The sequence below is a fragment of the Impatiens glandulifera genome, chromosome 3, assembly GCF_907164915.1.
Source record: "Impatiens glandulifera chromosome 3, dImpGla2.1, whole genome shotgun sequence".
In the NCBI taxonomy this organism is placed as follows: Eukaryota; Viridiplantae; Streptophyta; class Magnoliopsida; order Ericales; family Balsaminaceae; genus Impatiens; species Impatiens glandulifera.
Window position 1 is genome coordinate 19,015,414 of NC_061864.1, and position 72,089 is coordinate 19,087,502.

The 72,089-nt window shown below is 30.7% G+C and overlaps 5 protein-coding genes across 5 annotated transcripts; all 5 read left to right on the forward strand.

Annotated features, from left to right (window-relative positions):
• Positions 1 to 2,328: 2,328 nt before the first annotated feature.
• On the forward strand, positions 2,329 to 3,525 carry LOC124929919 (UBP1-associated protein 2A-like). Its single transcript, XM_047470298.1, has one exon. It carries the CDS (start codon positions 2,383 to 2,385, stop codon positions 3,523 to 3,525), a length of 1,143 nt encoding a protein of 380 aa, XP_047326254.1. The 5' UTR covers positions 2,329 to 2,382.
• A 14,079-nt stretch (positions 3,526 to 17,604) lies between these two features.
• Positions 17,605 to 19,334, forward strand: LOC124929920 (UBP1-associated protein 2A-like). Its single transcript, XM_047470299.1, has 2 exons — positions 17,605 to 18,897; positions 19,205 to 19,334. The coding sequence occupies exon 1, from the start codon at positions 17,605 to 17,607 to the stop codon at positions 18,895 to 18,897; it is 1,293 nt and encodes a 430-aa protein (XP_047326255.1). The 3' UTR covers positions 19,205 to 19,334.
• Positions 19,335 to 22,238: 2,904 nt separating this feature from the next.
• Positions 22,239 to 28,253, forward strand: LOC124929921 (transcription factor MYB120-like). Its single transcript, XM_047470300.1, has 4 exons — positions 22,239 to 22,535; positions 22,620 to 23,835; positions 26,083 to 26,142; positions 27,928 to 28,253. The coding sequence occupies exons 1-4, from the start codon at positions 22,239 to 22,241 to the stop codon at positions 28,251 to 28,253; spliced, it is 1,899 nt and encodes a 632-aa protein (XP_047326256.1).
• Positions 28,254 to 34,935: 6,682 nt separating this feature from the next.
• Positions 34,936 to 36,551, forward strand: LOC124929923 (transcription factor MYB102-like). The gene is made up of 2 exons (XM_047470301.1): positions 34,936 to 35,129; positions 36,278 to 36,551. The coding sequence occupies exons 1-2, from the start codon at positions 34,936 to 34,938 to the stop codon at positions 36,549 to 36,551; spliced, it is 468 nt and encodes a 155-aa protein (XP_047326257.1).
• An 11,948-nt stretch (positions 36,552 to 48,499) lies between these two features.
• On the forward strand, positions 48,500 to 50,332 carry LOC124929924 (transcription factor MYB120-like). Its single transcript, XM_047470302.1, has 3 exons — positions 48,500 to 48,790; positions 48,885 to 50,109; positions 50,196 to 50,332. Exons 1-3 carry the CDS (start codon positions 48,500 to 48,502, stop codon positions 50,330 to 50,332), a joined length of 1,653 nt encoding a protein of 550 aa, XP_047326258.1.
• Positions 50,333 to 72,089: the final 21,757 nt, after the last annotated feature.

Consider the following 72,089-nt stretch of genomic DNA (forward strand, 5'->3'; position numbering starts at 1 on the left):
GACTGATTTTTCGAACCTAGGATCGATGAACCCGACCTAGTTTTCTAACTTAGGACTGAGCCCTCCGCTTAGCCTATGACTGATTTTTCTAACCTAGGGCCGAGTCCATACCCATGACCAAAGACCGAGCAGCTCGAGTCTGAGACCGAGCATCCCGAGCCCCGATCCAAACCCTTCGGTTATTTGACCAAGGGTCTTGAGCCCCGGTCCAGACCAACTAGATCGAGCCCAACCGAGCCTAGATCGGTATAAACTGACCCAAGTTTTAGGACCCCGATCCTAAGGCATATTTGATTCCACTTTTCAAAATTTAAAATTATTTTGATAATTTTAGAACTCCAATCTATTTTAAAATGATCCCGAAAGGGTTTTTACTCAGTTTTATATCAACACAATCGCATGTATGCCCTTCTAAATAATTTTGTATAATTATTTACTTAAACTAAATTCATCCGTGTTTAGGACCCCTAGACTAATAATTGAATAATCAATGTTATAAATAAATATTTTAATATCCAGAATTTTATTATAAAATAAGACCGTCCTTTGATGGGCACGGAGGACATAATACGAAAGCTCTTTTCCGAGCATAACCAAACAACGAATCCCTCATAAAAACTTTGGTAAAAATATGTTTATACACATAGTTTACTAATTTTTCTAAAATCATTTGGCGACTCTGTTTTCAAAATAATAATCTCTTAAATTAATAATGTTGGATTAATTTAAACTGAATTACAACCAAATTTCTAGATTATTAAAATTTGAGTAAAAATTAATTATTTTTACATAATTGATTTTTAAAGCAATTAGGTATTATCAAATTTTTTTAAAAATTAGTTGTTTCATTTTAAAAGATGTCTCAAACACAAACCAATGTTAAAATCATTGAACTTCAAGCAAACTTTTGGGTTCCTCCCCTTATTGCCACGTGTCCAACCGACCCATGTTAAACTATGGGAACCAAAGGGAACATACCACGAGATAAAAAAAAACTTTATCCTCCATTTTATTGTGAAATTTCATTTTTCACATTCTTCATTAATGAAAATACCCGTTTGGTAGTAGCGGTAGAAAATGATAATGTAAAAGAAGATAGTCAATCTAGTACATCTAGGTCAATTGTTATTGACATATAATTATATAATTACATTGCAAACTTGCAAATATTATAATTATTAATGAGTCAGAATGCATTTTTTGGATTTAAAGATTACTAAGAAAAATAATTTTTTTAATAATAACTTAATAAATTGAGTATTTTACTCTATCAAAAACATCAAAGCGGTAATAATGCTCAACTATACTATAACAACCAATCTTACATTTACAGTCAATTTCATTGAATTAGCAAAGATATTAATTTCTTAAAAAATAAATCATTCACCTGAATTGTTAAGTTTTTGAAAGCTAATTTTGATAGGATAGACAAATGTAATAACAATCAAAATGTGTTCGATTTTTGTTTTTATGGAGTTGACAAAGAAGATTTACTGTTCTCATAATAATCTTATGAATAAAATGTTAAAAGTGAAAACAAATTCAAAACTTGTCATATTTTTGTAAATCATTGAATTTTAGCCTTTAATTCTTATATTTGGAAAATGATCATTAAGAAGTTCATTTTCCCCCCCTAAATTTTAACGGTGAAAGCTGGTAGAAGTGGGATTTTGTCTTCTCAACTGGATTGGCGCCATTGTTGAACAGAACTAACCGCGTGGAAGAAACCACTGCCCGCTCCTATAAAAGCTAAAGAAGTAGAAGACCGTTATTGTCTTCTGTACACTGATTGTGAGTGGGGGATTGTAGAGGGGAAGGGTGAAAGGAAGCTGTAGGCCTGTAGCAGTCGTCTTGTTCTGGGCTTCAATTCAAATTTCTTCCTCTCCTCAGGTTCTTTATTGTTTGTTTACTCATGTGTTTAATGATGAATTAAACGATGAATTTCATCAAGAAGCTATGCATTTGTGATTTCTTGCAATTGAGGCAAATTCTATACAAAATGTTCTGTTCTGATTTTATATTTGTTGGAAAAGTTCTTGAGTTGATGATGATGTGAATCAATTGGGTGTCATGGGTATTACTTTGAATTCATATGGTTCCATGTGTTAGATTCTATACTTCAAAAGTTCATAAAAAAAGTTTCCATCTTTGATGACCAAGATTGATTGCGATCTTGAGATTTTGATGAACAAGTGCCTTGGCATTTAGTTTGATCCTATTATTTATTGGCTTAAGCATGATGGGTATGACATATCTTGAAGAGATTTGATGATTTGAATGTCAAAATGCTATTCAATATGTTATTTATGAGTTTGAAGAGTCAATTCCAAATTGGTGAAAACAGAGGGTGTGACAGTTTGTGCTGCAGCTAAAAAACATACAATGGAAGAGCCTTCTGAAGTGGGGACGCAGAACGTGAGCGAGGATGGGGAAGAAGACAACGAGGAGGAAGGCAATGAAAATGGAGGTCGGATGAAGAAAGGGGAGGAAGAAGAAAGTGACAAGGAATTAGAAGAAGAACCTATTGAGAAGATTCTAGAACCCTTGGGAAAATTCAAGCTGATTGCTCTCGTCAAGGAGGTTGTCTCAAAGTTCCCGGATATAATTGAGTGCGTGCAGAGATTTGCTGATTTGGACCCTGCACACAGAAATATTTTTGTTCATGGTCTCGACTATGATTCTAACAGAGAAACTCTAATAATTGTATTTAGCAAGTACGGTGAGATTGAAAGTTGTGAGGTTGTCTATAACAATGTAGGCATGTCAAAGGGATACGGCTTCATTCTCTTCAAGCACAGGAGTGGAGCCAGTAAGGCATTGAAACATCCACAGAAGAAAATCGATAATCGATTGATCTCTTGCCATTTGGCATCAGCTGGACCTGTTCCTGCTCCTCCTCCTGTAGACTATTCATCGTCGGATTATAATCAGAGGAAGATTTTCGTAAGAAACGTGTCTTGTGACATTGACCCACTAAAACTAACCGAGTTCTTTGCTAGATATGGGGAGATTGAAGATGGGCCTCTGGGAATAAATAAACATACTGGGAAATTTAAAGGTTTCTGTTTTTTTGTGTACAAGAGCATTGAGAGTTATAGAAAAGCATTGGAGGAGCCTAATAAGATTTTTGAAGGGAAGATCCTGCACTGCTGTAAGCATGTCCCCAAATCAAATAAACCAAATCAGCGTCTTTCTGGACCAACCCCTGACCACCTCATTGCACCTTTCAGACCTGCTCTTGGATTTAACCCAGCTGTTGCAGCTCCAACTCTAGTTCTGGGTCCTTCGGTTGGACAGACATTGGATGCTCTTCTCGCCTCGCAAGGAGTTGGTTTGGGGTTAACAATGAATCAGGGCATGCCGCCAATGATGAACAATCCTGGTTATGGGAATCTGGTTGGAGCAAGCTATGATGGTAGTCAACCAGCTTACATATACCAGGATGGTTACCAAGATCCCCATTTAGGACAAGGATCAACTTGGCCAGCTTCAAGTGGTGCTTCTTACACGGATCATGGACAATAGGTAAATGAAAGGTATGCCAATATTGACTATTAACTTGGGTTGTTTGTTATGGTCATTTAAGTTTAATTTCATGTATAAAGTAAATACAATTTCACATACATTTGAAACCTGATCAAAGTGATGAATGCCAACCAAAGTTGGATCTTTATTCTGATTGACCAGTAATTCCTTAATAATTGTTGCTTAGATCATTTGTTAAAGTTATTCAATGATCATTTTTATGACCTACTACTTGTTACAGTTAATTTTTCTGCTTAAAATATGTTTTCATCAAGAACAGGTTTTTATAATTTGCATATTGATTTTGCAGATTCCTTCATAGATGCATCAAAACTTTAGTTCCTGGCTCTCTTCCAACTATGCCTTTGTATTTCTATCAAAAATAGGACACTGCTTCACAAATTTCAGATGGAAATGCACATTTTTTTTGAATTGTGTGTTCCTTTTTAAACATTGTACAAAATCTGGTTTGGCATGTTTAGGTTTAATGATAAACTTTCACATTAAAAAAATTACTCTCACATTGTCAATGATTGAATAGCAAAAATTGTACTTCTTTAATTGTTTTTATTTTCTTTCTCATCACCTTTTACTTAACCTTTCTTAGGTTTTATTGTGTAATTATTTTGCTTAAGTTAATTACAAGTGTCCATATATTTATTTTTTAGTTTGAGCCTATCATGTTTGTTTTTATAAATCATGAACTAATTAATTATTGGTAGTTTTATGATAAATGTAAACTTAATTATCATGGGAAAAATTATCAAAATATTATATCATAATAATTCAATTGTCATATTTATTTAATTTATTAAGTAATGATATATTATAAGACTCTAATGGATATTAAGAGCCAAATTTTGATATATATATATATATTAAGGATATAGATAAGCAAATATTTTAATTAAAATTTTATTGATAGTCTATTGGTCATTCAGAAGAGATTTGAACTTTTTTTTAAATTAATTTTTATTATTTCAAATAAAGGATAACATATATATAAAAAAATTAAATTTCAAAATAATATTAATAAAATTAAAATAATTAATTAAAATCTAAATGATAAATAATATGACAAATTTACTATAATTAAAATTCTAATTAAGAAGATTTAACATCGTATAATTTTTTTTCATATAATTCAAAAAAATATATAACGATGAGTAACGAATTAGAGCAAGTGAAACAACCCAATCAAACCGTATTAAAATTCTCTACCGCGAGAAAAAATTATCCTTAACGAGAGTGGTTAACCAAAGTTAAAAATATGTTCTGTTAAGTGATAAATAATCATTTACATATATGATAAAAAAAAAATGAAAGCATCTACATGTTTGATTCTCACTCAACATTCTCAATCAAAACTTTTTAAATAAAAGTGAATGTCATTAAATGATTAAATGATGATACATTCTATATTAAAGTGATGATAGCGGATACCATAGGAAGAATTTCAATCGAAATTTTATTAAAAAATAACTTTAAATCTAAGTAACTTCATTCCTTATAAAGATCGACACAAACTCGAAAAATGACTCGAAAAATGATTATTAGGATAATCGAAAAGAATGAGCTCCTAACGACATTTCAACAGCTCGAAATATTATTCAAATTATAAAAATGGGGTAAAAAAAATATAATCGGCCTAAAAAGATGCGACATCATAAAAACATAACATTAATATAAATTTTAACGGTGAAAGCTGAGGTTAGAAGTGGATTTTTGTCTTCTCAGTTGGATTGGCGCCATTGTTGAACAGAACTAACTGCGCGGAAGAAACCGCTGCCCGCTCCTATAAAAGCTAAAGAAGTAGAAGAACGTTGAGGAGGACCGAGAGAATTAGGGAGAACATTCTTGTCTTCTATACATTGATTGAATAGCAGTCGTCTATTCTTGTTCTGGGTTTCAATTCGAATTTCTTCCTCTCTTCAGGTTCTTTATTGTTTGTTTACCCATGTGTATAGTGATTAGTCAAGTGTTTAATGATGAATTAAACGATGAATTTCATCAAGAAGCTATGCATTTGTGATTTCTTGCAATTTAGGCAGATGCTATAAAATGTTCTGTTTTGATGCACAAATTGTGTTACAATCTGATTCATATTTGTTGGAAAAGTTCTTGAGTTGATGATGTGAATCAAATGGGTGTCTTCTTATTAATTTGAATTCATATGGTTCAATCTGTTAGATTCTATACTTCAAAAGTTCATAAAAACAGTTTGCATCTTTGATGACCAAGAATCTTGGTCCAAGATTGATTGCGATCATGAGATTTTGATGAACAACAAGTTCCTTGGCATTTAGACTGATGGGTATGATTTATCTTGAAAAGATTTAATGATCTGAATGCATTTTGAATTGAATCAGGGCATGCCGCCAATGATGAACAATCCTGGTTATAGGAACAAGGTTGGAGCCAGATATAAACCGGGGTGCTTCAGGTGGCGCTTTCCTATCTTCTTGTTATCCTAGGCATCCAATTATGCTGCTTTTGCTTCTTCTTTTCCAGTATTTTGCTGCTTTTGCTTCTTCATTTCCGGTGGCTCAAAATTCAGAGCTCCAATCTTCATTTCAACAACTACCTAATCTGATTGAGGATTTTGGAAATATTGATATTAACATTCCTTCCTCTTCAGTCCAATTTGATCCTGATCCTGATCCTGATCCTGATCCTGATCATGACATTCCTTCCTCTTCTTATGCTGCTACTGATGATTTTTCGGTGGCTCATAATTCAGAGCCTCTTATTGTTACCCATAATAATACTTTCTCTTCATTACAGCAACCACTTGATCAGATTGAGAGTTTTAGAAATATTGATCTTAACATTCCTTACTCTTCAGTCCAATTTGATCCTGATCCTGATCATGACATTCCTTCCTCTTCTTATGCTGCTACTGATGATTTTCAGGTGGCTCATAATTCAGAGCCTCTTATTGTAACCAATAATACTTTCTCTTCATTACAACAACCACTTAATCAGATTGAGAGTTTTAGAAATATTGATCTTAACATTCCTTACTCTTCAGTCCAATTTGATCCTGATCATGACATCCCTTCCTCTTCTTATGCTGCTACTAATGATTTTCCGGTGGCTCATAATTCAGAGCCTCTTATTGTTACCAATAATACTTTCTCTTCATTACAACAACCACTTGATCAGATTGAGAGTTTTAGAAATATCGATCTTAACATTCCTTACTCTTCAGTCCAATTTGATCCTGATCATGACATCCCTTCCTCTTCTTATGCTGCTACTGATGATTTTCCGGTGGCTCATAATTCAGAGCCTCCTATTGTTGCCAATAATACTGATCAAAATTTGCCATCATCTTCTTCTCAGAATTATTGTCCAGAGCTCCCTTCAATCCAATCTCCAGATATTTTTAATTTGCCACCAATTGAGAATCTAAACCTGTCACCCATACAGTCAAATTATAAGTCTAGTCTAAAGAGAACCTACAATCAAATGTCAACTACTATAGAGGATTGGGATGCATTATTGGGAAACAACTTTTTTGAATTGAACCAATCACAAAAAACAACAACAATGTCTGATTGGGGTGTGTTTTTTTCTTTAGCTTATTTCATATTTTATTTATTATATACATGATGTTAAATTTGATATTTGTTACTTTCTTGTGTAGGAAAAATTATACACGACGAATTATTCAGCTCTTTTGACTTTGGTCGTAACATCTTCGTGTTAAAACCAAATGAAGAAGACGAAAACCAAATGAAAAGAGGAGAACCAAATGAAGAAGACAAGAATGAAGAAGACGAAAACCAAAGGAAGAAGAGGAGAACCAAATGAAGAAGACGAGATGACATGTACATTGTGTGCCCTAAATATCTCATGATTAGTGAAAACATTTAAGTGTATACCAAATTTTAATTTAAAATTTTATATTAGTTAATGGTAATTTGATAGAGTTTTTCTTTTGGAGAAATGTTTCATTAGTGAGTTTTTTTTTGTTGTTTCTTAAAATTAGCATTGTAGTCTTTTACTCTTTTATTGATCCAATTTCTTAAATCATGCCCATTCTTGATTAATGTTTATTTAATTATAATATTTTTAACATAATCAAATATAAGATTATTACTTAATTCATTAACAAACAAACAATAAAAAAACATATTAAAATACTTTTTAATTTATTATTATATATTAATGCCTCTTTAAAATATTTTATAAAAAAACCCATTTTTTAAAATTATACTAAATAAGATTATTAAAATAATTCATATATTATTTCAATAACCCTATATTGAACAAGGTTTATGTCTATGACTTGGTGTTGGTGTTGTTATTGCTTATTTATTAAATTTTATCATAATTTATATTTTGTTTAATTGTTTTCTATCATAAAAACTAAGAAAAAAAATATCATTTAAAATGTGTTAACTTTCTAAAAAAACTATCAAAATATTTTAACAAATTTAATTTTTTTTTTGGGTAATAAATAACATATCCAATTGAATAAGAGAAAGATTTATGGAAGACATGATTGGCTCAAAATAAATTATGTGATTTCATCCACTTATAAACAAAATTGTATAAAGGGAACTATTTAACTATGTCAACCTTTATTAATCTAATGTTTTCAATCAGTCACTCTCAATTATGATTTTGTTGAGGTTGAATTTTAAATAATTTAAAAAATGTGACATTCATTTTCATTATCAAGTCACATTATTTAATTTATCAAATAAAATTTGAATTAAAAAAATTAACATGATTAGTTCAGATCATAATCTCTTGAGCAAAAAGAATTTAAACAATTTAAGTATCTTAATGTTATTTTTTAATAAACTAATAAAATTATAGATAATACATAAATCTAGCATTAGTTAAAGTATAAATATTTTAAATAATCATCTCATAAAGGTATCTTATGTGCCAATAGTATTTTCTAAGTAGAGATGAAAAAGAGACAAATTAGGGATGGAAAATGACCATTTACGCTCAATTCAATTTCAAAAAATCAGAGTACACCTTTATAACATATTAATTAAAATTTCACATTTTAATATATATATATATATATATATATATATATATATATATTATTAAAATATTAGTTTGACTCATCCTATTAGGATAACTCAAGTATTTATAGTTTTGTCTAGAATTCGATTTTCATTAATAAAAATATACCGGTTCCACGTTATAACTTTTTAGTTTTTTTTTTATAAAAAATATTGATTCGATAGGTTTACTTCATAAATTTAAAAATAAACATCGATTCAACATTTTAACATTCTAAACATTTTAAAAAATCTCGGTTAAAAACATTAATAATGATGTAAATGAATATTTTATTTGAATATATATATATATATATATATATATATATATATATATATATATATATATATATAAATAAATATTTGAATTACAATTCCGAACTAAAAATATAAAATTAATTATAAAATTACATTGATTTGAATTCATTATAATTATAAATTATTATTTTTTTTATTAAATGATCTACCAAATCTAAAAATTCAAATTAGACTTCTCAATCTAATTATAAGAAACTATAAATGATTTAAATATAACTAAATCTAAAAATTCAAATTAGACTTCTCAATTCTAATTATAAGAAACTAAAAATTAACGCTCAACGTTAATTTAAATATAACCGTGATGTGCATTTGTTAGATGAGTCATTTTTGGAGCTAAAAGACAAAAAGAAACTAAAATTAATGCTCAACGAGTTGATTTAAATATAATCGTGACGTGTATTTGTTAGATGAGTCCTTTTCGGAGCTAAAAGACAAAAAGAAAGTTGTATAGGACTCAGGGAGAACGACAATTGCCGGAGTTGAGAAATTCGTCGAATTTTTGTGATTTTGACTCTATAACACTTGATCTTGAGTTAGCTGAGTTCATGTACTTTGATATAATCATTTCAATTTATTTACATATTCGTGATGCCTGAAAAATCCCTCTTTTCGGGATCGTTTCGTCAAATAGTCTCAATTTGAGTGGGGAAGGAAATCATTTATTAAAAAATATTTATACAAACATGTATTTTGATTATTAAATTAAAATTAGATCGAGGGGAGTTTTTATTCTTTTAAAATTCATTAATTTGATTTTAAAAGACGGGTTCGTAGTAGGGGTGAGCAAACGGGTAAACCCAACCCGTATTACCCAACCCATATTCAACTCAAATTAAATTTACTCAACCCATAATTCAACCCATATTATTTACTAATATGGGTTGGGTATGAGTGAGTATGAGTTGGGTAACCCAAATTATTTTATTTTTATTTTTTATTTAACATGTATTTGACTCATTTAACACATTTTTATTAGTTTAACACGTTTTCACGTTTTGACATTTTTAATACGTTTTTCACACGTTTTGACATGTTTAACACGTTTTTGGCACGTTTAACACATTTTTGACACGTTGAACACGTTTTTCATGTTTTTGGCATGTTTAACACGTTTTTAACACGTTTAACACGTTTTTGACGTGTTTGACACGTTTAACACGTTTTGACACGTTTTTTCACGTTTTCGACGCGTTTAACACATTTTGACACATTTTTAGCACGTTTAACACGTTTTAACACGTTTTGACACGTTTAACATATTTTTCACATTTTTGACACGTTTCACACATTTTTCACGTTTTTGGCACGTTTTGACACGTTTAACATGTTTTCCACGTTTTTGACACGTTTTGACACGTTTAACACGTTTTCGACACGTTTAATACGTTTTTCACATTATTGACACGTTTCACACGTTTTCACATTTTTGGCACGTTTAACACGTTTTGACACGCTTAACACATTTTGAGACGTTTAACACGTTTTGACACGTTTAACACGTTTTGAGACGTTTAACACGTTTTGACACGTTTAACACGTTTTTCACGTTTAACACGTTTTTGACACGTTTTTCACGTTTTCGACATATTTAATACGTTTTCGACACGTTTAATACGTTTTTCACACATTCAACATGTTTAACACATTTGACACGTTGGACACTATTTTCATATTTTGACATGTTTAACACATTTTTAACACGTTTGACACATTTTTCACGATTACGACACATTTAACACTTTTGACACATTTTTCACGTTTTTGGCACGTTTAACACGTTTTGACATGTTTAACATGTTTTTCACGTTTTTCACATTATTAACACGTTTAACACGTTTGTAACATGTTTAACACGTTTGTAACATTTTTAACATGTTTTCACACGTTTTTCACGTTTTTGGCACGTTTAACACGTTTCGACACATATTCCACGTTTTTGGCACGTTTAACACGTTTTCCTCGTTTTGGCACATTTTGATACGTTTAACAAGTTTTTGACACGTTTAACATGTTTTTCACATTTTTGACACGTTTAATACGTTTTCACATGTTTAATGTCAAACGTGTGAAAAACATATTAAACGTGTCAAAAATGGCAAAAATGTGTTAAACATGACAAAAACGTGTTAAAACTTATCAAAATGTGTTAACGTGCAAAAAAAATATATTAAACATGTCAAAATATGTTAAATGTGTAAAACGTGTTAAAATGTCAAAAACATGTTAAACGTGCCAAAAACGTGTTAAACGTGCCAAAAACGTGATAAACGTGTTAAACATGTTACAAACGTATTAAATATGTTACAAACTTGTTAAACGTGTTAAGAATGTGAAAAACGTGAAAAACGTGAAAAACATGTTAAATATGTCAAAAACGTATTAAACGTACCAAAATGTAAAAAATGTGTGAAAAACGTGTCAAATATGTCAAAAACGTGTTTAACATGCCAAAAACATAAAAAACATATTGAATGTGTGAAACACGTGTTAAATATGTGAAAAACGTGTGAAAATGTGTTAAACATATCAAAAACGTGTTAAACATGTCAAAAACTTGTTAAACGTGCCAAAAACGTAAAAACGTGTGAAAAACATGTTTTAATTGTGAAAGCGTGATAAGAATATTAAAAACGTGTTAAACGTGTGAAAAACGTATTAAACATATCAAAAACGTGTTAAAATGTCAAAAACGAGTTAAACGTGCCAAAAATGTGAAAAACGTGTTAAACTTATCAAAAACGTGTTAAACGTGCCAAAAACGTGAAAACCGTGTTAAACTTATAAAAAACGTGTTAACGTGTTAGTTATGTTAAAAACGTGTTAAACGTGCCAAAAAGGTAAAAAAGAAACGTGTTAAACTTGTCAAAAACGCGTTAAATGTATTAAACATGTCAAAAACGTGTTCAACGTGACAAAAACATGAAAAAACGTGTTATTAGTGTGAAAATGTGTTAAACATGTCAAAAACGTGTTAAACGTGTCAAAAACGTGAAAACATGTCAAAAACGTGAAAACGTGTCAAAAATGTGAAAATGTGTGAAAAACGTGTTAAACGTATGAAAAACGTGTTAAACGTGTGAAAAACGTGTTAAATGTGTAAAAAACGTGTTAAACGTTTGAAAAACATGTTAGAAGTGAAACGCGTTAAAAATATTAAAAACGTGTTAGACGTGTGCAAAATGTGTTAAACGTATGAAAAATATGTTAAACATGTCAAAAACGTGTTCGACTTAAAGTTGGAAGATGATTAGTTTATATTGGATTAATAATAGAGAATTAAACTAAATTTATATAATTTGGGTAATTTGGGTAACCCTAACCCAACCCAAATTAAACTCAACCCAAATTTAACTCAACCCATACTCAACCCAACCCATACTAACCAACCCAAATTAATATTTTGGGTTTGGGTTAGGGTTGGGTTTGGGTAAACCCATATTATGCTCACCCCTAGTTCGTAGGATCATAGGGTCGTCAATTGATTTTGAATAAAATCAATAAAAATGTTTGTATATGTGTTCGATGTTTGATTACACTCGGGAAAATATTTTCGCGTTATATTCTCTATACCCGTTATAGAACTATCTCTATTTTATAAAAGTTTGGCTATTTTCTGAAAATTTGGTTTTATTAAATTTTATTTAACCAATTATATTTCAAGTTTTAGACATGTATTGGTTTTTCTGTCATTTAAAATTTTAAAATAATATTTAAATGTTAATATATGCGATTGATGTCGAGAATTATTGAGAAAAATATAGTGAGTTGGAGAACACTCTTAAACTCTTTATGAAGCTTTAAGATGACCGAGAATCGAGTTTTAGAGCTTTACACAAGATCTTCAAAAATTTCAAAAGCATAAGAAAATATTTATGGCGGATTTTGTGGGAGTTGGATTTGAGGCTTGGGATTGATCTCATCTCTTTTATCTTAGCCGATGACTATTTATAGCCTTTATACGTCGGTTGAAGGAACAAATTCGAATTCGATACAAAATACAATTAATGACTTTTGTCTGATTTTGATCGTTCTCATTCAATTAGGTTATAATTAGGTCTATGACCATAGGTGAAATGATCAACAGGCTAGGGTGATCATGATGGAGTATTAACCGAGTTCCACTTTTGAAAAATCAAAAGTTTCGCTTGATGTCTATTTGTTAGTCACGAGGAAGAAGAAGACCCACAGACGCACGTCTAGGTGCATCATTGGGAATTCCCCCGTTAGCGTTCCGCGTTTAGAATAGCAACGTTGCTTCGGGGGTCATCCAATCCGCTGGTGCGCAAAAGCGTTCGCCTTTCGTTATAGCGGGCGACGCGGTAAGTCTTCCGTCTGTTGGATAAAGGTCAGCGCTGCATGAGATGGCCATGCGGTTCGCTGTAGCCGTTTTTTCTAGTTTCGGCTATACTAGATCATGATCTTTTTTCAGCTTTAGAGCTTGTTTGAAATCGACTTTTCTTCTCTCCTTTAACTTTATTCCATCTCACAAAATATACAAAATTATTTTAATAGACACAAATATATACTGTTTATTTTTTTTATTTAGTATATTTTGAGTTTTATAAACAATTGATTTGAGATTTAAATGAATACAATATTTATTTTAAATTATTTATTAAATTTATTTTAGCCTTCTTAAAATTAATTTGGGATAAATGAATACAATACTGTAAACACTAATATTTTACCTCCCAATTTAAAAATATTAAATAATTATTTTGAATAAATAAATTCAAAATAAAAGACAAATAAATCATAATTATTTAAAATAAAGGATAAGATAAATGAAAATATTTTTTTTGAGATAAATGTTGTATTCATTTTTATCCCAAATTGATTCTAAAAGGGCTCAAATAAATTAAATAAATAATTTAAGATAAATGTTGTATTAATTTCAACCCCAAATTAATTATATAAAATCCTAAAATTATACATAAATAAAACAAATAGACAAAATAAATATTTATATCTATTTAAATATTTTATTGAATGAAAATAAAGTCAACATGAGTAAAGAAAAATCAATTTCAAACAAGCTTCAAGGCTAAAAAAAGATCGTGATCCAGTGCAACCGAAAATATGAGAAACAACTGCAGCAGACCACGCGGCTATCAGATGAGCGCCCAGACTTCATTCAACGGACATCAGAGGAACGCATCACTTGCTGCAACAGAAGTCAAGTGTTGCTGCGTAGCACTAGATCAACTAACGCACAATTTAGTTTTTTTCTTTATTTCTCACATGCATTTGTGTATATACTTGCATTTAAAAAATTAAAAAATAATAATTTATTTTTTAACATAAAATAATATCTGATTGATTTAAAATATTATCATTTATTTTTGAATTTTTTTTATGTTATCTATAATCTGTCGATCTATTTTTATTCACACTGTGAATTCTATAAATAGGAATGATATGGGCAACGAAAACAAAACCACGAATCATACCTAGTCTGACACATGTGCAGGAAAGAGAAAAATATATATATATGGTAGTATAAATACAATTCCAAACTCAAAATCCGTCATAATCCTCAAATTATTTCTCTCTCTCAAACCTCTGTGGCTCTGACGAAAATCATCTCCCAACCCAAAACCCTAGCTCATGGTATTTTATTTTTTAGATCTAGTTATACGTAACATTTATTTTATTTATTATTTTATTTCAATGTTAATGGTATTGTATTTTCCACTTTTGAGACTATATTTATTGGTAAGAACACTAACAGAGTTTATAAATTGTCTAAAGAGGCAATACTTGATACATACTAGTTGAAGAGACTCATTTCCTACTTAGTCGAGAACTTATAATAAGTCGAATGATGCTGAACAGAACGTTGTTTTTGGAGATTCTATTGACATCCATTTTTACCCACGTGTAGAGTTTTAAAAGAAGTTCACATTGGTTAGATATGTTTATTGTTTAGATCTGTTCATTGTCCCGAAAAATGAAATAAAACACTTATTTATTTTGATGGTCGTCTATAAAATTGTGTTATTTGAAATAAACACTTATACATTATCCAAAAACTTAAATTTAAAATGTTTATCTATAAAATTTAAAATTATTTACAATGTTACAATTCATCGACATCCTTCATTATTTACAGATAAACAAATAAATGAATCATGAAGCTCACTAAACAGATACATATATAACAAATAAAATTCGAGAAAAAAACGTACCAAAAGTGAATACTTTTAGGAGAAAAACGTCCCGAAATTGTTCTCTTTCGGTAAAAAATGTCATGAAATTGTTCATTTTCAGGAAAGAACGTCAAAAAGTTTCATTTTCGGTAGAAAACGTCCCGAAAATAAAAACTTTCACGACAAAATGTCAAATAAAAAATTTGGGACAAGAACGTTTCATTTTCGGGAGAAAACGTCTCGAAAATAAAAATTGATTTATATTGAAATACGCTTGTATTGGAATGACATAACTTTGGAGGGGCATAACTTTGTGTACGTTTGAAGGATTAAGACGATTTTGTTTTTAAAATTGTGTATTTTTTGGAGATCTACGCCGTCCAAACGCCGAATGCGGTTTGGGTGACGAAATCTTCAAATTAGACGTGTTTTGATGGTTAATTTTATGATTTGATTATGTTTGAACATTTTACAATTAAAGAATGTTTTATAATTTAACAACCCTGAAGTGTTTAAGTTTTTAATCACTTCATATTATGTATTTTGATGATAATGTGGGATTCCAAACCTTATCCAACTATGGATTCCCAAAAATGAAAATTTTCGGAAAAAATGTCTTGAAAGTTTTTATTTTCCGGAGAAAACATTCCGAAATTCTATTAGAGGCTTAAAACCAAGCGCAAGATGCATCCACAACCTTTCTACGAGAATTTAGAGATATATTTGTTCATGGAACTTGGAAGTATGCAACAATGAAGAAAATAATAAACATATCTAAACAATAAACAAATTTAAACAATAAACAGATCTAAACAATTTTTCGGGACAAAGCACTTTGTTCCATTCCACTGAAGTTGAAGTTGAAGTTGAAGTTGAAGTTGAAGGAGAATGAAGAAGAAGACGAAGTCGCACAAGCTGAAATGAAGAAATCGCCGAATCGTCGGAGAGAAGAAAGTGAAAGTCACGAATAAATACAAAAAGACGAAAAATAAATGAAAAAAGTAAAAGAAGACTTATATTATTTTATTTTTTAAAATGCCAGTGTGGGACGAAGCATCGCAAACCCCTCTCATTTTTTTTTCTATAAATTTAATTAGCCTATGTTACTTTACTACCTCCCATATTTAGGAAAAAATGAGTATCTTTATATTTATAATAAAAATTAAGCAAGAATCTTAGAAGTGATACAATGTGTATAAATTCCAAAAGGTATAAAATTTATATTTTAACCAAAATGACTAAATAATTACGAGTTACATCATACATGAGTATCAAGCTTTTTACTGAGTCATAGTGAGAGCTCATTGCAAATCAATTGACTCTAGTTATTAAAATGTGATTAATTTTCGTTCCTTTGTGCAATATTTAATTGGACAAAAGTGACACAATTGACTATACTATCCAAATGAGTAAAGAATTACCAAATAATACTATCAGAAAAACCATTGTAAATTATAATAGATGATCAAAACAATAAAAATATAGTATCATATTAATAATCTCTAAGAAATAATGCATGAAATTCATTACACGTCACACATATTACTTTCACTATGATTGAACTCTCATTTTATTAATTTGAATATCTTTATCATCTATTTTTTTAATTTAATATTAATTAACAATTTTTATAGCAAAATAATATTTCGGTCAAAATTCAACCATTCTTCACGAGAGTATTTTATTGAACAATTGAATTCAAGGATGAAAAAACATAAAAATAAAATAAAAATCAAAGTAAATATTTAATTTATTTTAATCTTATTATATATATAATATATTTTTTAATATTCTGAAAGTTTAGTTTAATTTATATATATATATATATATATATATATATATATATAAATGAAAATAAGAGTGTAAATTAATAACCTTTAATTTATACTTGATTTTTAATCTTTTAAAGTGAGATTTCGTCTTCTCAACTGGATTGGCGCCATTGTTGAACAGAATTAACTGTGCGGAAGAACTAATTATAAAAGCTGAAGAACGTTTAGGATGGCCGAGAGAGTTAGGGAGAACATTCTTTCTTGTCTTCTATACAGTGATTGTGAGAGTGTGGGGGATTGAAGAGGGGAAGGGTGAAAGGAAGTTGTAGCAGTCGTTCGATCTTGTTCTGGGTTTCAATTCGAATTTCTTCCTCTCCTCAGGTTCTTTATTGTTTCTTTACCCATGTGTTTAACGATGAATTTCATCAAGAAGCTATGCATTTGAGGCAAATGCTATATAAAATGTTCTGTTCTGATTTTATATTTATTTGTTGGAAAAGTTCTTGAGTTGATGATGATGTGAATCAATTGGGTTCAATAAAAACAGTTTCCATTTAGTATGATCCTATTATTATTTACTGGCTAAAGCACAATGGGTTTGACTTATCTTGAAGAGATTTGATGATTTGAATGCATTTTGAGTTGAATTAGAATTTGTCAAAATGGGTTTCAAGATTAGAAAATATTAAATAACTCATGATTTGTTGGGTCTAACTTGTTATTTATGAGTTTGTGGAGTCAATTTCATGAAATCTTGATGTATTGGAGTCCAAATTGGTGAAAACAGAAGCTACTGCAGTTAAAAACATGAATACGGAAGAGTCTTCTGAAGAGGATGAGGAAGAAGAAAGCGACGAAGAGCCTATCGAGAAGATTCTAGAATCCTTGGGAAAAGACCAGCTGATTGTTCTTGTCAAGGAGGCTGTCTCAAAGCTCCCGGATATAATTGAGAGCATACAGAGATTGGCCGATTCATACACTGCACATAGAAACATTTTTGTTCATGGTCTCGACTGGGATTCTAAAGAGGAAACTATAATAAGGGTATTTAGCAAGTACGGTGAGATTGAGAGTTGTGAGGTTCTCTATAACAAGGTAGGCAGGTCAAAGGGATACTGCTTCATTCTCTTCAAGCACAGGAGTGGAGCCAGGAAGGCACTGAAACATCCACACAAGAAAATTGATAATCGATTGACCTCTTGCCATTTGGCTTCAGCTGGACCTGTTCCTGCTCCTCCTCCTGTAGATCCACCATCGTCGGATTGTAATCAGAGGACGATCTTCGTAAGAAACGCGTCTCCTGACATTGACCCACTAAAACTAACCGAGTTCTTTGCTAGATATGGGGAGATTGAAGATGGGCCTAAGGGATTAAATAAACATACTGGGAAATTTAAAGGTTTCTGTTTTTTTGTGTACAAGAGCATTGAGAGTTATAGAAAAGCATTGGAGGAGCCTAATAAGATTTTTGAAGGGAAGATCCTGCAATGCTATAAGCGAGTTGATGTCCCCAAATCAAATAAACCAAATCAGCATCTTTCTGGACCAACCCCTGAGCACCTCATTGAACCTTTCAGACATGCTCTTGGATTTAACCCAACTGTTGCAGCTCCAACTCTAGTCCCCAATTCAAATAAACCAAATCAGCATCTTTCTGGACCAACCCCTGAGAGTCTCATTGAACCTTTCAGACATGCTCTTGGATTTAACCCAACTGTTGCAGCTCCAACTCTAGTCCCCAAATCAAATAAACCAAATCAGCATCTTTCTGGACCAACCCCTGAGAACCTCATTGAACCTTTCAGACATGCTCTTGGATTTAACCCAACTATTGCAGCTCCAACTCTAGTTCCGGGTCCTTCGATTAGACAGATATTGGATGCTATTCGCGGCTCGGAAGGAGATGATTTTGAGGCAACAATGAATCAGATCATACTGCCAAAGATGAATAATCCTGGTTATGGGAACCAGGTTGGAGCCAGCTATGGTGGTAGTCAACCAGTTTACATAAACCAGGATGGTTACCAAGACCCCCAGTCAGGGCAAGGATCAACTTGGCCAGCTTCAGGTGGTGCTTCTAACATGGGTCATGGACAATAGGTAAATGAAAGGTATGCCAATATAGGCATTTAACTTTTGTTGTTTTTTATGCTCATTTAAGTTTAATTTTTTGTACAATGTATATACAATTTCACATACATTTCAAACCTGACCAAAGTGATGAATGCTAACCAAAGTTGGATCTTTATTCTGATTGACTAGTAACTCCTTAATAGTTATTCAATGAATGGAGGATCTCATTTTGATGACCTTTGATTAGTATTTCTACTTGTTACAGTAAAATTTTCTTCTTAAAATATTTTTTCATCAAGAACAGGTTTTCATAATTTTCATATTAATTTTGCAGATTCCTTCATAGATGCATCAAAATTTTAGTTTTCAACTATGGTGATCCCTTGAAGCTCCTGGCACTCTTCAAACTATGTCTTTGTATTTCTATATAAAAAGAAAGACACTCTTCGCAAATTTCAGATGGAAATATGGATAATTTTTTTTGATTGTTTGTTCCTTTTAAAAACATTATACAAAATTTGGTTAGGCGTGTTTCAGTAAATAAAAAACTTTCCTGTTTTAAAAAACCACTCTCTTCATGTTCGCATTTTGTTGAAACATGTTATTTATGTCATATGATAGCATAGCAAAAAAATTTGACTTCTTTAATTGTTTTCTTAATCACCTTTTACTTAACCTTCCTTAGATTTGATTGTGTAATCAGTTTACTTAAGTTAATTACAATTGTCTTTTTTATCAAAATAAAATTAGTGTCTATTTTTATTTTTTAGTTTGAGCTTAACATGTATTTAATTTTCAAATAACATTTCACAACAATATGTTTGAAGCTTTTCAAGTATAGAAAAGAAGAATCATATCATAACTCAAATATATTACCATCATTTTCTCCTCATTTAAATTTCATGATCACACCTGATTTGAATCTCATAGTCATATTCATGAGTTAATCTTTAAAATTAATTATGAAATTATAAATCAGAACCAATTAATTATATGTAAACTTAATTATCATATGGTAAAATTGATCAAATTATTAGATTATAATAATTCAGTTGTCATATTTATTTAATTTATGAAGTAATAATATATTATAACACTCTAGAGAATAAGTGGTAACTGTGGTAGTACACGACGATTGAGAAATAAATAAATAAATAAATCATATCTAAAATCAATAATAATAAATTTAAAATATACATTTTTTATTTTATTTTAACATGGCATTTTTTTTAATTTATTATTTTTTAATATTTTTTTATTCTCAAATATATATATTTATTAAATATAATATATATTTTAAAACATATATATTTATTTATTTTATTATTTAATTTAATTATTCTCCCTATTATTACTCTAAAAAATATATATATAAATAAAATGTAACAACAAAATATATAAACATATATTTACAAATCAAAAGAGAAAAGAGAAAAAAAATAATAAAGCAAGACAAGAATGAGAAGTTTTTAACGGAGAAAAAAGAGAAAATTTTATTTATTTATTTATTTATTTTTTTTTGTCTAAAGCATGACCATTTTCGGACTTTATTTTATTTTATTTTAATTTGAATATGACTTTTTTTTAATTTATTATTTTTTTAATAAAAAATTTTATTCTGTTATATATATATATATATATATTTTAAACATATATATTTATATTTTTATTATTTTATTTATTTATTTACAAGTATGTTTGAATTCTATAAATTCTAGTCAAGAATAATAATTTTGATAATTAAAATTTTTCTTGGATAAATTAATTAGAGAAGTTGGTTGGCTGAATGAACAAATCAAACTGATTTTGGGATTTTAAATTAAAATGAAATATATAATTTGGGTTTGAAATCGGGCGAACCAATTGTCTGGGGTGGAAGTGGAGAAGTCGAAGGGCTTGAGATGTAACAACTAACTTTGTAACGATGATAAATATCGTAACTTCTGATCAAAGAATGAAAAATAAGAGTGAATCCGATAAATGCGTGATGAGAAATCAAATACAAAAAATAAAATATTCGAATTAGTCGGGTTGGGGTTGGGGCTGGGGTTGGGGTTGTGGTTGGGGCTGGGGCTGGAGCTACTACTATTCTCGTAAGTCAATTATTAGACGTGAAACCTCCTTTAACTATTCTCGTAAGTCAATAATATTAAAACTAAATAAAATATATTTAATATATTATATAATAATAAGTTGTATATAATATTAATAAAAGATATAATCACTTAAATTAAAAATTAAGTGATATAAGAAAAGTCTTATATTTAAGAGTACTAGTTACAATTTTATACCAAATATCTTATAAAATTATATAAAGGTATAAATTTATATTAATAGTAAAATCTTAAAAAACAACAACGATAAATTTATATTAATAGTAAAATCTTAAAAAACAACAACTAGCTTTAGGTGTAAATTTTGAATTAAAATAGAAAAATAAGATTAAAATATTTTAATAATTTTATAAAAATCTTAAAAACCCTAAACTAGAAAAATAAGATTAAAATATTTTATCATTTTAAATAAAATAAAAGTGATATAAATTTTAAAACAATATATATATATAAAGTTAAACATTTTTATAAAGATAATAAAATTTTAGTTATATTATAAATTAATAAAATTATAAATATTTGAGATAATATAGGAGATAAATAATTTTCAAATATAAAATTAATATTATTAGAAAATTTAAACAAAAACATAAGTGGTAATCCGCTTAAAATTCAAATAAATAGTGAATGTTTTATGATTTCTTATTTCGATATTATTAATTGTTGGTTAAGAACTAGTTCACTCAATCATAATCATAAAATATAAAATTTAGTTATATATTATAAAATAATAAAATTATAAATATTTGAGATAATATAGGAGATAAATAATTTTCAAATATAAAATTAAATATTTTTTTAAAAATAATAAAAGCTTAGGAAAAAAATATTATAATTTTGAATAATTGAGATAAGATAGGAGATTAATATTAGTAGAAAATTTAAACAAAAATAATATAAGTGGTAATTCCCGCTTAAAATTCAAATAAATAGTGAATGTTTTATGATTTCTTGTTTCTATTTATTTATGATTATTAATTGTTGGTTAAGAACTAGTTCACTCAATCATAATCATTGCCTCATTGTGGTTGCCGTCATTGTGGTTGCTGTTGAAGAAGAAAAGAAAAAAAGAATCACTTGCAAATTGAATCAGTTAAACAGATCCGGGTATATATATATATATTTTTTTTTGTTACTTAATAATTATGTATGTATGTATGAATAATAATTAATGTAATAAGTTTTTGAATTAATATGAAAAGGAATCAAAATAAATAAATAAATATGTCGTCGTCGGGGAAATCAACATTAATAATGGTGAAATCTGAAGAAAAAGAAAAAGAAAAAGAAGTTGGATTGAAAAAAGGAACATGGACAGAAGAAGAAGACGAAGTTCTAGCTGATTACATCCGCAAGCATGGGGAGGAGTCCAGTTGGAACACGGTTGAGAAGGAATCTGGACTCAACCGGTGCGCTAAATCATGCAGGTTAAGGTGGGTAAACCATTTAAGACCCGAATTGAAGAAAGGTCCGTTAACCGCCAATGAAATAGAGACGATCGTTCGTCTTCATGCTAGGATCGGAAATAAATGGTCCCGCATAGCAGAAAAGGTAATATATATATATAATTAAGTTATCTTGAATTCAAACTATAATAATAACTTGTTAATTATATAATTATATAATTCCTCTCAGGTTCCTGGAAGAACAGATAACGATATTAAGAACTTTTGGAACACTCGAATCAAAAGTTGTGAGCGTCGTGGCCTACCACTTTATCCGCCTGAGGTAGTTCAAGAATTATTAAATGAAGAGAAGAACCAAATGAATATGGTACCTACTACTGTCAACTTCAACAACAATTATCCTTATCCTAGTAGTAGGATCAAATTCAACAACTATGACAACTTCAGCAGCAGCAGCAGCAGCCCTTCTTCACTTCTTCTTAACTTTCCTCCTGCATTATCTTCTTCTTCTTCTTATTATCCTAGGCCTCCTCCTCATGTTGCTTCTTCTTCTTCAAATCATCAATCACTTCAATTAATTCAGCCTCCTCCTATTGATCCTAATGCTTTCTCTTCATTTCGACCATCGCCAAAGCTGATGATTGACGGTTTTGGAAACAATACTAGTACTAATCATCATCTTCCTTCCTATTCTTACCATGCTTTCCAGCAGGTAGCTCAGAATTCAGGCCTCCAATCATTCCAATTACCGCCGCCTAGTAGTACTGTTGCTGCTGCTCATAATATGTTCTCTTCATTTCAACATCTACCTAATCTCAATGATATTCATCATAACTCATTATACTTCCATTCATTCCAATTTGCGCCTCCTTCATCTTCTTATGCTGCTGCTGCTACTACTCGGGTGCCTCATAATTCATTTCAATTTGGGCCACATCATAATCTTCCTTCATCTTCTAATGCTGATGCTGCTGCTGCTGATGCTTTTCCAGTGGATCGTAATCATCCAGACCTCCTCCCTTCATTCCAGTATAAGCCTCCTAGTCCTATTGTTGACGACAATAGTTTCTCTTCATTACAGCAACCACTTGATCAGATTATTGAAAATATTGATCATGGTCTTACTTCCTCTTCTAATGATCCTTTTGAGATGGCTCCTATTGTTGACAATACTTTGTCTTCATTAAATCAACCACTTCATCAAAATTTGCCATCATCATCTTCTCAGAATTATTTTCCAGAGCTCCCTTCAATCCAACCTCAAGATCCTTTTCATTTGCCACAATTCGACAATCTTTCCCAATCACCCGCAACCCAAAATCTACAGTCAAATTGTATGCCTAGTCGAAAGAGAACCCACGATGATCAAATGTCAACTTCACAAGAGGAGCATGCATTATTGGGAAAGAACTATTCTGGAGATACATCAAATATGTCAATTAGGGGTGAGTGGTTTTTTCTTTAGTTTATTTTTATTTACCTATTTATTATGGCGTTAAATTTTATATTAATTTGTTACTTCTTTGCGTAGAAAAAATCTCAAACGAAGAATTACTCGACTCTTTTGCTTTTGGTCATAACTCGGTTCTAAATGAAGACGACAAGATGAGGTCTCCGTTTTTCTCTAAATATCTTATGAATCCGAGAAAACATTGGAGTGGATTGTGATAATTATGATATAGTTTTTAGATAATTGTAGTTTTTTTTGAGTTTTTAATTTGGAGGAATGTTCTATTCTCGTGGTAGAACTATACATAAACATATTCTAATTTGTATTTTATTTTTCGAATGTTAAGCTTGAAGTTAAAGACTTTATTTGATACATGTGTATCTTACAATTAGCATGGAAGTTTTTTAATTGAAGCTATTGTATATTGATGTTTTTTTGGATTTAGTATTATTATTTTGATTTGGTTTAAGAGTTAAATTGTTTCAAACAATTTCAACTCAATAATTTTTTTTTTCTATCATGTGAATCATTGATCCTTTAATCTATTAGTTCAAATATTAATTTTTTTTTATCATTATATACTCTTTATAAATGTCCACTTTTTATTTATTTATATTAAACAAAAGTATGAATATCAATCATAGTCTTAGTCAATTGAGTTGGTAAGTTTATCAATCAAACTAATAAAACATAAGCTACATTTAACTAACTATCCATGGCCAAACGAAGCATGAGCGAATCCAACCCGGTTCATATAGACTTCAACTTCCTCCGAAGCTCAACCTGCCGCGATGACAAAATTTCTCGAAAAATATGAGTTCATTCCAAAAACAGAAGTTTGACTACAATTAACCAAATTAGTTAAGCGACCTACCAAAATGACCGTAAAGACATAAGGATCAGTTTGAGATTGAAGAGAGGATTGCGATTTTTTTCCATAAAGTTATTTGGATGAATAAATTGAAATTTTAATTCCAAATTTATAATAATTGATATTGAATTACAATTAAATTCATATGTTTGGAAAACTATAGAATTATAATTTAATTCTAATTTTTATATTTAAAAAATAATATAATAAAAATAATGTTAATATATACTATTAGGAGGATACCAGACAAAAAAATGTAAGTAAAATTTTATAACGTTAGTGACTATACGATTTCATGTATTTATAAAATTATTTCTAAATAATATGAATTAATGAATAAAGAAATTTTGTACTAATTAGAATTAGGTTAGACATTAATATTGTTATTAATAGATTTATATATGTGTTGAAAAAAGAGAATTTTTCGTAATAAAAATCTTTAACTTTTTAGGTTAATTATTAACCTAATTAACAATTTATTATCAAAAAAAAAAATTAGTCCAAACTTATTTCTAAAAAATTATGAGATTAGAGACTCATTACTTAATTATCAAAATATATTTAACATATTATAATGACTCTTGAATAAATATACTTACCATTTTTGCTGCCACTTGAGAGAATGACACACTCTCTACATGATGTGTCATTCGAAGATTCTTCCTATTTTGTGAATTCTGCTCACTTCTTACCTATTTTTGAAAACATTAATTAATACTTAATTACATTATAAACAAGGATGTAAAAAGTTTAGAATTTAAAGATTCACCCAAAAATCGTCTTGGAGAAAGTGACGATCCAAAATGTAATTTCAATCATCTTTCGTATATTCATTTGGTTTTGTGTGCTTTGATAGCTGTTATATCCCCATCATGAGCTTTAACATAATTTCAGTTGATATCACATCTATACCTATCCCAAACCACCTTCCATTATATGTTTCCAATAATACTCAATATGTTCCGGCACTACCTCAAAACGATTCTGCAAAGACACGAGTTTAATTATTATTATGTATTAGAGAATGAAAGTTAATACAATAAGATATTAACACTTACCGTTACCGACTTCCAAAGATGCTCTATGTCGATGGAGCTCAAGTCTGACCAATGCAGCAGACGATGTGATATCACAGTCGGGTCCCGAACCACGATCCCAATATGTCTGGACCAAGGCGTGTCGTTGTCGCAACACACTCTCCCATTTGTCAAGAATTCTATTGTTATTTTCTCACCCGGGCTCAACTTCGAGAGGGTCGTGTTCCTATTTTTACCCCCGACCCTTTCTCTTTGATGTAGAACCTACAAAAGAATTATACAACATTAGTATATGAATTTGTATGTATTCAAAGATTATAATTTATACCTTCAGGCTGGGAGGATGATGTTTTCATTATTTCAACCTCCGATAACGTCGGATCTACATGGTCGGGTATGTCATCTGACTCATTAGAACCACCCGCCTCGAGGAGATCGGTTCTCCTCTAGAGATCGTCGATCTTCCCAGACATGTCCTTTATGCTTCTGCACCTATATGCCATGAGGCCTGCAATTCCTCAATTAACGATTGTAGAAAAATATCAATCGCATTACCGGGACTCTTAAGACTGTGAATCAACATGAATAACATTAAATTACTTGAGTACATGCATATCGTCGATGGTACATTGTAAGGTATTAGAACAACCGACCAAATGATGTACGATTGTTTTCCATTAATAAATGGCTGAAACCCATCACTAGCCAAATAAATTCTTACGTTTTGGGGCTCTGAAGAGAAATCGGTGTAGTGTTCATCAAACGACTTTCAAGTCATAGAATCTATAGGATGCCTCAATAATTCGTCGTCTAGCCGACTATCTTTGTGCCATCTCATTAGTGGAGTCGTTTTTGAAGACATGTATAACCTTTGCAACCTTGGTGTCAATGGAAAATAACGTAGCACCTTAGTTGGAATGTGTTTTCCATTCTTTTTTTCCGAACTGTACTACTTGACTTATCAATCTTCCATCTCAAGGTGTTACACACCTTACAACATTGCAGGTCATTATCCTACTTACGGTAAAGCATACAATTATTATTACAGACGTCGATAATACCGTGAAAACACCAAAAATCATAGTCCATTCTTATACTGTGTATAATTATATGTGTCTTCACAATATTAACACTCTCATACTTTCAATTTGCACATTTAACGCAAGTACAAGCAATATTTTCCCTTACATTAGAGTATTGAGCAAAGTTTAGAAATTGTTCAACTCCTTTCATATATTGTGGATGATTTCGACGTAGGAGCATCCAACTTTTGTCTGGAATTTTCATTTTCAAACGTCGATCAGATTTCTTAACACCAAATTTGAAATGTTAAGATATTTTAAACTTAGTGAGAATAATTTAGTAGCACAATTTAACTAAATAAGGTATCTATGGAGATTGTAATAAACATCATTTAACACATCAATAATGTCAATATTGTGTTACAAGAAAAAACATACATCTTATATAGTCCAAATATCACTAAAATACATATCAATTTTTTTAATATCTAACATATCTATAATGAAGACAAACATTTAATTTTATTTCTAACATATCTAATGAAGGGCAGAAAAACATATCTAATGTAAATTCTTAAATCAATGTAAATCTAGCAGGCATGCAAACAATATATCTAATGAAGGAAGACAAACATCAATGTTCATAGTCTGGAAAGACCCTTAATTTGGTTTCAACATCAAGGAATCGGGTATAATTTTAATTAATATATATAAATGAATTGGGGAGTACCTGAAATTGGGAACCTAACGAGGAATCGACCTGGAATCGGGAAGCTGACGATGAATCGACCTGGAATCAAATAACCCCAATTACAAACACAAAATGACCAAGATCTTCTCTAAGAAAGTGTCTACAAGTAGCATTTATAATAAAATATATTTAATATGAAAAATAAAAACATGATTTTCATATACGATCAAGATATTTGGTTTTTTTTGACAAAAAGCCTTATTCGGATCTTACCCTACCAAAACCTTTAAGCTGTAAATAAACACTACCAAATTACAGCTTACAGCTACAATATTAAAGCTAATATTGAACATTTAAGCTGCATATTCAACTGTAGCGGTAAATAAACACTCAAGCTTAAATAAACACAAAATGACCAACAAATTAAACATTTAAGCTGTAAATAAACACTCAAGCTTAACAATAGATCCCAATTTAAGTGTTTCAATCGATAATAAGAAGGGGAGAACTAACCTTTTCGGCAATATCCGGGGAATCAACAGTAGCAATGACGCGTTTGACAATAACAATGGGAGAATCAACGGCATCAACAATCTGGGACGAAAAGAGGCGCGAAGCGAAAGAGGCGCGCGATGGAACAAGTCCGTTCGATTCTGGACGGTGACGATAACGGAATCTGGACGGCGACGGAATCAGGCGGTTCGCGGAATCGGGACGGCGACGATGACGGAATCTGGACGGCTACAGAATCAGGCGCGCGGTTTGCGGATGTCGGATCAGTGCCAGAAGTGAGAAAGAAGAAAGAAAAAATTGTTGGATCAAAATCTTAAAACAGGTTCTTTGTGCTAAGCTATTTAAGAGCTTGCGCCATCGATTTTTTTTTTTTGTTTTGTTTTGTGTTTGATGTTTCAGAAATACGAGCCGCGGTGTTGCGAAAGTGATGATGCTCATTTAGAAAAATAAAAAAGATTCATCTTAAGGAATCAACAAATAAAGATAAGTCTTTATTGCATATAAATATGTTTGATTATTAACACATATGTTCTTAATTTCATAAGCTAATATATTTTTGATATAATTTTTTTCTCTAAAAACATTAATTTCTATATTCATTATACAAATGTTATATAGAGAATAAATTAGAACACAATAATTTAATTTGTTCTAGACTTATTTAAAGATTTGTTTGATTATTAAAATTATTAATAATAATGAATGAAAATAAGAAAGTAACTAATATGTTAGCTTTTAATTTTCATAAAATTTATGTTGTTAAAATTAATTATAATTGAAACATATGGTTTCAGTTTTAAAATAATTAATTATAATATATCTTCTTAAATTAATTGAGCGATATAATTAATAAGAATACGGTACGATGATTAATTTATGTGATGAATCATGACAGACATGAAGTACATTTGTAGTTATATATTGTGTTGTTAAGTGATTGCTTATATATATATATATATATATATATATATATATATATATATATATATATATATATATATATATATATATATATATATATTAGCTAATAATACGATAACTTGTGTTAATTCATAATAGGTATGATTAACTTGTTATTTATATACACACATGAATAAAGATTATTGTATGTCTCTTTTATTTTATTAGAAAATTCTACATTTTTCATAAAATTATTGTGTCTTTTGGTATACAATAACTCCTGTAGAAAGTTAAAAGTCATCATTAATTAAGAAATTGATGACATTAATAATTATTTATAATAATTAGTTATTTTATATTTGATTAAAAATTAATTATCAATTATTGATGTATTTTAGAAGGTATTTTCTTAATGATATATGAGGTAATTATAATATATATGACATATCATTTGATTATGTTATTCAATTATATATTTGATATACATGGTCCAATTTCGTCATAAAGACTTGTTTAATTTGATGTTTTTGAAATCTAATAATTACATGAAAATTTGTGTTTGATTTGAGAATAATGTGACAAACGCGCCGATATTTTGGGATGCAAACGTGCAACCGGAAATAAATGTTTAAGCGACTTCAGTCAAAGATGCTTGAAACATTATGAATTCTTTTTTAGAAATCATGTGATACGGTGAATATTTATTTGATTAAATATTCTAATTTCTTTTATAGAAATGAAGTGTTAAAATAAATATTTTAATTGATTAAATATTTTTAATTTCTTATGTAGAGATTATGTGAAGAATGATTTATAAATGAATAAACATTCTAATCTCTTGTATAGAAATTATGTTTTATTCAATTAAATATTTATAATATAGTTATCTTATTCAATGTATGATAAGTATAACAAAAGAAATTTGTAAAAGAATTGTGTGACAATTTCTTGATTAGAAAATCATTGATTTAAATCATACAAATGTGTGTGATTTCAAAAGTATACCAACACGAATGTGGGGGGAAATATTTTTATTGATTATAACACAAAAATAATTGTGTATATTATGATAAATAAAAAGATAATTTATTGTTAGAGAAATATGTTCTCTATAAAAGATAAAGTTGCGCAACTTTACAAAATGAAAGAAAATAACAAGAAAATGTCTTGTTTGTATTTGATGAGTTGGTGCTCAAATTGATATTTTAAGTTTGAGGATTTTGAAATCAAGAAACGTGTCATATTTTGACATTACTTTCATAAAAAATTGAAGAATCAATTTCTTCAAAAAAATATTTTATGAAATAAATGAATATGAAAGTTTATAAAGTCTTGATATGACTTATAACAAATTTTATAATAATGATATGAAAATTTGATCATACTTTTATTAAAAAGTGGATGTGACAATTTTATATATCATGAAGACAATGGAAATTATTTCATTACGTGTCTTTTGTATGATATTTTTATCGTTGAAAATTACGATAAAAATGATTAAATTCATTAAGGATATGAATTGCACTAAACGAAATATCATGTTGTTATCAAATGATATATTGATATTATTAAATGAAAGACTTTACGTCTAAAAGTGAATATGTTTACACTTAGAAGTGCAATCTACGTATGAAAATCTTGTAAGAAACTTATGATGGATAGATTAAACGTTATAATCTATATTTTTGACTCATGTCGAAAAATAAAATATTTTTATGTAAAATATATAATCGTTTACACAAAGGCAGAATAGTTCAAAGACATTTTGTCTACTAGTTAGCCAAGTAAACAATATTTTCATAAAAAATTAAATGATAAGCATGTACGAATGATTATGCTTCTTATTAAAAGATGTTCCAAGGTTAACTAAGAATGTACCAACAGAAATTTCTAATTATTGTGATAGTAATTTGAAATTGGACAAGCTTAGAGTCAATGACAAGTCTAGACATACACGTCTTAGACATAATGTCATTAGACTATACTCTCTAATGGAGTTATCAAATTTGACTATAAAAGTCAAAGATAACATTGTGGATCCACTAATAAAATTATTGAATAGAGAGTTTGTTTGAAAGTCTTTTAAGACATCAGCCTACTATAAGTTGGTATGAATAAAAACTCAACTTATGCACACTGGAGATCCCAAGAACTAGGTTCAATGGGACAACCTAATTGTACTGACTTGGAAATTATTGTTGAGGATTAATCCTATAACGAAACAATATATATTTTGACGAGGATAAGCATATCGCTTTTAATGATTCTTTGTGAGAAAAGAGATCACCTATATGAGGGAGAAGTGGGGTCGCTTCGAAAGAATTGCACGGCTCAATTCTAGACCCTCTCACAGAACTAGGCACGTGTTCCATGGACAAAATGGACACAACCATGAGAGTTTTACATGTATCAGGGAGAATTTTATGTGAAAGTGTGTAATCGTTTACACAAATGGAAAAATAGTTCAAGGACATTGAGCCTACTAATCGGCTAGTAAAGTTATATACTTTCATAAGGGAAGGTTCAAAGAGTTACACCTACCTATCCTATGTAGAATTCAACTGTTGAACCTTTCATCGGGTTAATCTTTCAATTTCCATTAATGTGGGGGATTGTTGGAATTTTAAACGAATTCATAAATTTCATTAATGAATGGAAATGAGAATTTGGGTAAATAAAATCAAATAAAATTCAAACGAAATTCACATGAAATTCAAACGTGAATTAAAGTGAAATTTGATCCAAATAATTAAATTATTATAATTAATTTATTAATGATGTAATTAACATTTAATGGCTTGAAGAACAATTATCAAATTAAATATGTTTAATTTGGTTAATTGTCATTGTAACCTTTGTGATATTATTGCTATCAATTTATTGCTATCAATTTATTAGCAATTTAGAAAATCATGTAATATGTATTTTCTATCAAGGTCAGCCGTTGGATCAAAGATTAATAGTTGATTTTATTTTTATGAAAGTTTAACTTTTTAACAATATAAAACCCCTCATCTCTAATCTCAAACACTATATTATCTTATATTTTTTCTCACACTAGAATTCCAAAAGTCTTCTTCTTGTTTTGTGAGTGTTCTTCGAGTTCTTTGTTCGATATTTCCGTTGAAACCCGGTGATAGTTCAGGTACGCTGATCAAGTTCGACGAGTAGTGATTTCAGTGTAGAATCACTACAGGATTCGTTGTACCCTGAGAGACAGTCATTTGCGATAAGCTCCAGCACAAATGGGAGACGATAGAACTATTTTAAGGGAAATGTGCTAAGCACATGCCTCGAATCAACAATTTATTCGGTGATATTGTTCTTTATATATTTTATTTATTTCATTTATTTGTAACATCATTTTATATATATTTCTGTAATTTATTTCAAGACAATATTTCTAACAGAAATAAGAAAGAAAGAATCGATTTAGGGTTAAATTAAATATATCTACGAGGGTGTTAAGGGTTCCCTCGGAAAAATTATTAATTACAACCTCAGCGAGAGCAGAAATCAAAAGTTCTCGGAAATAACAGTTATCAGCGAGAACTATGTAAAGCCCCTCAGTGACTTATTTAAATTTTAGCGAGCTCTCGGTGACTTCTTTATTTACGAAACTTTTGATAGCTCTCGGTTATCATCCTCGATAATTATGACATTTCTATTAGTGTACATTCAATCAATTTTACAGGTAAAAAGGTTCATCAGCTTTTGCACTAAATAGCCTAAAACAATAATTAAAATTTGTTTTGTGTTATTCATCATAGAAGTCCCATGGAAGATCCATATCCTAATAATTATAAACAATACATGTTTGAATACATTGAGATAATTTATGAAACAAGTCACCCTATCAGGGACATCCGGATTTGTAAACATAAACAAACAAATTAACCTATATAATTTGTCTATTCATGTTTCATTTTCCAGCTTTAAACATAAATTAATGGACAATAAAACAACACTACTATAATTAAATTAAAATTAAACAGCATTTAGAATCCAACTTCTTCTTTTTTAAACATTATTACTTTTTTCTTTTTCTTACTACAGTTTTTTCTATGTCCAACAAACTGCAATAGGACTTCCGACCACAATCTTCTCGACCGACCACACAATTCTTTCAAACGCTGCGCTATTCGACAACGCCGAATTGTTCACGATAAATGTTACTGTATATGATTTCTGTACGCACATTTTTACGTCTCGGGATTTCGGATCTCCTTAGATGTTTTGGGCACGGCCTAACTCTAAATGTTTATTTTATAGTCGTCACCCTAGCTTGTTTCCTAAAGAAATTAGGAAAAACATTTAGAGTATTTTGATTAAAGGTACGATGCCTGGTTACATTTGGGAAAGAGTTTTTGACAGTATGTCTCATACACTCGTCCTAAAAGGTTGGTTATTAAGACGTGAATGGTTATTACACTTATTTGATGTTCGGAATTTTGTGTTGTTTGTCTAGACGAAAACTAATAAAATAAGGATACACAAAAGGAAAAAGATTCAAATTCGCTCGAATGTGAATTTCCGTGCACGAGATTTTTGAGGATAATATTAAGAACATATAGGAATATTATTCTTTTTAATTTTTAGAGTTGTAGTATTTTATTTATGATACCACCAAGTTAGGGATTTTTCAAATATGTCCTAAATTATTTTGTGTTGGTCAAGAATATGTTTAAAAGTTAGGAATTTTTTTTTGTGATTTTTGGAATTATAAAACTCAAGTTAAGGCACCATAAAATTAAAAAAAATTTAAACATATCCTACAAATTAGGTGAAATTTTATTTTAGTCAAAAATAATAATTTTGACAATTTAATATTTTTTTGTAATTTTTCTAAATTAAATTAATTTAGAGGTAAATTAATTAGAGAAGTTGATTGGTTGAATGAACAAATAAAATTGACATTAGGGATTTTAAATTAAAATAAAATTTAAAATTCGGGTTTGAAATCGGGCGAAGCAATTGTCTGGGTCGAAATGGAGTAGTCAGAAGGCTTGAGATTTAACCCACATCTAATATTCTAAGCTTGGACTCCAGTAAAGTCGTAAAAAAAATTTTGCAGGATTTTTAAGGATGACCAAATTTGAAAACTTTGTGAAAGTGAATCAATTTTACATAATTGAAAATTAAGTTTTTAAAAGCGAAACTTTATAAACAACTCCATAACTTACTAGTATAGAATCTATGAGATATTATGATATTTAACGGGAAGTCGACATAAGTCTATTTAGAGTTTTTTCAATTTTTAACAAATTCAAAACTACAGAGTCGTCGCCAAACTTTTATAAAATTAAAAAACAAATAATGCGCATGCATGCACGCCATATTTAGAGATTCATTCGAGTTTGGCTAACTAAGTCTCAAAACGCCTTTGGGTCTCTACTAATTCAGTTATGGTCTTTTAAAATATAATTTGCTTTTTACTTTTTATATTTTTAATTATTCATGTATACATTAAATATAAGCGTGATATTATCCATTTCGTATTTGTACAGCAAAATGAAATAAAGTAAAAGTAAAAAATTAAAGAATATAAAGTAGGAAAATAAATCCTCATATAATATTATCATAAGTGTTAAGGAGACTAAAAGTTAATAAATCTCATATTTAAACTTATTCTAAGTCTACTAAGTTTGTAAGGATTTTGGTGAGTTTTATATTTAAGGATAAATATTTTAGAGTTCAAACAAATTTATGAAGAGATTTTTATCTTCTCAATTTTTTAAGTTTTTGATTTTTTATGTTTTAATTTTTGTATTTTTGATTTTAAAGGTTTTATATTTTTGTAGTTTGATTTTAATTTTAGAGTTATTGATGCTGTGTTTTAGGTTTTAGTCTACCCTAAAATCAAGAAAATCATAAATTTACATCATGCAAAAACCAAAAGGAAACTTAAGACTAAACAAAATAAACGAAAATAAAAGCCAAAAAGAAAAAAAAATGGTCTCAAGCGTCGGGAAAATTAGCTAGAAGCAAGGGAGAACTGTCGGATGGTGAGCAGCAGCTGGAAAACTCGGTCGGAAGCGTCGACGACTCGACAAACCTAGCCATGAGGAGCATCTCTCGGTCGGATAAGAACGGAAGCAGGCGTGCGAAAAGAGCATCGCTGAAGTATCGGGAACCCTTGAGTAAGCGTCAGGAAGTGTTGATGCTTCCTCCTCTCGCGCAGCAGCCGCCATCGTGGGAATCATCGGTCGTATGTGTCGGAAATCTTAGCCAGCAGCAGCCAACTCCAAGCATCTGGTTAGTTTTCTCGGTCGGCCGCGTGCAACGCAACGGGAGAGGAAGAAGCATCGGCTCTCGGCGACAATAGACTTGAAGAAGCGCCGGGTAAAACTTGAACATGCGTCGCTACAACAAAAATTCGACTGTTCTTCCTATTTTTAACTAAATGGTAACCAAGAATGGCTCATAACTCAATTTTTTCTGAGCTAAAATGATAGTACTATAATATATTCACATAATATACAAGAAAATACAAGAATCAAAGCAATTAAAATCAAGAATGCACCAAAAACTCAAAATGAAGATTTTCGGTCAAATGTGATTTGTTTACTTCTAAATTCAATTATTTTAAGGTCGTTTTGTTTATCTTTAAACTTAAATCTTTTTAGACTCAAAAGCTCAAAATAAATTTTAAACACAATGAGCCCAAAAAGATTCAAGATTAAATCCAACTGACCGATCTTGATTTAAATGAATTTTGGGTTAGATGTTGTTAGTTTAGATTTAATTTTTGTTATTTTGATTTCATTTACATATTTTTACAATCAAGAACTTATTATTATTATATATAGACTTATAGTTTGAAGAGAGAAGAAACTATGTTGTTACCTCTTCAGCTATACATACGTGACCATTTATAATTCCAATCCTGGCATGAAGACGAACAATCGTCGACTCTATTTCTTCAGGGGGCTTTTATCGGACCAGGTCTTAGATGGTTGATCCATCGTAACCTACATGATTTCCCGCACCGATTGAGTCCAGATTCTTTCTCAACGGTGTTCCAGCTCGCGTCCTCCCCATGCTTACGAATGTAAGCAACTAAAACTTCATCTTCTTCTTGAGTCCACGTACCTTTTTACAATCCAAATTCTTCTTGTTCAGGTGAGTTAGATTTCCCAGTTGTTGATATTTAAATCACTTTTCATATTAATTCAAAAACTTATTACATTGATACGCACAGAATTAAGAAAAGAGAAAACAGGGATAGAATATACAGAATCTTGATTATTCTTGATTGATTCAATTTACAAGCGATTCTTCTTGTTTTCATATTCATCCAAATCAAGATCCGGTATATGTAATAAGTTTTTGAATTATGCACGATTCATCTAATATGAAAAGGGGTTTATAAATATGTAAATCTAATTCACATGAACAAGAAGTTCTCGATTGAAAAAGGGAACGTGGACAGATGAAGAAGATAGAACTCTAGTTGATTACATTTGTAAGCATGGGGAAGTGAACTGGAACACCGTTGAGAAAGAATCTGGACTCAATCTCTGCATGAAATCATCGTGTAGGTTATGCTGGATAAATCATTTAAGACCTGATTTGAAGAAAGGTCCGATAACAGCCGCCGATGAAATAGAGACGATTGTTCGTCTTCATGCCAGTATTGCAAATAAATGGTCACGCATAGCTGAAGAGGTAACATAATTCTTCTTAACTTTCCTGCATTATCTTCTTCTTATTATTATTATCCTAGGCATCCTGCTGCTGCTTCATCTTCTTTTCAGTTAGCTTGAAAATATTGATCATGGTTTTACTTCCTCTTCTAATGATCCTTTTGAGATGGGTCCTATTGTTGCCAATACTTTGTCTTCATTACAGCAACCACTTGATCAAAATTTGCCATCATCATTTTCTCAGAATTATTTTCCAGAGCTCCCTTCAATCCAATCTCAAGATCCTTTTCATTTCCCACCAATTCAGAATCAAGCAACCCAAAATTTACAATCAAATTGTATGCCTAATCAAATTGTATGCCTACATCAAATCTCCAAGTTCTCAAGAGGATTGGGATGCATTATTGGGAAACAACTATTTTGGAGATACATCAACAATGTCGATTTGGGGTCAGTGATTTATTTATTTATTATGGTGTTAAATTTGATATTTGTTACTTCATTGTGTAGAAAAAAATTTAGACGGAGAATTACTCGACTCCTTTGTCTTTGGTCATAACTCGGTGCTAGACGGAGGGAAATATGTTTACGACTCTTCCAAATGAAGACGAGATGAGTTGTCCGATTTTGTGCCCGAAATATCTTATGTATGCGTGAAAATATTTGAAAGAATTATGACAATAAAGGCTATACCAAATTTTGATTTTAAATTTTATTTTTTTGTTAATAGTAATTTCTTAGAGTCATTTGAAAACACTTTCTTATTAACCGTTCATAGGCCAACTCCAACCATTGTTGTCATGGTTTATACAATTTTAAGAGGATATGTGTTCTCGATGAATACAAAATGTTAAAAATAATAATAATTTGTTCATAATTGTTTAACTAATCTTAAAAAAGTTATATATTTAATTTGTTGATTAACATGTTATTTTAATAAACCGTTATTTATATATAATTCAATAAAAATAAATATATATTTGAGTCGGATTGTGAGTTAACTCACTTATAAATTTGAAACGGTTAAATTTTAAAATATTATATATAAGTCTTAAACTTGTAATCTAACCATATAAATACAACACTTATTGAATAATAAAAAAAATTATTTTAAATTCAAGATAAATTTTGATAAACGTACGACATTACTAACCATATAAATTTAACATTTAAACCATCTAAGTTAATAAAATTTAACATAAAATTTAATAAACAAATAATATTAGGTTTATATAATTTTAAACTTTTTATAAATCATTATAAAAGGGTGTGAAATGAATTTCAGGCTTGTTAGTTTCTTGACCAAATTCTATCCACATAGAAAATAAAACGACATATGATATAGGGAAAATGATCACACAAGAATTCACACAACTATTGTCACGGACGGATGTAGTCTAGGCCCAAGCTCATCCTATTATATATATACTCAATTTTTGTTGACATACATAATTCCATGAGAGAGAAAATGAGGTGAAGAAGGTAAGCTGGACAACCTATAAATTATTATTTTCTTTTGAGAAATGATAAACACAATAGATGAAGCACTTAATCGGAACAAATCCACCCCTGTTGTTGAACCCAAAAGGTACCCAATTATTGGTGTAAAAAAATGTAGATTTCGAGACCCAAAATGGTCGTTTCGGGACCCGAAAGGTGGTTTTGGAACCCGAAAGTATGGTTTCTGGACCAAATATGATAGTTTTGGGACCCAATAGGGTCGTTTCAAGACCCAAAAGGGTGGTTTCAGGACCCGAATGTATGGTTTCTGGATCAAGAAATGCAGGGTTTCGGGACCCTAAAGGGTTGTTTCGGGACCTAAAAGGGTTGTTTCGGGATCCTAGAGGGTGGTTTCGGGACCCGGAAGGGTGGTTTCAGGACCCTAAAGTGTGGTTTTGGGACCCGAAAGGGTGTTTTCAGGACGTATTTCTTATGGTTACACTTATATTTTGCAATCACATTCCTAGTGTTGGAATGACATTTTTCTCCGAAGAACAACTTTTTTGAATTATACACATCATATGCCCACTTAACTGGATTCAGCATTACCAAGTTAGGGAGGAAAAATGTAGGTGGTAAGAGGAAATACTTCAGCATTGGTTGTGCCAAGAGTTTTATGAAAGAATTGAATGCCAAAAATATGTTTCATTAGCCTAGACCAATAACGAAGACAGATTATAAAGTAAAGATTAATGTTGTTGTTTGAAATGAAGGGGAATATGTGATAACAAGTATTTGTCTTGAGCACAACCATACATTAAGCCTAAGAGGATACGTCATGTTAGATCTTACAAAGTAATATACGGAAATGTAAAGAGAATATTGGATACAAACGATGAAGCTGGAATAACTGTGGACAAAACATTTCAATCCATTGTAGTGGAAGGTGGAGGATATGAAAACATGTCTTTCAATGAGAGAACATGTAGAAATTATGTTACAGAAGCACGAAGGTTGAGGTTAGAGAGTGGGGATGCTGAAGCACTCAGTAATTATTTCTTAAGAATGCAAATCAGGAATTCAAACTTCTTCTACCTTATTGATTTGGACGAGGAATCCCGAATTAAAAATGTGTTTTGGGCAGATAGTAGGTGCAGAGCTGCCTTTGAAGATTTCCACGATGTTATCTCTTTCGATACAACTTATTTGACAAATCGTTATGACATGTCGTACGCTCCGTTTGTTGGGGTTAATCATCATGGTCAATCCATTTTACTTGGATGTGGCTTATTGTCAAGTGAAGATTCAAATTCTTTCACTTGGTTGTTTAGAATTTTGTTGGAATGTATGGATGATAGACCTCCAAATGCCATAATCACAGACCAATGTCGATCCATGCCAATTGTAATTGAGAAGGTATTTCCTAAAACTCATCATCGATTTTGTTTGTGGCATATAATGAAGAAACTTCCTATAAAACTTGGAAGCAATACTGAATATCATCTAATAAAGAAGATGCTAAAAAACATAGTATACAACTCCATAAATATTCAAAAATGCGAAGAGGATTGGAATAGACTAATAGAAGATTATCAACTGGAATAATGTTTGGTTGAAATCTTTGTTTTTGGAAAGATCTAAATGGATACTTGTTTATGTGAAAGGACAATTTTGGGTCGGGATGTCAACATCTCAAAGGAGTGAAAGTATGAATGCCTTCTTTGATGACTACGTGCAGTCCAAAACATCCCTCAAACAATTCGTCGAGCAATATGATAGGGCTCAGTTGAGAAATATCGAGAGAAAAAAGAAATTGGATTTTCAATCGTTTAATTGTTTGATACCAACTGTCAGTGGATTTTCCGTTGAAAGGCAATATCAAACCTTCTACACTCCAGATATATTTAGATTAGTTCAAGAATAAGTTAGAGGGTTGATGTTGTGCGACATCTCAGTCATTGAAGAGGAAGGATCAGCTTGTATATTTAGAGTTGAGAAAATTATTTTGGGGGCTAATGGAGAACATGTAAGAGATGTTTCTTACAACGAGCATTATACCGAAATGGATTGCAATGTGAAATGTCAATGTCGATTGTTTGAGTTTAGAGGTATTTTGTGTAGGCATATAATGGCTGTGTTGAAAAAAATGAGGGTGAATGAGGTACCAATGTATTATATAATGGACCGGTGGCGTAAAGATATTAAGCGTGGGTATCAAAATATCACCAACATTTATGATTCATATATGTCTTTGGAAGTAAAAAAAACCTCACAATAGTCTAACTCGATTGATGCAAGAGGTTTAACAAGTTGGAGTAAAATCTGAAGTCAATTGTTCTTTTTGGATATGAACGGAATAAAAGACTTGATTGAACAGTTTATGTCACTTAATCATGGAAGCACAGAAGCATCTGAAGACAAAACACAGAAGCATCTCCATCTCCATTTTCATCTCCCTCTACATCCATTTTGACACACTCTCCTAACAAAGTTAGAAGTCGAGGACGACCACCAACAAAGAGGAAAATATCTTTAATTGAGAAAATCCCAAGACGTCGAGATCAAAAAAGAAGGGAAATACGAACACAACATCTATAGTTTTGAATTCAACACAACAACAACAACAACAATGAAATGATCCACTTTCGACTCAATTATCCTTCACATCACTTTTGTCCTCTCAAATATATGTCGAAGATAATGCGTGTGGGGATAACATTCAACGAAGATAGTAACTTGGAATATTTTTACGTTTTGTCATATTTTTAACGAAGATAGTACTTATATGATCATTTTGTCACTTGGAATATTTTTACATTTTGTCATATTTTTAACGAATATAGTACTTATATGATCACGTTGTCACTTTGAATATTTTTACGTTTTTGTCATATTTATGTTAGTGGTTTCGGATCCCGAAAGTTTGGTTTCGGGACAAGAAATGTTGATTTATCGTACTGAAACGGTCGTTTTGGGACCCAAAAGTGTAGTTTCAGGACCCAAAAGGTTGGTTTCGAGACAAGAAATGTTAGTTTTTTGTCCTGAAATCAGGGTTTCGGAACAAGAAATGTTGGTTTCTTATCCCGAAATCATAGTTTCAGGATCCAAAAGGTTGGTTTCTTGTCCTGAAACCTTGATTTTGGAACCCGAAAGAGTGGTTTCGGGACAAGAAATGTTGGTTTGTAATTGAATATTATGAATATAATTATAATTGAATATAATTAAAGACTAAAAAATACTACAATGTACTACTTATTTAAATGTCTTCTTTTAAAATGTCTAAAAATTTCTGAAAGATATTGTTCAAATTTGTGTTTAAATTTGAACGAACGATGAATGCACAGAATTTGACTCGTAAAGCTTCAAGCATTCCCTTTGCCTACAAAAAAATGATAATTAAGTAGTATTTAAAGATTTGTAAAACAATTAAAATGTGAAATATGTAACTTACATTTATTTTGGTTATACCACAATCCCACTTTGCATCGCCCAAATAAGTTTGAATATGTCTCATACAGTATATTGCGCAATCTGTTGTATTTGAACTGCCTTGTTAAGCTAATTTCAAAACTTTGAATGGAAATTTAACAATTTTGGTTGCGATGTTCAGGTCGATGGTTTAGAAGAAATTCACCAAGTTTTCTACCTGTTTTACTAAAGAAGTTAATAAACACTTTAACATACAAACACGTTCATACAAACACTTCAACATTAACAGTGTCCGAGTTGTGACATATTTATCTTCCCATGGTATTTTTGGGGGCCGTGGGAGGTTGTTGATGATTTCAATTACTCTCTTTTGCATATTGATGCAAACAAAATAATAGCGACTTTCGTATAAAATTGGTAAAAATATCTGCAAAAATATGACCAAGATTCAGATGATATATATGAGCAAGAATCAGATGATATAAAAATATTAGACTTACAAGATTAGAACTTTTCATGTCTTCGGGTGTTATTAAGAATTGTCTCATTTCTTCAATTATTTGATCAAAACAAGCTTCTGAATCTCTCCAAAAGTCCTACAAATAAAATCAACATAACAATAAGACCATTGGTTTAAACAACAATGAAAGATATAGTGACTTACAAAAACGATTGTCGAAAAAACAATTTTCCCCTCGGAACATTTTTTACTATTATTACACGTAATGTGTGCCCATGCATCAATAATACCACTTTCAACATGACATTCATTTTTCATTGATTGAAATTGCCCTATGTTGATCTTGGTATGCTCGGTTACATACAACAATTACTTCCTGAAACTACATAATAAAGAAAACCAAATTAAAACTACCATTTAGGGACAATGAACACCCATTTCAGGTCCCAAAATCACCCTTTTAGGTTCCGAAACCAGCCTTTTAGGTCCCGAAACCACTTTTTCGGATCCCGAAACCAGCCTTTTAGGTCTCGAAACCAGCCTTTCAAGTCTCGAAACCACCATTTCGGGACCTTAAACGATAGTTTCGGGACCCGAAAACACCATTAAACTAAGAAATATAAACATTGTTAATTACCTCGTATTCTTATCATCTTCATTGGCAAAAATGAACCACATAATGATTTTATCTCGGTAATCTATTTTGGCAGACTCAAAGTAAGGTTGATTTCTTTCCCCGTTCTTCATCATATATGGAGATTGAAGACGTGCCAGAATTTTCGCATTCCGCATGGGATTTTTTCTGACTTTGTTTTTAACCACCAATTCTGTTCTTTTTTGACTAACCACCACTTCAAGTACTCCCTCTTTTAGTACCCCACTTCGGGTATTCCCTCTTTTGGTACCCCCACTTCGGGTACTCCCTCTTTTGGTACCCACACTTTGGGTACTCCCTTTTTTGGTACCCCCTCTTCGTGTACATCCTCTTTGTGTACATTCTTTTTGTGTACCCCATCTTCGTGTAAACCCTCTTCATTTTATGCAGTGGGTGTTCGATCTTTGAAGTATTTGTGCATGACATCCCTAAAACATTTATTATTGTCCATGAATTTGTATAAGATGTGCATGGAGTTGTCATACAATGGCGTTGTATCCCAGCCGGAACATAGATTTTCCAAATTTCTGATGGCTTTGTAAATCATCAGAGTGACTTTAGAAATGAAAACCAAACACTCTGTAAAATTCGCACACTGAAGTGCTGCTGTGTTCAGAAGTGTTATCTTCAGAGGTGGTGAATTCATATGTGGATAATTCATAGGCGGTGAATTCATAGGTGTTGCCTTCTTAGGTGTTGCCTCCTTAGGTGCTGCCTTTTGAGGCTTAGGCACCCCCTCATATGCATCATCGTTTGCCCCTATCCTGATATGTCTCTTCGTACTCCCCCTCATCCACATTTGTCTCCTCGTTCTAAAGAGGTGGTAGTGGAATGCGTCTAACATTGCTTCCACGTCTGAATCCTCCATTTGCCCATTCCATATCCAGCCTAAACTTTAACTTCGTGTCATTCCAACATGATAGTATAGGAAATCGACGCTCATCAACTCCTCCCAGTTCAGGGTTGCTCACCCTATACACGTAGCACAGCTGAAAACATACATATGTTAAAACCATTTATTTTTGCAACAAGGGAAATAAATTAGTGATAACTTACAATAAGGAACGTCTGTGGTCCTTGGAAATGTCGTTTTTCATTCACCTTCTATTTTTTACATGATTTAACTAATCCTTCAAGTACAAATTTGCATCAATTGAACTTTTTGATATTATCAATATTTGAAATAGATTTCAGAATTCTAAATCTGCAAGTGAAAAAAAACAGATTTGAGGATTATTTAACAATGCATATACCATACATATATGTTGTCAACTGCAAATGAAAAAAAACATAAATGAGATATACCTGGTTAGTTGACCTAGGTGATCACACCAGAGAAAGCTGACAACAAATAATACGAAGACTACCTTGAAATTGTTCTCCATGATTTCATTGGCATATTAGTCACTATAGGGGCGCCATTAACAGGGTTACCCTATCAAGTCCTAAATATCTTCAACTAGTCATCGGTCTTGTTATGCTCGTATTCTACAATGTCTAGCTCCCCTCTAGGGAGACCAATATGATTTGAACATCCTCTTCTTCGATCTTCACTTTCTCGCCACTTTTTAAGGTGAATGCACATTTAGTACAGTCAAACTGTCTAACTAGATAACGAGAGATCTCCTCGGTACATTTTGAAAGCGATAATGATAAGAGAGAGCCAAAGCCTATTGACTTCACAGCCTGTTTTTGTTCATTAGATAGTAGTCGAAGAAGATTGAAAAGGCCAAAAGACGAGGTTCTAATTAAAAACAAGTTGTGGGGGGCTACTTTGGTTTCTTGGGCATTCCTTTTACGTTTATTTGTTCTACAAAAACAAAAGATAAGCATTTAAAAACCATGAATCAGATAGATAATGAAATAAATGAACCAATCCGGGTCCTGAAACTACGGTTTCGAGACAAGAAACCATCATATTAAGTCCCGAAAGGCTGGTTTTAAGACCCGAAACCACATTTTTAGGTCCTCAAACTAGCCTTTTAAGACACAATATGCACTCAATTTCAGGGATACTTTATGGATATAAAAAAAATATAACCCTAAACTATACTTCAGGTCTCGAAACCACACTTTCGGGACAAGAAATCACCATTTTGGGACTTTCGGGTCCCGAAACCACACTTTTAGGACAAGAAACCACCATTTCGGGACACAATATGCAACTAATAAACTTTTCGGGACATAATATATCAAAAACATTTCCACGCTATATACTTTTCTATCGTGAAACCCTAATCGCTAAACCCTAACCGATATCAAAATCATATACGTTTCTAAAAGATAAGAATTCGTATTTACCTTAAAGTCCTTGGAGTCTTGTCGGGCGATGTACCTGGACTAACACCAGCCTGAAAAGAAGAGTAGTATGAACCTGGACCTACCTAAACCTAAATGAAGGAACTGAAGATACACAAGGGAGAGCTTCAAAACTTACCATTTTCGATCGGAAGAAGATGAAGAAAAGAGAAGAAACCGAGATGCCGGAGCGGAGAGCCAAATCGCCAGAGAAGAAAGAGAACGATAGCTGGAAATGAGAAATGAAAAGAAGAAAGAGGGGGAACTGGGAACTGAAACGTTTTTTAATATTTTTTATTTTTTTTTCTCTCTTCTACCCACATGGCAGGCGACGTAGGATTCGTGGCCTTGCTTTCGCTGAAGTTTCGTTGGGTTTATCATTTCTCTTTTCTTTTTTACTTTTGTTCTTTTTTTATTTATATTCTCTTTTTTTTTAAATATATATATCAACTTATTAAATTTAATATTTATATTTAAATTATTGAAGAAAATATAAAGTTATTATTTGAGATGTTTTTGTTTTTGTTTTTATTTTTTATTAGATTAAGATTAGATTTAAAGAAAATTTTATAAACAATTTATTTTTTTATATAGATGATGTTTTAGGTGGTGAATGAAAAGATAAATATTTTTATTTTATAAAAATTATCTATATTTGAGACGAACAAAATTATTTTTTATCTCATAATTTCTAATGGTTATTAGTTATAAATATATAACTTGTTTATAAATTTAAAAGTGTTACAAGTATTTAATTTATTTTTATGTTATAGTACATGAGTTAGTCATTCGACATTTTTTTTTATGTAAAGTATATCTTCAAATATTATAAAAATTAAAGTTTTATGTGAAAAAAATTTAGTTAAGGTTATATTAGTTACCTACTTGTTAATGTGACAATTTTAAATTCAATTATCTTAAATTCAATTTTTTTTTAAGTCAATTAAATTTTTTTTTATTTTTTTTTTCAAATTCATCCTAAATATAATTCCTGGATCCATGTAATCATATCCCTTCTCCAATTTTGTATTTGGTTGAACAAAAATAAAAATGATTGTTTATTGTTGATTTTTTGACGTGAGAAAGAAGACAAATGTAGACCTTGAATATGTGTTGGGCATGGCATGGGCTTTCCATCTTATATCATTGTGTGCCTTGTTTGTTGGTCTATTGTTGGGCCTTTAACCAATTGACTAACTCCGTGTTTTTGGGCTTTTATTTATTTGTGTCAGTTTTGGCCCATTTAATTTTTTTCTTTTTTTCTATTTTTATATAATAATACACGAAAATTAATTAATAGACATAGATTTATTTTAGTTTATTTGATGTATTTTAGGGTTTTATTTTAATTATTTTAGAAATAATAAATAAAATATTTTTTAAATAATTATTATTGTTTTAAATTTTTAATTATTTTGGATGGTATGAATAAAATATTTATTCAAAATAATTATTTTTAGCTTAAATTTTTAATTATTTTGAATTATATGAACACAATATTTATTTAAAACAATTATTATTGTCTCAAATTTCAAATTATTTTGGATTTCATGAACACAATATTTATCCAAAATAATTATTAGCTTAAATTTTTAATTGTTTTGAATTTTATGAATACAATATTTATTCAAAATAATAACTTATTTTATCATTATTTGAATTTTTAATTATTTGGAACTTTATAAATATTAAATTTGTTCAAAATAAATATTTGTGGACCTATTTTAATTACTTTATTTTTTTAGCCCGAATTTTAATTATTCTAGAATTTAACGAATATCATGATATTCCCGAAATAATTTTTATTTTATTTTTATCCCTTAAAGATCTATAATTTTTGTATATATAATTTAAAGACTCATAATTTATTTGAAAATCTTATAAATTGTGAGTTAAAATTAGGTGTCTATATACTTGCAATTAAAAATTAAAAAATAACTTTTACAACAAAAACACACAAAAATATTTTTTTTAGGGTCAGCTTTGATTTCTTTTCTTCATTTCTTACATTTAAAATATCTAAATAAATAATTAAATATTTATTTATTCCTTAAAATAAATTTAAATTATTTAAAATATTGATATTTATTTTTAAAATATTTTTAGGTTATCTCTAAATCCATTTTTATTTACAAGTATGTTTGAATTCTATAAATTCTAGTCAAGAATAATTATTTTGATAATTAAAATTTTTCTTGGATAAATTAATTAGAGAAGTTGGTTGGCTGAATGAACAAATCAAACTGACTTTGAGATTTTAAATTAAAATAAAATTTATAATTTGGGTTTGAAATCGGGCAAAACAATTGTCTGGGGTCGAAGTGGAGAAGTCGAAGGGCTTGAGATGTAACAACTAACTTTGTAACGATGATAAATATCGTAACTTCTGATCAAAGAATGAAAAATAAGAATGAATCCCATGAAAGAGTGATGAGAAATCAAATACAAAAAATAAAATATTCGAATTAGTCGGGTTTGGGTTAGGGCTGGAACTACTACTATTCTAGTAAGTCAATTATTAGACGTGAAACCTCCTTTAATTATATTGAGGAAGGCCTTAGACCAAAAACCAGAATAAAACATCTATTTTATAAAATAATAAAATAAACTTAAAATAATTAATATTATTTATAATATATAAATATATAAAATTATAATTAATAAAATTATCGTTATAAAAATAAATATATATTTTTTTTAATTAAAATATTGAATCAATTAAAAAAATATATATTAAAAATAATGATGTATAATAAATAATATTAAAACTAAATAAAATATATTTAATATATTATATAATAATAAGTTGTATATAATATTAATAAAGAATATAATGATAAATTAAAAATTAAGTTATATAAGAAAAATGTTATATTTAAGAGTACTAGTTATTATAAATTATATAAAGGTATAAATTTATATAAATAGTAAAATCTTAACAAACACGATATAAAAACACTATTAGTATAGTTTATATATCAATAGTGTTATACTTAACTATAACAAAACAACTGGCATTAGGTGTAAATAAAAAAATAATATTAAAATATTTTATAATTTTAAATAAAATAAAAGTCATATAAATTTTAAAACAATATATATATATAAAGTTAAATATTTTTATAAAGATAATAAAATTTTAGTTATATATTATAAATTAATAAAATTATAAATATTTGAGATAATATAGGAGATAAATAATTTTCAAATATAAAATTAAATATTTTTTAAAAATAATAAAAGCTTAGGAAAAAAAATATTATAATTTTGAATAATTGAGATAAGATAGGAGATAAATAATTTTTAATTGAGATAAGATAGGAGATTAATATTAGTAGAAAATTTAAACAAAAATAATATAAGTGGTAATTCCCGCTTAAAATTCAAATAAATAGTGAATGTTTTATGATTTCTTGTTTCTATTTATTTATGATTATTAATTGTTGGTTAAGAACTAGTTCACTCAATCATAATCATTGCCTCATTGTGGTTGCCGTTGAAGAAGAAAAGAAAAAAAGAATCACTTGCAAATTGAAACTGATTCGTGTATATATATATATATATTTTTTTTTGTGTTACTTAATAATTATGTATGTATGTATGTATGAATAATAATTAATGTAATAAGTTTTTGAATTAATATGAAAAGGAATCAAAATAAATAAATATGTCGTCGTCGGGGAAATCAACATTAATAATGGTGAAATCTGAAGAAAAAGAAAAAGAAGTTGGATTGAAAAAAGGAACATGGACAGAAGAAGAAGACGAAGTTTTAGCTGATTACATCCGTAAGCATGGGGAGGAGTCCAGCTGGAACACGGTTGAGAAGGAATCTGGACTCAACCGATGCGCTAAATCATGCAGGTTAAGGTGGGTAAACCATTTAAGGCCCGAATTGAAGAAAGGTCCGTTAACCGCCAATGAAATAGAGACGATCGTTCGTCTTCATGCTAGGATCGGAAATAAATGGTCCCGCATAGCAGAAAAGGTAATATATATATATATAATTAAGTTCTCTTGAATTCAAACTATAATAATAACTTGTTAATTATATAATTATATAATTATATAATTCCTCTCAGATTCCTGGAAGAACAGATAACGATATTAAGAACTTTTGGAACACTCGAATCAAAAGTTGTGAGCGTCGTGGCCTACCACTTTATCCGCCTGAGGTAGTTCAAGAATTATTAAATGAAGAGAAGAACCAAATGAATATGGTACCTACTACTGTCAACTTCAACAACAATTATCCTTATCCTAGTAGTAGGATCAAATTCAACAACTATGACAACTTCAGCAGCAGCAGCAGCAGCCCTTCTTCACTTCTTCTTAACTTTCCTCCTGCATTATCTTCTTCTTCTTCTTATTATCCTAGGCCTCCTCCTCATGTTGCTTCTTCTTCTTCAAATCATCAATCACTTCAATTAATTCAGCCTCCTCCTATTGATCCTAATGCTTTCTCTTCATTTCGACCATCGCCAAAGCTGATGATTGACGGTTTTGGAAACAATACTAGTACTAATCATCATCTTCCTTCCTATTCTTACCATGCTTTCCAGCAGGTAGCTCAGAATTCAGGCCTCCAATCATTCCAATTACCGCCGCCTAGTAGTACTGTTGCTGCTGCTCATAATATGTTCTCTTCATTTCAACATCTACCTAATCTCAATGATATTCATCATAACTCATTATACTTCCATTCATTCCAATTTGCGCCTCCTTCATCTTCTTATGCTGCTGCTGCTACTACTCGGGTGCCTCATAATTCATTTCAATTTGGGCCACATCATAATCTTCCTTCATCTTCTAATGCTGATGCTGCTGCTGCTGATGCTTTTCCAGTGGATCGTAATCATCCAGACCTCCTCCCTTCATTCCAGTATAAGCCTCCTAGTCCTATTGTTGACGACAATAGTTTCTCTTCATTACAGCAACCACTTGATCAGATTATTGAAAATATTGATCATGGTCTTACTTCCTCTTCTAATGATCCTTTTGAGATGGCTCCTATTGTTGACAATACTTTGTCTTCATTAAATCAACCACTTCATCAAAATTTGCCATCATCATCATCATCATCTTCTCAGAATTATTTTCCAGAGCTCCCTTCAATCCAACCTCAAGATCCTTTTCATTTGCCACAATTCGACAATCTTTCCCAATCACCCGCAACCCAAAATCTACAGTCAAATTGTATGCCTAGTCGAAAGAGAACCCACGATGATCAAATGTCAACTTCACAAGAGGAGCATGCATTATTGGGAAAGAACTATTCTGGAGATACATCAAATATGTCAATTAGGGGTGAGTGGTTTTTTCTTTAGTTTATTTTTATTTACCTATTTATTATGGTGTTAAATTTTATATTGATTTGTTACTTCTTTGTGTAGAAAAAATTCTAAACGAAGAATTACTCGACTCTTTTGCTTTTGGTCATAACTCGGTGCTTAATGAAGACGACAAGATGAGGTCTCCGTTTTTCTCTAAATATCTTATGAATCCGAGAAAACATTGGAGTGGATTGTGATAATTATGATATAGTTTTTAGATAATTGTAGTTTTTTTTTGAGTTTTTAATTTGGAGGAATGTTCCATTCTCGTGGTAGAACTATACATAAACATATTCTAATTTGTTTTTTATTTTTTGAATGTTAAGCTTGAAGTTAAAGACTTTATTTGATACATGTGTATCTTACAATTAGCATGGAAGTTTTTTAATTGAAGCTATTGTATATTGATGTGTTTTTGGATTTAGTATTATTATTTTGATTTGGTTTAAGAGTTAAATTGTTTCAAATAATTTCAACTCAATAATTTTTTTTTCTATCATGTGAATCATTGATCCTTTAATCTATTAGTTCAAATATTAATTTTTTTTATCATTATATACTCTTTATAAATGTCCACTTTTTATTTATTTATATTAAACAAAAGTATGAATATCAATCATAGTCTTAGTCAATTGAGTTGGTAAGTTTATCAATCAAACTAATAAAACATAAGCTACATTTAACTAACTATCCATGGCCAAACGAAGCATGAGCGAATCCAACCCGGTTCATATAGACTTCAACTTCCTCCGAAGCTCAACCTGCCGCGATGACAAAATTTCTCGAAAAATATGAGTTCATTCCAAAAACAGAAGTTTGACTACAATTAACCAAATTAGTTAAGCGACCTACCAAAATGACCGTAAAGACATAAGGATCAGTTTGAGATTGAAGAGAGGATTGCGATTTTTTTCCATAAAGTTATTTGGATGAATAAATTGAAATTTTAATTCCAAATTTATAATAATTGATATTGAATTACAATTAAATTCATATGTTTGGAAAACTATAGAATTATAATTTAATTCTAATTTTTATATTTAAAAAATAATATAATAAAAATAATGTTAATATATACTATTAGGAGGATACCAGACAAAAAAAAATGTAAGTAAAATTTTATAACGTTAGTGACTATACGATGTCATGTATTTATAAAATTATTTCTAAATAATATGAATTAATGAATAAAGAAATTTTGTACTAATTAGAATTAGGTTAGACATTAATATTGTTATTAATAGATTTATATATGTGTTGAAAAAAGAGAATTTTTCGTAATAAAAATCTTTAACTTTTTAGGTTAATTAATGACCTAATTAACAATTTATTATTAAAAAAAAAATAGTCCAAACTTATTTCTAAAAAATTATGAGATTAGAGACTCATTACTTAATTATCAAAATATATTTAACATATTATAATGACTCTTGAATAAATATACTTACCATTTTTGCTGCCACTTGAGAGAATGACACACTCTCTACATGATGTGTCATTCGAAGATTCTTCCTATTTTGTGAATTCTGCTCACTTCTTACCTATTTTTGAAAACATTAATTAATACTTAATTAAATTATAAACAAGGATGTAAAAAGTTTAGAATTTAAAGATTCACCCGAAAATCGTCTTAGAGAAAGTGACGATCCAAAATGTAATTCCAATCATCTTCCGTATATTCATTTGGTTTGTGTGCTTTGATAGCTACTATATCCCCATCATGAGCTTTAACATGATTTCGGCTGATATCACATCTATACCTATCCCAAACCACCTTCCATTATATGTTTCCAATAATACTCAATATGTTCCGGCACTGCCTCAAAACAATTATGCAAAGACACGAGATTAATTATTATTATGCATTAGAGAATATGTTTATAAGAATGTAAGAATTCATTTTGTGAATGTTGGAATTATAAAACTCAAGTTAAGGCAACACAAAGTATCTGGACACGAAGCATCAATGAATGAACGACATGGTCATTGAAGAAGATCATAAAAACAAGAAAAATATGTCTTTCAAATGGTGCAAACCACAATTGAAAATAGAAGAGGGGTACTATTCTAGCATGATCAATTGACTTGATAATATTCTCATTATGTTCAAAGAAGAAATGCAAGGAAGTAGAGTTATAAGAGAATGCATCAAGTACTCATTCAGAGATGTCTATGAATGTAAATGTGATTCACTTCTGAGACGTATTCCAAAAGGTTGTAGAATTCTAAACCTAATGAGACAAAAGTAACTCAATGAAAAAAATGATTAAATATGCTGGAAAACAGAAAGCAACGCGAAGTTCATTACAAGAAAGGCATGGGAAATTGTTATAACAAGAGGACAGGAGATAGATTGGCATAATGTGATATGGTTTCCAAAGATAATTTCTCGTCACCAATTTATTCTCTGGCTGGTATACAAGAAAGGTTGACAACAAAAGACAAAATTCGAAAATACATAAACATTCATGATATCAACGGTGTCCTATGTTCGAGAGTTGAGGAAATCGTAAGTCATTTATTTGGGGAATGCTCTTTTTTAATACAAATCTGGAGGACGTATACTGCAAACATGAACATCATCAACTTTCCAAGAACATGAGAAGAAATCCAAGAATTGATGAAGAATAATGTAAAAGGAAAATTCTTCTATGTAAGTCTGCTGCTACTTTTGATCAGTAATCTACAATATCTAAAAAGAAATAAATTCAAAAACTCACAGTAAAAGAAGTAGAATTGTTGAAGATATTTGAGATATAACTTCAAATGGAAATGCACTCCTTCAATCTTGGAGAGTAATCGAAATGATTGAAGAGAATAGAAAGTAAAAACGTTATAGGCGTTAATTGATTATTGTCTGTAATTCAGTTCTTGTTTCACTGTCAAATCTAGAAATTATCTAGATCTGATCTTAAACTTTTGTATTTTTCCCTCTTTTGAGTTTTTAATAAAATAAGTTATTTTTTTTAAAAAAAGTTTTAATAAAAATCTAACATGTCTTACAAATTATTTAAAATATTATTTTACTCGAGATTAATAATTTTGACAATTTAAAAAAAAAATAGATTTTTTTAAAATTAGTTTAAAAGTTTATTTGTTGATTTGAACAAATCAAACTGATGTTAGAGATTTTAAATTATTCTAAGTCTACTAAGTTTTAAGGATTTTGGTGAGTCTTATATTTAAGGACAAATATTTTAGAGTTCAAACAAACTCATGGAGAAACTTTTATCTTTTTGATTTTTTATGTTTTTGATTTTTATGTTTTATAATTTTGTGTTTTTGATTTTGGAGGTTTTATTTTAGTTTTAGAGTTATTGAGGTTGTGTTTTAGTTTTCTCGGTCGGCCGCGTGCACCGCAACGGGAGAGAAAGAAGCGTCGGCTCTCGGCAACAATAGACTTGAAGAAGCGCCGGGAAAAACTTGAACATGCGTCGCTACAGAAAAAAATCGGCTGTTATTCCTATTTCTAACTAAATGGTAACCAAGAATGACTCCTAACTCAATTTTTTCTGAGCTAAAATGATAGTACTACAATATATTCACATAATATACAAGAAAATACAAGAATAAAATCAATTAAAATCAAGAATGCACCAAAAACACAAAATGAAGATTTCGGGTCAAATGTGTTTTCTTTACTTCTAAATTCAATTGTTTAGAGTCGTTTTGTTTATCTTTAAACTTAAATCATTCTAGACTCAAAGGTTGAAAATAAATTTTAAACACAATAAGCCCAAAAAGTTTTGAGATTAAATCCAATTGGAAAGAAAATGACCCATAATGATTTAAATGACCTTTTTTTTTATTAGATTTTGATTTTTTAAATGATTTTCGGGTTAGTTAGATGTTGTTAGTTTAGATTTAATTTTTGTTATTTTGATTTCATTTACATATTTTACAATCAAGAACTTATTATTATTATATATAGACTTATAGTTTGAAGAGAGAAGAAACTATGTTGTTGTTACCTCTTCAGCTATACATACGTGACCATTTATAATTCCAATCCTGGCATGAAGACGAACAATCGTCTCTATTTCTTCGTGGGGGCTTTTATCGGTCCAGGTTTTAGATGGTTCATCCATCGCAGCCTACATGATTTTCCGCACCGATTGAGTCCAGATTCTTTCTCAACGGTGTTCCAGCTCGCGTCCTCCCCATGCTTACGAATGTAAGCAACTAAAACTTCATCTTCTTCTTGAGTCCACGTACCTTTTTTCAATCTAAATTCTTCTTGTTCAGGTGAGTTAGATTTCACAGTTGTTGATATTTAAATCCTTCTTCATATTAATTCAAAAACTTATTACAATATTGATACATACATACAGAATTAAGAAAAGAGAAAACAGGGAGGGAGGATCTTGATTCTTGATTGATTCAATTAATTTACAAGCGATTCTTCTTGTTTTCATATTCATCCAAATCAAGATCCGGTATATGTAATAAGTAAGTTTTTGGATTATGATTCATCTAATATGAAAAGGGGTTTAAATATGTAAATCAAATTCCCATGAACAAGAAGTTCTCGATTGAAAAAGAGAACGTGGACAGATGAAGAAGATAGAATTCTAGTTGATTACATTCTTAAGCATGCATGGGGAGGACGCGAGCTGGAACACCGTTGAGAAAGAATCTGGACTCAATCGCTACTGCGGGAAATCGTGTAGGTTACGCTGCATAAATCATTTAAGACCTGATTTGAAGAAAGGTCTTATAACAGCCGCCGATGCTATGATCGGAAAAAGATGGTTCAAGAATTGAATGAAGAAGAACTGAGAATTACCTAAGCTAGCTGATTGAGGGTTTTGGAAATATTAATCATGATCTTCCTTCCTATTCTTACCATATTGTTTTTCAGGTAGATCAGAATTCAGGGCTCCAATCATTCCAATTCGTGTCTACTATTGCGATAAAACTCTCTTTCATTTCAACATCTACCTAATCTCGTTGATGGTTTTGACAATTAATATTGATCATGGTTTTACTTCCTCTTCTTATATATGATGCTACTACTGATGCTTTTCTAGCTAGTGGCTCATAATCCAGAGCTCCCTCCTATTGTTGCTGCCAATATATACTTTGTCTTCATTACAGCAACCACTTGATCAGATTGAGAGTTTTGGAAAAACCGATCAAAACTTGCCATCATCATCTTCTCAGAATTATTATCTAGCTAGAGCTCCCTTCAATCCAATCTCAAGATCCTTTTCATTTGCCACAAATTGAGAATCTTTCTCAATCACCCGCAACCCAAAATCTACAATCAAATTGTATGCCTGGCCGGTCGAAAGAGAACCCACAATCAAATGTCAACTTCTCAAGAGGATTGGCATATATATATGCATTATTGGGAAACAACTATTTGGAGATACATCAACATTGTCTATTTGGGGTGAGTGATTTATTTATTTATTTATTTATTATGGTGTTAAATTTGACATTTGTTATTTCATTGTGTAGAAAAAAATTTAAATGAAGAATCAATGACTCTTTTACCTTTGGTCATAGCTTGGTTGGTGTAGATGGGGACAATATGTTTACAACTCTTCCAAATGAAGACGACGAGATGAATTGTCCAATTTTGTGCCCGAAATATTATGAATTCGTGAAAACATTTGAGGGAATTATTACAATCACGGCTATACCAAATTTTGATTTTAAATTGTATTTTAGTTAATGGTAATTTCTTAGAGTTTTTCTTCTTGAGGTATGTTTTCATTCTATGTAGAACTAGCTAGAAAGAAACATATTCTAATTTGTTTTTATCTTCCTATAAAAGCTTGAAGTTATCTATGACTTTATATGACACATGCTTCTTAAAATTAGCATGGAGGTTTTTTGTTTTGTTTTTTAATTAAAGTATTTATTGACCCAAGTATTTTAATAGAAATAATTATAGATTAATTTATTTAGTATTATTAATTTTATAGTCTTTTGGCTTTATGATTTAAATAATTTTAATTTAATCAAATCGAGTTTGTTTGAAAATCCCTGAATTCCAGACTAAATATGCATGCATCCAGCTTCAATCATACTTAGAAACCGTTTGATGAAATATGGCAAGCATATATATGTGATGGGCTTAGCTTTCTCTCTTTCTGTTTAATAACTCGTTTCTCGTCTAACTAAGCCTTGTTTGGAAACAAGGCAAACTTCCAAACAAAAAGTCATTTGAAAACACTTTTTTATTAACTGCTTCTAGGCCAACTCCAAATATAATTGTTGTCCTGGTTTAATTACGAACAAATTATTATTATTTTTTTAACACTTTTAATCATTATAGACATATATTCATCAATAACATATAATTTGGGTCGGATCGCGGGTTTACAAAACCCCTTCCTGGTTGAGTAGGATCGACATCTGACCAGGAGCCCCTTGTCGGTTAAGCAGGAACATTAAACGCAAGATGTCTTCGTCTCTGAAAGGCATTGTCAAACGAAACTCTGCGAGTTCCTCGGTTTGATTGGTCATTGGAAGGAAAGGAACGAATTGGAACTGCTGGGATCGGTTGAAGTGTTTCTCTAGATCGGTGTTGTCTTCGATTTCAAGGGTTAAGCATCTTCCTCTTCTTCTTCACCACCGGTCGGAATATCAGAGATAGGATTAGGGTTCAACGGTGCTTTAGTTTCCAGTCCGGTGTTTGCTGCTGCTAACTCTTAAGCCCTCTTTCTTTTAGTTTGTGCTCTCGTCTTCTTAGCAATCAGAAGAGATTTCTCTTTTTCCTCATTGATTTGTTCTTGATTGAGTTTCTCCTGAATTTTCCTAGCCGCTCTCTCGTTATCAATCTCAGCTGCCTTGGCTTTTGCATCTTCGTCAGCTTGAAGCTGTCGGGCAACCTCTTCATCCGATCTCATTCTTTCTTCGTAGGCAATCTTTCAGTTCTTTACCAGCTCATAGAACTATAATGACATAGTTTGTATCGATGTGAGAGTTTGAGAGGTTACCTCTTGAACTTGTGCTAGCTTAATGTCGGTGGAAGCGACCCGTTCTCTCAAGATTTCATTTACTTGAGCCTCTATGGATACCTGCCATGGGGCCATGGATTTTCGAATCATCTCCGCAATGAAAGTCTTCTGTTCTGGATGGTTTATCAAAACTATATATTCTCTTGATTTATGTCGGTCAGAAGACTTACTTGAGGAGGCTCTGGCCGATTTAGAGGGAGACGGATTGGTGGTTGCCTTGCTTTTGTCCTCTTATTCATTTTCTGAAGTCTTGATGGGAGATTCCGGTTGACCGGTTTCAGATTCATTCTAGCGTTGGTTCCCGGGTTCTGTTTCAGATGTAGCCCCTGCCAGTTTGGAGGATTCACCTTTTTTCAAAATAGAATTTCTCAGCCTGTTTTTCTTCTCGGTAAGTGAGCTCTTTTTCAACCGGAGTGGATTGTTGGGTTTTGGGCTCATATTTAATTAGAGTTTATATATTGTAATTGGGCTTTAAGCCTTTATTGGGCTTAGGAGTAGTAGTTTAGTCTTTTGGCTTTTGATGTACTCCTATAAATAGAGACATTGTAACCTAGGGTTACTTGGACCATTATTCCATGGAATATCAATATAATGGACGACTCCCCGAGGATGTAGGCATTGTTGGCCGAACCTCGTTATATCTTGTGTTCTTTATTATTCTTTACCACTTTAACTTTATATCTTCTTTTATCGCGTGTTTAGATTAGATCGTTTCTCAACAAGTGATATCAGAGCATGTTTTGAGAATGTTTAACCTAATCTATTTGTGAAGATATGATAGAAACCCTAACCACCATTGAAGAAGTTGTTGGATATTTGTGCTTTTGTTGAAGATGGCTATTGGAGAAACGACATTGGTTATAGAAGAATTAGCCGCTGTGAAGATTTGAGTCGGAATCTTCAATTGCTAAGAAGATGTCAACGGTCGTTAAAGTAATTCTTATTTTTGGGTGATGTTGTCTTGAGAAGAAGAGAGAAGAAGACAATGGTCTTTTGTTCTTCTCGGAGGCGCCAATGGGTGCAGGTGACGAAACGTGTAGGGCAGCGACACTAGAATGAAGAAGATGAGGTATATTTTTTGACTTATTTTAATTTGGGACATATGGTCTATTAAAATATAAAAAAGGAAAAAATATATATCTCAATATATATTCCATATATATCTCCATATATATTCCATATATATCTCTATATATATTCCATATAAATAGATATTATATTATGATATAATATAATATATAGAGAAGCCAAGAATCTTTGAAGCGGTCAACAACTAAGACTTTTTCAACTAAGACTTTTTATTTAAGTCTAGTTTGATTTTATAAAATAGGTTTAAAACCTATTTGTTCCAATTTTCACAAGTAAAGCCTTGTTTGATTTTAATCAAACTCTCAAAGCTTTGTGTGCTTTGATCTTGGATTTGTATTGAGGCTTGTTTGACTTGAATTTCTCAAATATGGAGATTTGTGTTTATCTTCTAAGAGATTTGAAAATTGGAGTTGAAAAAGAAGGTGGAGTGCTTATTCGATGTTGCAGATTGTGGAAGACAGTTGATGCAACATGTAAAAGGGTTTTCTGATTAAAGCAGGTGGCTTTAATGTTTGTTTGCAAGAGTGTGGTTTTGATATGTGTGTACAAAGGCCGGATTTGGATTTGCATCAAACCTTGTGAGTAGGTTTTGATTGACAATCCCGGTAAGTGCTGGTGCGAAGTTGTCAAGTGGGTGTTGATGCCTCAAGGGTTCTACCAAGAATGATAATTTCTAAGGTATGAGTTGAGGGTGAACTAATCATGTATATGGTTTGTTAGATTCTTTCTATGCAGGATTTTGCTAGAAGAATGTGGAGAACAAACGATACATCTTCATGCTTATTGAATTAGTTGGAGGTTTTATTATAACCGATTATTGTCTTGGCATACATGAATGACATTATTTCACTATGTTGAGGGCTTTGACTTGAAGAAATTCTCGGCTGAAATAAGTTTGGAGAGATTTTTTCTTTGGAAAACGGTTATTGAAAAAGTCAAATTAAAAGAGAGGTAGAGAGAAAATCTAGTAGTAGATTTTCGCCTACAGCCGCACAGGGTTCATCAAACTGACGATCGGAGATTCAAACAGAGTCTGATTGCGCTGAGATTTTGTCGAGAGGGTTGGTAACTCATTCCTCTACATTTTCAACGGTTGGATCAAGGTTTGGACGTCTCGAAGTTTGTTTTTCTGGGGCTTAAAGTGTCTGCCTAATTTTAATTTTATTTGACTTATTTGGGACCAAAAAAGTTTGTATCTTTTTGGTTATGACCTCATCTTATTGGAAGAGCTAATCAAGATGAAGACGGTGGTGAGATTATGTGCTTTTACACTTGACAAAAACATGATCGAGTATGAAAAGTTATTATTTATATGGTGTTTACCGATGATAACATTGTCGACATGTTAACAGGGCAATCCTTTAGGCCAAATTGCAAGATTACATTGAGTTGGCGGGTGATTAAGGATTGAAACAATTTCAGTTAACACATATTATCAATGAAAGACCAGGAAGAGGAAGACTAATGAAAGACACTTATAAGTTAAGGTGGAGACATCTTGAAAGCAACTCTCAAACGACCGAGAAGAAATCATTGCATTATCTTCTAATGTGAGAAGATAAATAAAAACCTTGAGTGAGATTCCTAGTCATGAAAAAGGGGCTAGATGGGAGACTCAGTTAATTCGAAGGTGATGATTTTGTTACTTCTTTTGTTCTATCTTATTTGTCTATACATTGTGGATCATATATTAGATGAATGGGATGATTGAGACCTTGAATAGGGATTCCTAGTCATGAAAAAGGGGCTAGATGAGAGGTTCGATCAATTCAAATGGAAGGATATTCGATTTCTTTCAGAGAAACTATAGATGATCATTTGAAGCATTGGTGAAGACAATTGAAGAGAGATAGTGAATCTTGAAATAATATTCTTGGATTGCTAGGCATTTTTGGACTCAAGAAACTAGCATATTGCAAGTTAATGTGTTCAAGGAGAAGTATGAGGTTCAAGTTGGTTGAGTATGCAACGTTCAAGGCAAGATGGGTGACAAATACTTTGTCAGATCTTGAGCTAGAGAAAAGAGATGTCGTGATAGCCTAATTTATTTGTTATGAAGTAGACGATAAAGGTTCGTCTTGGGTCTTCTCGTTTTTTTATCAATATCTTATTTTGAGGAGTAGATGATGAAAGTTCGTTTTGGATGTCCTCAGTTTCGATAGATATCTGATTCTGAAAAAGTCGACGATGAAAGTTCGTCTTGGGTCTATTCGATATTTTGGTTTCAGTCGATTGTTGGACTTGAAAAATAAGACACTCAGTTTGTGGCAAACAAAGGTAAAGATTATTTTGACATAATAAAGAATTGTTAATTCTAGTTTCCGCATATGTCAACGGGTATGAACAAAGATTGGGAAGAGTTGTTGAATGTCTCTAGTCGCTGAAGTAGCGTAGTTGCCAAATTTACTAGGTGTTATAAACTCTATGATTTTATCTTCTAAGGGTTTTTGAACGGAAGTGGAGGTATAATGATTTATCTCATGAATGGCTCGAATAGTGAAGATTGATGTGTGGCTCATAACTTTTTTGAGGGCGCGATATACGTAATAGTCGAGATTGTTATTCTTCTAAGGGCTCTTGAGTGGAGTGGAGGTGAAGATTGATGGGTACGGCTCGTGTATTTCCTAAGTGACGTGAAATTCGTCAAGGTGGAGATTTGTTATTTATTCATCACATCTCAATAAGCGCGGCATTCGCCCAAGGTGGAGATTGTTGGGTTTTGGGCTCATATTTAATTAGAGTTTATATATTGTAATTGGGCTTTAAGCCTTTATTGGGCTTAGGAGTAGTAGTTTAGTCTTTTGGCTTTTGATGTACTCCTATAAATAGAGACATTGTAACCTAGGGTTACTTGGACCATTATTCCATGGAATATCAATAGAATGGACGACTCCCCGAGGATGTAGGCATTGTTGGACGAACCTCGTTATATCTTGTGTTCTTTATTATTCTTTACCACTTTAACTTTATATCTTCTTTTATCGCGTGTTTAGATTAGATCGTTTCTCAACATGGATATGGGCGGTTCTTCATTCATTTTGATTGTTTCTTCATACTTGGAGATTTCGGTGATTAAGTCTTCTTTAACCTTTTTCATGATACTTAGCACAGTCTTATCCACGTTGGCTACTTCACCTTGAATGAGACCCTCTTCTCCTTTATCAATAAATGAAGACAACACCCTCAACTTGGCATTTGCCTCAACAAGGTTTGTTCTTGTCATAGCGATCGGTACAAATGTGGATTTTGCTAGATCGAGCACGGTTTCCTCTAATGACACTAATTTCGGCCACTTACTTTCTTCAGGGCATTCAGGGAGCATATCTTTAAAGTTTACCTCCAGTCTTACTTTTGCCCACGCATAATAGGAATCGAATATGGCATGTGCTCTCTCTTCAACCTTCTTGAGAACATTATCTACAATTTTCTCAGCTTCAGCATCGGCCATGCAAGAATCCGGGTTTTCAATAGAATCCGGAATAGTTGTATTGGTCGCCTCTTCTAGGATAGGATTTTCTTTGGTTTCAGTTGGAATGGTTTCCTCATTAATTTGACCGGTTGAATCTTTCCCGATATGACCGCTTTCAGGAACATGAGGCTGCTCGGCTACTATATTGTCAATTCTTTCTTCATTATGTTCAGCTGACTTACTAGTTTCACCAACAGAACATGTCCGGTCAGTTTCAGCATTTTGACCGGTAGCATCAATTTTACTAGTCACATCGGTTTCATCTAACCGATTGACTCCATCCACGATATTGTTAATAATTTCTGATACTCTCGGTTAAGCCTCTAAAACCACAAACTCAATCGGTTTTGCTGCAGAATCCTTAATCACAGGAATAACAGAGGAGATAGAAATATTTACCTCAGGAAGAGAAGTTTCCTTGAATTTAGAGCGACTAGCTGCGCTTGTAGTAGACTCGGCACGAGCTTGAGGATTGATCGGTGTGGGAGTAGACTCGGCAAGAGTCTAAGTGTAGATGGGAGTGGCCGCGCGGTTTTCCGGTGTAGAGTGTATGAGAGCGGTTTTTGTTGCTTCGCTGTCGGTTTCCTCATCAACCGATGTCACATGCATCAGTCGTTTACCCTTCTTGACTTTCTCTTTTGTCTTTTTCACCTTTGTTTTCTTAGTCGTTGATTCTTTAACCTTAGGTTGTTTTTCTTTACTAACTCTAACAATGCTTTTCTCGATATTGACCGAATTTAAGATCTTACTATTAGATAGGATGATACCTGGACCAGTAGGGATGTTGAAATGGAGTAGAATCTTGCCGATCTGCATGGCGTAACCTAAGCACCGGTTGGTCTTAGGACACACCATCTCGCATAGAATCTCGAATAGAATGCCCGCCCAGTTAATTCGGTCACCTAATAAAATGTCGGCCATCATCTCAAATTTCGACCGGGTGATGCTGTCGAACTTACCTCCCTTGGCCTGAATTGCCTTAGACACGATGTCACACAGAAGCCAAAATTCGAACCATATGAGTTGCACCGGCTCACTGGTGTTAGAAACAATCATTTGAATACTTAGGGTTGCGTCTTCTGATAGGTCGATTGAGAAATTGCGCCCCTCTATTGGAAGATGAAGGGCTTCGCCACTTTCGTATGAATAACCCTCTTCTTGATCTTGGCGTTCTTGAAAAATTCCTTAACCGCACTCTAATAAACTACGAACGGACCATCAAGAAAATGTTCCAACCCCGATTCTTTGACAAATTCCATAACCTTTTGAACATCGACCGATCCATTGTTCTTGATATCTTCGAAGTCAACCTAAACAATGTGAACAAACAACGCATTCTCTCGTTCCATGATGAAATTTGGAAGACTAAGAAGTTTTGGTAGAGAGATAATGCAAAGGCAGAGAAATTTCAAGAAGATGATAAGCTGTGTTTAAAAATAACGTGCAAATGCCTTAATATATGGTGAGTGTGACGGTTGAGTCACTGAACAGTCACACGTCATCGTACGATTGCCTTGAAAAGGCGCCAAACTTTCCCTCCAAAATAAGGGCGGTAACTTTTTGGCAATAACTTTTTGGCGGTAAATTTCAGCGGTAATTTTAGGTGGTAAGGTAATTAAAATCGGTACATTAATGCGTGGTAATTTTGCAGTAGTTTAAAATAGAACCGAATTAGAAAAGAGACCGAATTAAGTGAGCTATAGGGCTTTAAAGAGAAGCATTTAAGTTAAAAACATTTAGGAAACACAGAGCGGTCAAATTTAAAGATGCAACAACCGGTAGAGAAACAAAACAACTTGTTGTTCATCAAATACAAGTACATGAATGATAATCTTAATGCCCAGCATCTGCCCTCTCAGTTCAGTTTTCCACCGATTCCTTAGTTAGCATGTTGATTATGCATCAACAACATTTTTACACATATATTACTTATATTGATTTACACATAATATTGAATATTCTATTTTTGCATAATCTTCCGTCAGGAAGAGACGAGGGAATAACAAAAATATCACTATATCGAGGAGGCCACCGGGGTCAAAGATTGCTCTGAGTTTCAGAGAGGTAGATGTGAGGTCAATCGGCGAAGGTAGACGCATCTGGTCAGACATTTGGGGTCGGTAGTGCGGGCCCCCTCAGTCATTTCGTATTGTCTGCTCAAGTGGAAGGCATTGAGTGTTGACCAATTGGATTCACTTTGGCTTGCTATGACGGTGATAAATTTATTATACATTTAACATTCAAATAAAAGTTTATAACATTTGAATGTTGTATTTTTCAGGATCCGTTCGAGAGTACATATGGTCATATTGATCAATATCGAGCGACTGGATTGCCACGCGCCAAACAAATATGGGTAGGTGGCACTCCGATTTGAACATTGATTATATACGGGTTCATCATGGAGATGGGGTAACGGTACTGGTCAATCCCCTACAAGACTACGAACTAGTCGATTGGGAGTTCGTGTGTAGACACCATAACTTCACAGATAAATTTAAGGTACAATATTTTCATAATTGAAATAAAAACTGATAACACTAGTTCTAATTTTATTTTTTTTATGCAGAGAAATATTGGTATAAATGTAGAGAACAAGAATAATTTGAAATTCTCGGCATCATACAGACATAAGTATTTTTCACAAGTGGAGGAATATTTGGTATGTACATTATTTAAAATATTTAATATAAAGAATGTTACTAATTTTATAAATCATTTATTTAAATAGGCGTGTGAAATAGGACGGGCACCCACTATCGTTGAAATTTTCAAGAGGACCTGTACCTGAAAGTTACAAAAGAAAACCTTAACACGATCTCGGACGTACGAGCACAAGAGAAGATCGTAAGTTAAATGACTTTAATTGAAAATTTAATAAAATTATATATAGATTATATAAATGAAAATTAATTTCAAATGTGTAGGCGGAGATGGAAGAAGTAAGAAACGAACCAGATATCTCTGACTTTTACTTGACAAAGAAAGTGTTTGGATGCCAACTACATGGGACAGTGATCAGTATGAAATTTGGCGTCCGGCCCACACACTTTCAAGAGGATCGACGAAGTGACAACAATTCTCAACGAGCCATTGATCGATTGTTGTTGGAGGAGAATGAAAATCTTATGGCAAAAATGAGAGAAATATCATCGACACTAGAAGAAATTCAAAGGTGGGATATGGAAAGGGCACAAAGGGAGGCGGACTAGGTGCAAAGGGGGGGCGCAAAGAGATGCCCAAATGGAAGAATATAAACAACAAATTGCATTCATAATGAGGCAGTTTCAACCCCTAGCTAGTTAGTATAATGTAGTTATTTTTTGAACATTTGTAAACGTTTTGGTTTGGCTGATAACAAGGTTTGGTTTAGAATTTTGAAATTATAATGATATTTTTGTTTATGAATGGTATTGTATATGTTTTTGTTGCGTAAAAAACAGACGACCTATTTGAGCCATTTTTAGGGACAATACCGAGAGATAATAGATCATCTCTCGGTTTTTCAGACGAGTAAAATACCAAAAGTTATTCGAAAACTTTCGATATTTCCCTTGTATGAACCGAGAGATGATCTATTATCTCTCAATTTTTCACACGAGGGAAAAACCGAAAGTTATTGTACCAAGAGAAAATAATGAGAGATTATTTATTATCTCTCATTTTTCACTCGAGGGAAATACCGAAAGTTTTTCGAAAAACTTTCGATATTTCCCTAGTGTAAACCAAGAGATTTCGTAAATCTCTCGGGAAATACCCAAATAGATTTACCGTAAACCGTTATACCGACGAATGCCAAAAGTTTTCTAAACTTTCGGTATTAGTGTTATAACGATAGATATACGGTCATTACCGGGAGATTGTACTCTTTTCTCTTTTCTTTTTTACTTTTGTTCTTTTTTTATTTATATTCTCTTTTTTCTAAATATATATATCAACTTATTAAATTTAATATTTAAATTTAAATTATTGAAGAAAATATAAAGTTATTATTTGAGATGTTTTTGTTTTTATTTTTATTTTATTTTAGATTAAGATTAGATTTAAAGAAAATTTTATAAACAATTTATTTTTTCATATAGATGATGTTTTAGGTGGTGAATGAAAAGATAAATATTTTTATTTTATAAAAATTATCTATATTTGAGACAAACAAAATTATTTTTTATCTCATAATTTCTAATTGTTATTAGTTATAAATATATAACTTGTTTATAAATTTAAAAGTGTTACAAGTATTTAATTTATTTTTATGTTATAGTACATGAGATAGTCATTCGACATTTTTTTTTTATGTAAAGTATATCTTCAAATATTATAAAAATTAAAGTTTTATGTGAAAAAAATTTAGTTAAGATTATATTAGTTACCCTACTTGTTAATGTTACAATTTTAAATTCAATTATCTTAAATTTAAATTTTTTTTTAAGTCAACTAAATTTTTTTTTTTTTCAAATTCACCCTAAATATAATTCCTGGATCCATGTAATCATATCCCTTCTCCAATTTTGTATTTGGTTGAACAAAAATAGAAATGATTGTTGATGGTTTGACGTGAGAAAGAAGACAAATGTAGACCTTGAATATGTGTTGGGCATGGCATGGGCTTTCCATCTTATATCATTGTGTGCCTTGTTTGTTGGTCTATTGTTGGGCCTTTAACCAATTGACTAACTCCGTGTTTTTGGGCTTTTATTTATTTGTGTCAGTTTTGGCCCATTTAATTTTTTAATTTTTTTCTATTTTTATATAAAAATACACGAAAATTAATTCATAGACATAGATTTATTTTATTCTATTTGATGTATTTTAGGGTTTTAATTTAATTATTTTAGAAATAATAAATAAAATATTTTTTAAATAATTATTATTGTTTTAAATTTTTAATTATTTTGGATGGTATGAATAAAATATTTATTCAAAATAATTATTTTTAGTTTAAATTTTTAATTATTTTGAATTATATGAACACAATATTTATTTAAAATAATTATTATTGTCTCAAATTTCAAATTATTTTGGATTTCATGAACACAATATTTATCCAAAATAATTATTAGCTTAAATTTCTAATTGTTTTGAATTGTATGAATACAATATTTATTCAAAATAATAACTTATTTTATCATTATTTGAATTTTTAATTATTTGGAACTTTATAAATATTAAATTTGTTCAAAATAAATATTTGTGGACCCTATTTTAATTACTTTATTTTTTTAGCCCGAATTTTAATTATTCTAGAGTTTAACCAATATCATGATATTCCCGAAATAATTATTTATTTTATTTTTATCCCTTAAGAGTCTATAATTTCTTAAGAGTCTATAATTTGTGTATATATAATTTAAAGACTCATAATTTATTTGAAAATCTTATAAATTGTGGGTTAAAATTAGGTGTCTTTATACTTGCAATTAAAAATTAAAAAATAACTCTTACAACAAAAACACAAAAAAATATTTTTCTTAGGGTCAGCTTTGATTTCTCTTCTTCATTTCTTACATTTAAAATATCTAAATAAATAATTAAATATTTATTTATTCCTTAAAAATAAATTTAAATTATTTAAAATACTGATATTTAATTTTAAAATATTTTTAGGTTATCTCTAAATCCATTTTTATTTACAAGTATGTTTGAACTCTATAAATTCTAGTCAAGAATAATAATTTTGATAATTAAAATTTTTCTTGGATAAATTAATTAGAGAAGTTGGTTGGCTGAATGAACAAATCAAACTAACTTTGGGATTTTAAATTAAAATGAAATTTATAATTTGGGTTTAAAATCGGGCGAAGCAATTGTATGGGGTCGAAGTGGAGAAGTCGAAGGGCTTGAGATGTAACAACTAACTTTGTAACGATGATAAATATCGTAATTTCTGATCAAAGAATGAAAAATAAGAGTGAATCCGATGAAAGCGTGATGAGAAATCAAATACAAAAAATAAAATATTCGAATTAATCGGAATTGGCTGGAGCTGCTATTATTCTCGTAAGTCAATTATTAGACTGGATCCCTCCTTTAAGTATAATTAGGAAGGCCTTAGACCAAAACCAGAATAAAACATCCATTCTGTAAAATAATAAAATAAATTTAAAATAATTAATATTATTTATAATATATAAATATATAAAATTATAATTAATAAAATTATCATTATAAAAATAAATATATATTTTTTAATTAAAATATTGAATCAATTAAAAAAATATATATTAAAAATAATTATGTATAATAAATAATATTAAAAATAAATAAAATATATTTAATATATTATATAATAATAAGTTGTATATAATATTAATAAAATATATAATGATAAATTAAAAATTAAGTGATATAAGAAAACTTTTATATTTAAGAGTATTAGTTACAATTTTATAACAAATACCTTATAAATTATATAAAGGTATAAATTTATATAAATAATAAAATCTTAACAAATACCGTATAAAAACACTATTGGTATAGTTTATATATCAATGTAGCATTTGTTATTAAGTATTAGTTATATATATATATATTAATTGTAGTGGTTATAAATTGTAAAGGGGTATTAATAGGTATAAATTATATATGTTATTTGTATTTGGTTGAAAGTATAAGAGTGTATAAATTGTATAAATTTTATAATTTTGTGTTTGATTGGTAATATAAAAATGTTGTATAAAATGTAAAAGACATTTTTGCCCTTTATATTTATATAAATTTAATTTAATTGTTAAATTAATATTTACTTAATTTTTTTTTATTTCTCTATTTATGTGTTTTTTTATTATTATTTAATCTTATCTGAATCTATGCTCTTAAATATGAGTTTAGATGAAAGCCATGGAGAAAAAGGGTTTGAATGAGAGAAAGATGAATGAAAAATGAAGAAAAAGGGTTTGAATGAGAGAAATATGAATGAAAAATGAGAAAGTATTAGAGAGACAAAGAGGTGGACGAAGTTTTAGAGAACAGAGGTTTCCTCAAAGATAATAAAAATTTAAGATAATAAAAATGTAAGGGTAAATATGGAAACATTTTTTTATCCTTCTTTGTAACTGGTTTGTATAAGTTATATAACATTTAATACTGTTAATATAAAATACTTTAATCAAACAGAACATCTAATTTCATGTTAATATTATTATACTATATCTACAAGTTAGTACTTGTCAACGAACATAACCCAATAGTGTTAAACTTACCTATAACAAAACACGTGCCTTAGGTGTAAATAAAAAAATAATATTAAAATATTTTATAATTTTGAATAAAATAAAAGTGATATAAATTTTAAAACAATATCTATAAAGTTAAAACATTTTTATAAAGATAATAAAATTTTAGTTATATATTATAAATTAATAAAATTATAAATATTTGAGATAATATAGGAGATAAATAATTTTCAAATATAAAATTAAATATTTTTTTAAAAATAATAAAAGCTTAGGAAAAAAATATTATAATTTTGAATAATTGAGATAAGATAGGAGATAAATAATTTTTAATTGAGATAAGATAGGAGATTAATATTAGTAGAAAATTTAAACAAAAATAATATAAGCGGTAATTCCCGTTTAAAATTCAAATAAATAGTGAATGTTTTATGATTTCTTGTTTCTATTTATTTATGATTATTAATTGTTGGTTAAGAACTAGTTCACTCAATCATAATCATTGCCTCATTGTGGTTGCCATTGAAGAAGAAAAGAAAAAAAAGAATCACTTGCAAATTGAATCAGTTAAACAGATCCGGGTATATATATATATATATTTTTTTTGTGTTACTTAATAATTATGTATGTATGTATGAATAATAATTAATGTAATAAGTTTTTGAATTAATATGAAAAGGAATCAAAATAAATAAATATGTCGTCGTCGGGGAAATCAACATTAATAATGGTGAAATCTGAAGAAAAAGAAAAAGAAGTTGGATTGAAAAAAGGAACATGGACAGAAGAAGACGAAGTTCTAGCTGATTACATCCGCAAGCATGGGGAGGAGTCCAGTTGGAACACGGTTGAGAACGAATCTGGACTCAACCGGTGCGCTAAATCATGCAGGTTAAGGTGGGTAAACCATTTAAGACCCGAATTGAAGAAAGGTCCGTTAACCGCCAATGAAGTAGGGACGATCGTTCTTCTTCATGCTAGGATCGGAAATAAATGGTCCCGCATAGCAGAAAAGGTAATATATATATAATTAAGTTCTCTAGAATTCAAACTATAATAATAACTTGTTAATTATATAATTATATAATTCCTCTCAGATTCCTGGAAGAACAGATAACGATATTAAGAACTTTTGGAACACTCGAATCAAAAGTTGTGAGCGTCGTGGCCTACCACTTTATCCGCCTGAGGTAGTTCAAGAATTATTAAATGAAGAGAAGAACCAAATGAATATGGTACCTACTACTGTCAACTTCAACAACAATTATCCTTATCCTAGTAGTAGGATCAAATTCAACAACTATGACAACTTCAGCAGCAGCAGCAGCAGCCCTTCTTCACTTCTTCTTAACTTTCCTCCTGCATTATCTTCTTCTTCTTCTTATTATCCTAGGCCTCCTCCTCATGTTGCTTCTTCTTCTTCAAATCATCAATCACTTCAATTAATTCAGCCTCCTCCTATTGATCCTAATGCTTTCTCTTCATTTCGACCATCGCCAAAGCTGATGATTGACGGTTTTGGAAACAATACTAGTACTAATCATCATCTTCCTTCCTATTCTTACCATGCTTTCCAGCAGGTAGCTCAGAATTCAGGCCTCCAATCATTCCAATTACCGCCGCCTAGTAGTACTGTTGCTGCTGCTCATAATATGTTCTCTTCATTTCAACATCTACCTAATCTCAATGATATTCATCATAACTCATTATACTTCCATTCATTCCAATTTGCGCCTCCTTCATCTTCTTATGCTGCTGCTGCTACTACTCGGGTGCCTCATAATTCATTTCAATTTGGGCCACATCATAATCTTCCTTCATCTTCTAATGCTGATGCTGCTGCTGCTGATGCTTTTCCAGTGGATCGTAATCATCCAGACCTCCTCCCTTCATTCCAGTATAAGCCTCCTAGTCCTATTGTTGACGACAATAGTTTCTCTTCATTACAGCAACCACTTGATCAGATTATTGAAAATATTGATCATGGTCTTACTTCCTCTTCTAATGATCCTTTTGAGATGGCTCCTATTGTTGACAATACTTTGTCTTCATTAAATCAACCACTTCATCAAAATTTGCCATCATCATCTTCTCAGAATTATTTTCCAGAGCTCCCTTCAATCCAACCTCAAGATCCTTTTCATTTGCCACAATTCGACAATCTTTCCCAATCACCCGCAACCCAAAATCTACAGTCAAATTGTATGCCTAGTCGAAAGAGAACCCACGATGATCAAATGTCAACTTCACAAGAGGAGCATGCATTATTGGGAAAGAACTATTCTGGAGATACATCAAATATGTCAATTAGGGGTGAGTGGTTTTTTCTTTATTATGGTGTTAAATTTTATATTGATTTGTTACTTCTTTGTGTAGAAAAAATTCTAAACGAAGAATTACTCGACTCTTTTGCTTTTGGTCATAACTCGGTGCTTAATGAAGACGACAAGATGAGGTCTCCGTTTTTCTCTAAATATCTTATGAATCCGAGAAAACATTGGAGTGGATTGTGATAATTATGATATAGTTTTTAGATAATTGTAGTTTTTTTTGAGTTTTTAATTTGGAGGAATGTTCCATTCTCGTGGTATAACTATACATAAACATATTCTAATTTGTTTTTTATTTTTTGAATGTTAAGCTTGAAGTTAAAGACTTTATTTGATACATGTGTATCTTACAATTAGCATGGAAGTTTTTAATTGAAGCTATTGTATATTGATGTTTTTTTGGATTTAGTATTATTATTTTGATTTGGTTTAAGAGTTAAATTGTTTCAAATAATTTCAACTCAATAATTTTTTTTTCTATCATGTGAATCATTGATCCTTTATTCTATTAGTTCAAATATTAATTTTTTTTTATCATTATATACTCTTTATAAATGTCCACTTTTTATTTATTTATATTAAACAAAAGTATGAATATCAATCATAGTCTTAGTCAATTGAGTTGGTAAGTTTATCAATCAAACTAATAAAACATAAGCTACATTTAACTAACTATCCATGGCCAAACGAAGCATGAGCGAATCCAACCCGGTTCATATAGACTTCAACTTCCTCCGAAGCTCAACCTGCCGCGATGACAAAATTTCTCGAAAAATATGAGTTCATTCCAAAAACAGAAGTTTGACTACAATTAACCAAATTAGTTAAGCGACCTACCAAAATGACCGTAAAGACATAAGGATCAGTTTGAGATTGAAGAGAGGATTGCGATTTTTTTCCATAAAGTTATTTGGATGAATAAA

What these genes read in the sequence shown, in the direction of transcription:
- LOC124929919 (XM_047470298.1), top strand. Translation starts at nt 2,383, where the DNA reads ATGGAAGAGCCTTCTGAAGTGGGGACGCAGAACGTGAGCGAGGATGGG.
- LOC124929920 (XM_047470299.1), top strand. Translation starts at nt 17,605, where the DNA reads ATGAATACGGAAGAGTCTTCTGAAGAGGATGAGGAAGAAGAAAGCGAC.
- LOC124929921 (XM_047470300.1), top strand. Translation starts at nt 22,239, where the DNA reads ATGGTGAAATCTGAAGAAAAAGAAAAAGAAAAAGAAGTTGGATTGAAA. An exon ending in GGTCCCGCATAGCAGAAAAG is followed by an intron (nt 22,536 to 22,619) that starts GTAATATATATA and finishes AATTCCTCTCAG; the next exon opens with GTTCCTGGAAGAACAGATAA. An exon ending in CGTCGGATCTACATGGTCGG is followed by an intron (nt 26,143 to 27,927) that starts GTATGTCATCTG and finishes GCTTAACAATAG; the next exon opens with ATCCCAATTTAAGTGTTTCA.
- LOC124929923 (XM_047470301.1), top strand. Translation starts at nt 34,936, where the DNA reads ATGAGGAGCATCTCTCGGTCGGATAAGAACGGAAGCAGGCGTGCGAAA. An exon ending in CAGCCAACTCCAAGCATCTG is followed by an intron (nt 35,130 to 36,277) that starts GTTAGTTTTCTC and finishes ATGAACAAGAAG; the next exon opens with TTCTCGATTGAAAAAGGGAA.
- LOC124929924 (XM_047470302.1), top strand. Translation starts at nt 48,500, where the DNA reads ATGGTGAAATCTGAAGAAAAAGAAAAAGAAGTTGGATTGAAAAAAGGA. An exon ending in GGTCCCGCATAGCAGAAAAG is followed by an intron (nt 48,791 to 48,884) that starts GTAATATATATA and finishes AATTCCTCTCAG; the next exon opens with ATTCCTGGAAGAACAGATAA. An exon ending in ATCAAATATGTCAATTAGGG is followed by an intron (nt 50,110 to 50,195) that starts GTGAGTGGTTTT and finishes TTCTTTGTGTAG; the next exon opens with AAAAAATTCTAAACGAAGAA.